This window comes from Zingiber officinale, chromosome 3B, assembly GCF_018446385.1.
Source record: "Zingiber officinale cultivar Zhangliang chromosome 3B, Zo_v1.1, whole genome shotgun sequence".
In the NCBI taxonomy this organism is placed as follows: Eukaryota; Viridiplantae; Streptophyta; class Magnoliopsida; order Zingiberales; family Zingiberaceae; genus Zingiber; species Zingiber officinale.
The window spans coordinates 5,888,384-5,960,472 of record NC_055991.1 but is presented as its reverse complement, the minus strand read 5'-3'; the positions used below and the strand labels follow the sequence as shown (position 1 = coordinate 5,960,472).

General features: G+C 39.1%; 3 protein-coding genes across 4 annotated transcripts; all 3 read right to left on the bottom strand.

Moving 5' to 3' along the window:
• Positions 1-32,079: 32,079 nt before the first annotated feature.
• Positions 32,080-34,465, bottom strand: LOC122055667 (alcohol dehydrogenase 1-like). Its single transcript, XM_042617206.1, has 10 exons — positions 34,230-34,465; positions 34,021-34,148; positions 33,897-33,943; positions 33,471-33,796; positions 33,299-33,381; positions 33,114-33,189; positions 32,958-33,019; positions 32,773-32,868; positions 32,504-32,665; positions 32,080-32,416 (listed from the first exon to the last, which is right to left on the bottom strand). The coding sequence occupies exons 1-10, from the start codon at positions 34,264-34,266 to the stop codon at positions 32,300-32,302; spliced, it is 1,134 nt and encodes a 377-aa protein (XP_042473140.1). The 5' UTR covers positions 34,267-34,465; the 3' UTR covers positions 32,080-32,299.
• Positions 34,466-35,935: 1,470 nt separating this feature from the next.
• On the bottom strand, positions 35,936-36,727 carry LOC122054638. Its single transcript, XM_042616086.1, has 2 exons — positions 36,327-36,727; positions 35,936-36,170 (listed from the first exon to the last, which is right to left on the bottom strand). Exons 1-2 carry the CDS (start codon positions 36,725-36,727, stop codon positions 35,936-35,938), a joined length of 636 nt encoding a protein of 211 aa, XP_042472020.1.
• Positions 36,728-37,416: 689 nt separating this feature from the next.
• Positions 37,417-40,515, bottom strand: LOC122055664 (UDP-glucuronate:xylan alpha-glucuronosyltransferase 1-like). Of its 2 annotated transcripts, XM_042617204.1 has the most exons (4): positions 40,047-40,515; positions 39,852-39,948; positions 39,669-39,792; positions 37,417-39,289 (listed from the first exon to the last, which is right to left on the bottom strand). In XM_042617204.1, exons 3-4 carry the CDS (start codon positions 39,737-39,739, stop codon positions 37,465-37,467), a joined length of 1,896 nt encoding a protein of 631 aa, XP_042473138.1. In that variant the 5' UTR covers positions 39,740-39,792; positions 39,852-39,948; positions 40,047-40,515; the 3' UTR covers positions 37,417-37,464. The 2 variants fall into 2 exon arrangements, with proteins under 2 accessions (XP_042473138.1, XP_042473137.1); XM_042617203.1 differs by having other exon boundaries at positions 39,669-39,948.
• Between the last annotated feature and the right edge of the window lie 31,574 nt (positions 40,516-72,089).

Here is a 72,089-nt window from a genome sequence, read left to right as displayed (position 1 = left end):
CACCCCAGACAAAATCCGGCTAAAGATGTCTCCTTCTCGATGGAGCAACCTCTCAACAGAGTCTCAGTTGATTATAGAATTAAGCACAAGACTTACAGTGGCTGAGAAGAATAATCAGATGAGCTTACAGCCACGCGGAGAAAAACAGAGCAGAGAGCGCACAACAACCTTCTTAGCAAGGAGCTCACAACTTCACCAACTTGCTTTCTCAAAGGATTGATCGCAAAGAAATAGAGAATCGGGTTATTTTCTGAACCTCTCTTCTTCCTTCTTATGTCTCTCTGCTTCACTGGCTCGAATCACCGCTGCCTGCAGAATCGCTGCTGCCAACTAGGCGTAGCCAATCACCTCTCCTCCTCATCTGGTTCTCTGAACCCATGCCAATGGAAATCACTGGCATCTCTGGATACGAACCAATGAGTAGAGGTCAAACTGAGCGCAGCCCAATCGCAATCAGATTCGCCAGTGAACGTTGATGCCTCAAATGCATCTGTTGCAGCAAATCACAGTGTAAAGAGCACTTGTCTTCTTCTCTTAATGAAGCTTAATTTGAATTCAACCATGAGAGTGTGACCTGCAACCTGCAAGCTAAAAAGACTCACAGCAGATGGTTAAAAACAGATGGGTGAAAACAAATACGGCAATCAGAAAAAGTGCATGCAAAACAAACAATACCGTGGATCGGTCTGCAGACCGATCCACGCTTTCTGGATCATCGCTGATCGGTGCGGGGACCGATCAGCTGACCGGTCCCGGGACCGATCAGATGTCGCCATTCCAAATGCGCATAGCTTCCGATCGGTCTGCGGTACTGATCGGTCCCAGACCGATCGATGTCGCTCTTCCCAAACGCTTACGCCTCGACGGTCTCCGGCCGATCGGTAAAATCCTGATGAACTGCGATCGATTTCGATCGGTGCGATCGGTAAAATCCGATGAGACTCGATCGATTCTGATCGGTGCGCCGATCAATAATCGCCGAGAGCCATCGATCGATTCCCGAACGGTCGCCGGACCGATCAGTGTCCAGGTTTCACCGGATCGGTCCGCAGACCGATCCAGCCTTGATCGAGCTCCGAGCCCTCTCGACCTAGTCCGGAGAAACGAGCTCTCTATCCCTCTCCGACTTCATCTGGTCCTAGAGAACGAGCTACCGAGCCCTCTCTGACTTCGCATGCCAAGCTTCCTTCTTGGACTTTTCAACACCAGAAGTTCGATCACCCTTGATCCATCTGGATTTTCCCTTGCCTGGCTTCACTCACCAGGACTTGCACCTAGCTTCACTCACTAGGGTTTTCACCTGGCTTCACTCACCAAGATTTCCAATCTGCCTGGCTTCACTCACCAGGACTTTCCAACTGCCTAACATCCCAGTTAGGACTTTCTCAATCAGGTCAACCAAGTCAACCTAGATTGGTAATCAATCTGAGTTAAATATCTGATACAAACTTAAATCAGTGTCAGCAGCAAAACAACATCCAGGTCAGACTGTATCAACAATCTCCCTCTTTTTGTTGTTTGACAACACGATTTAAGTTTAGATCAGAAATGCTCATATACCCATAATTTTTAGGGAAATCAGGATCCTCCCCCTAAGACGGATATACCTTAGTTATCTTCTCCCCCTTTTTCATATCGACTCGATGAAGTCAATTCATCACTTAACTTAACTTAGTCGAATCTCCCATTAAAAAAAAAACTCAAAGTCATCCTCTCCCCTAAAATCAACCTTTCATTCATTTCTAAACTTAGTTATCTTCTCCCCCTTTGTCAAACACCGAAAAGGAGCGAACAAGGTAAGATAACTTAAAGAGCTCCCCCTTAATCCATACTGTCTTCTACTTAATCCCCCTAGAATTCCTTCTAAGTGTATTTTAGGACAGTAAATGAATAAAGAAATAAAAGACATATGAAGAGTATAGTAACAACCAAGAAAAGAACAACAAATATATAAGGAAGAATGAGTAGCATAACAGTAAGTAGCATACAACCAGGTCAGGCATAAATATCTAGCAACCATCATCCAAAACATACAATCAATATGATCATCAAAAAGTATCAGTCATCTTCCTCAAGACGAGGAACATCTCCAGTGTCGGCTGGAGGAATATCTTCCGGAGGTGGGATGCTGCTGCTCGAAAGTGTATGGTCCGGGTGGTGCTGCGGAGGTGGGTATCTGGCCATCCACCCTCGAAGCAGTTGCTGAGTCACCAACTGTTGGCTGCGCAGATCGTCGTAGCGCTGATCAATCCGTATGCGTAGTCCATCGAACTCAGCAGCCATCATCTCCTCGTGGCGATCAAAGCGACTCTCCAGCTCGGCGATCTGCCAGCGCAGATCAGGATCGGCCTCTCCATCGTCAGCAGCAGGAGGAGCAGCAACAGGAGCAACCTGTCGTCGAGGTAGCTCACCTAGTGCCCTCCCATCCTTCCACCTAACTGCCCCAGCCTGTCCTAAGATTCCAGACTTGGAAAATGCACGTTTCCCAAGTCGACAATCCTGCCTAACCATCTTTACCATCCTCCCCTAGAGACGTCAACACCCAGGGTCTCAAGCCAATCAGTAATCGCATGCCCATAAGGCATATAGATGGTGGAACCGCTTGGCTCGCTATGGGATATGATAGAAGTATAGACACTCGACATGATATCAAAGTCAAGACGCCTACGCAACCCATAAAGCATCAGACAATGATACGGTCGAATCTCTGCCAATGGTTTAGAAGTAATAGGTAGTAGACAGTTTGTGACAATTTTAAAAAGAATGTAATCAGGAGCAGAAAGGCCAAGGGCTGCAAATGTAGGAAAGTCGACATCTAACTCATCTAATCCATCCGGTCTCGGATGTCCAAAGAAGTACTCATAAATCGAGTCAGATGAGACATCAAGAGGATGAGGCACGGGTTCAGGCAAAGCAGGATAGAATGAGAACACCGTCCCCGAACACAAACGACATCCTAAATAATCAAAGAAGGCAATTAAGCTGAAATCAACGATTTGCTTAGCCACTCTTGATCTATAACTACCATCAATAGTCTGATGAAGGTTGTTATAGAATTCAGAAACTAGGTCAAGGTTGATATCCTTCTCTAAATATACCAAGGAATCAAGTTTATAGTAGGCTATGGTCTCCGTAATCGCTGGACAAAACTCATTCATGTATTTTTTATCGACTGATCTACATGGGAGCAACTTGAAGGTCCTTTCCTTAAAGGATTGTTCAAACTGTTGGTTGGGAAATCTTCCCGAACTGGATGGTTGAGGTCGGGAAGGAGCAGGAGCTTTGGATTTGGATTTCTTGGTTGGTTCCTTAGAGGTTCCCTCACCACCAGTGGGTTTCTTCCTAACAATTAGGACAATGGGAACAAGGAAAGAGCACCGGTCATGGGAAAACCACCGAGCACAAACCACAGTGACAGTAAGAACATGATAACATGACCTGCCAAAGACAATAAACAGTAGAGATCGAGAGATTACCTCGGTGCCATTGTGACCTTCGGCTTTTAGGAGACGATGGGTCGAGAAGACGGGAGGAAGAGAGGGGCGTCGGCTAGGTTATGAGTCGGTCGGCTAGGGTTTTGAGAAGGAAGAAGATCGGGAAGAGAGGAGGTCGGGAGGATTTAATGAGGGGATAGTGCACAGTGTGATCTGATCGGACGGCTGTTCGATCAGGAGAAATCCTGATCGATCAGATCCACCCGAGTGAATCGGCGACACCTGATCGGTCAGTGGACCGATCAGGGATCATCCTGATCGGTGCCCGGACCGATCAGGGGGCTTTCTTCGTGCGCTGATCGGTCACTGGACCGATCAGATACCAAACAGAGAGTTTGGCTTCATTTTGGATTGGTCGACAGACCGATCCAGACTTTCCTGATCGGTCTGTGGACCGATCAGTGTCTGATAACCCGATTTCAGTAATTTCAGTAACTGAAATACTGAGCCATGAAGTCTGAAGAATCCGAAACTCAAGAATTCATAACTTCCCTAAGACATACCCTAGAACTTAGGAATCACCAAACACTAATATATTCGAAATATGATTTCTTATGGCCTGAACTTGTTCATAATCCAAAAGTTTCAAACTCTTATCAAACAAAACTTCACAATAACTCCAACCATATGGAGTTCTGTCTTCTTGGTCCTTAGAAGTTCAAAACATATTTTTGCTAAACTCATCTCTATGATCAGGTTCAAATTTGTCAAAATATAAACAACTTGTCCTAATTTTTCAATCAAGGCATGAAAGCTGAAATTTTTTATCCTTGTTATGTTTAGTTTCAAGTTTGTCAAAATATATCCAAGTTGCTATTATTTCCTTTAACAACCTATCGTTTTATCAATCAAAGTCATGAAATGAACCAAACAACAATACCAATCCACACATCAACCATCAACCATAATTAGATAATTTCTAGGCAAAAGTCCAACCAAGATTCCTTGGTTGGAATATATGAGTAAGATCTAGGAGCCAAATACACATGAATTATGTAATGGCCTTCCCCATACTCAATTTATGTCTCTTCAACCTAATTATTCAAGGGATGCATGATACATTTTGAATAATTTGGTTGATCCTAGCATCTCACCCCATATTTAGCAAACAAAAATAATTTGTTAAACCTTATAGTTTGTGTGAGATGTCCCCAAGTTGCCCAAATTAATTTTCCAATTTCTCTTGTCATTTTAACGGTCCTTATTGATCATGATGTGGTCAACATGACTTATTGAGCCAAACACATTCCCAATTCCCTCCTTAAATGACTAAATTCATTTTCCGGAAGGGGTTTTGTGAAAATGTCGGCTAAGTTTGACTTTGACTCAACATATGTGAGTGCAATGTCTCCCCTAGCTACGTGATCTCTAATGAAGTGATGACGCACTTCAATGTGTTTGGTCCTTGAATGATGGACTGGATTTTTCGTTAGGTTTATTGTGCTAATGTTGTCACACAACACTTGCACTCCCTTATACGAAAGTCCATAATCTTCTAGAGTGTGAATCATCCACAACAATTGTGATACACTCTCTCCCATGGCAATGTATTCAGCCTCGGTCGTGGAGAGAGCAACACAATGTTGCTTCCGACTTGACCAACTAACTAATGATGAACCTAAGAATTGGCAACCCCCACTAGTACTTTTCCGATCCAATTTGCACCCATCATAATCGGAATCGGTATAGCCTATCAAGTCAAAAGACTCTGTATGAGGGTACCATAGACCTACTCGAATTGTGCCCTTAAGGTATCTCAATATTCTCTTAACTGCAATTAAATGAGATTCCTTGGCACAGACTTGATATCTAGCGCACATGCCCACAGCAAAAAGTATGTCTGGTCGACTAGCTGTGAGATATAGAAAACTACCAATCATGCTTCTATATTGCGTTAGATCAATTGGTTTTCCACTCTCATCATTGTCAAGGCGAGTGTTTGTCGCCATTGGAGTGGACACTTCCTTAGAGTCACTCATATTGAATTTTCTAAGCATCTCTTGAGTGTATTTTGTCTGATGGACATAAATTTCATCTCGAGTTTGTTTGATTTCAAGTCCGATGAAGAATGTCAACTCTCCTACTAGACTCATCTCAAACTCACTTTCCATGTGAGAAATGAATTCATTCAAATAGCCCTTGTTATTTGAGCCACAAATTATGTCATCGACATACACTTGGGCTACAAAAATATTTTCACCATCTCTACGCAGAAATAGTGTTGGGTCTATTTGACCTCTTACAAATCCCTTTTCTAATAGGTAAGTTGACAACCTTTCGTACCATGCTCGAGGTGCTTGTTTAAGCCCATAAAGAGCTTTCTTGAGCTTGTACACGTGGTTTGGAACTTCGGTATTCACAAACCCCGGTGGTTGTTCAACATAAACCTCTTCTTTGATGAATCCGTTTAAGAAGGCTGATTTAACGTCCATTTGATAGAGCTTGAAACCTCTATGTGCAGCAAAAGCTAGCATCAAACGAATGGACTCTAATCGGGCCATGGAAGCATAAGTCTCATCATAATCGAGACCTTCGACTTGACTATAGCCCTTGGCTACAAGTCTTGCCTTGTTTCTTACAACTTCTCCCTTTTGATTTAACTTATTTTTGAAGACCCATTTAGTTCCAATAATGGTGGTCTTCTTAGGTCTAGGAACTAAGTCCCACACTTGGCTCCTTTCAAATTGACCTAACTCATCTTGCATAGCTAAGATCCAATCAGGATCGTGCAATGCCTCATCAACTATTTTTGGTTCAATCTCTGAAATCAATGCGACTTCATTAGACTCATTTCTAAAGAATGACCTAGTCCTAACCCCTTGTTGGATGTCTCCCACAATTTGATCTTGGGGATGACTAGTGGCTAACCTAGAATGCCTTGGTGTTGGCGGTGCCTCATGAGTGATCTCACTCGGCACAGGCAAGGACTCAATATCAGGCAAAGGATCAGATTGAGTTCTTTGTTGCCTTTGCTCATCAACATCAGAGTCAACTTCGACTCGTTCTTCAATTTGATCATTCAAACTTAGATTTCTAAGTTCAAATTGAATTTCTCCTACATCCCTTGGTTGATCATTTAAGTTGGGGATTTCTTCAAAAGCTACATCAGAGGACTCTTCAATCAATTTAGTCCTATTATTGTAGACTCGATAGGCTTTGCTGGTAAGAGAGTACCCGACCAGTATCCCTTGATCAGCCTTAGCCGTGAACTTCCCAAGATGATCCTTGGTGTTCAAGATACACACCTTACAACCAAACACCCTAAGATGTTTAATTGTAGGCGGTTTCCCAAACCAAATTTCATGGGGAGTCTTTCCTAAAAACCTATGTATTAAAACTCAATTTTGCACATAGCAAGCTGTATTCACAACTTCAGCCCATAAGTAGCTCGGTAGTGAGTACTCATTGAGCATGCTTCGTGCAGCCTCTTGTAGGACTCGGTTCTTTCTCTCCACAACCCCATTTTACTGTGGGGTCCTTGGAGTAGAGAACTCATGCCTATATCCCTTTTCTTGACAAAACTCTAAAAACCTATGATTTTGAAATTCCCCACCATGATCACTTCTAATGGTTTTAATTGTTGTCGATTTTTCATTTTCAGTTCTTCTACAAAAGGAAATAAAAATATCTATAGTTTGGTCCTTATGTTTCAAAAAGAAAGTCCATGTGTATCTAGTAAAATCATCAACGATTACCAAGCAATATCTACTTCCATTCAATGATATTACACTACTGCAATCAAATAGGTCCATGTGCAATAAATCTAAAGCAGTAGATGTACTTACAGTGTTTTTACCTTTATGAACAACTTTTGTTTGCTTACCCTTTTGACATGCATCACATAGTTTGGTCTTGTGGTACTTGATGCTGGGTAAGTCTCGCACTAATCCTTGGTTGGCCAACTTCCGGATGTTCTTCATGTTTACATGTGCCAACCTTCTATGCCATAGCCAAGACTCTTCTTCTTTCGACATGAAACACTTAATCAAAGCATTAGTAGCACTTTTAAACGATACTTGATAAATATTATCAACCCTTGTGCCTACTAGTACTGTGTCAAGTGTGTCAATGTGTTTAACCAAACATTGACTTGAATGAAATTCAATTGTGTAACCCGTATCACACAATTGACTGACACTTAGGAGATTAAAAGTCATCCCCTTGACTAGAAGGACATTCTTGATATGGAGACATTCGGATATATGAATGTCTCCAACTCCTACAACCTTAAGGCTACCATTATTACCAAAAGACACATTACCTCTACTTTTGTTTTGAATGGTTGTAAACAGTGATTTGCCTCCGGTCATGTGCTTGGAGCATCCACTATCAACAAACCAAGTTGATAGATGCTCCCCCTCGACCAATGCCTACAAGACACGGAAGATAGAGGTTTTAGGTACCCAAATCTTGGGACCTAATGCTTCTACAACGAAAGACCTAGGAACTCATGCCTTGGTCATACCTTTCCTAGTTCCATGAGCCCTAGAAACATGTGATCTACTATTTTGAGTTCTAGACATTAGAGAAATGAAACTCGACTCCTTGGGTTGATACCCTAGCCCGGCCTTGTTGTAGACTGCCCTTTGGGCATTTAGAATCATGTCTAGAGTCTTAGAGCTAGTTGAAAACTTCTCAAGCATTTTCTTGAGTTTCTCAACCTCACCCTTTAAAACCTTGTTCTCATCCTCATGGACTTCTAGATGTAGGTCATCGACCTCATCTTCCCTAAGGGTCCTTAAGGTTTTTACTTCTTCTTTTAACAATTTATTTTCTGTTTTTGACTTTTTAAGCAATGTAGATAAGTGAGTGATAGTCTTATAACACTTTTCTATATGAGAAGAAGTTACCTCTTCATCATCCGACGATGATGAAGCCGTGGTTGAAGCGTCGCTCGAATCTCCCTCACTTCCGGAGTCCGAAACCTCCCTTGCCATGAGTGCTAATTGTCGTGTGCTCTTTTCCATCTTCTCTTCTTCCTCCGATGAGCTTGATGAGGACTCATCCCAAGTGGCCTTGAGAGCCTTCTTCTTCTTGACTCTTTCCTCATTCTTTTTGGCTCGTTCCTCCTTCCTCTTTAATTTCGGACACTCGCTCCGAATGTGTCCTTTCTTGCTACACTCATAACATATAACATTAGATTTATCAAAATTTTGATCATTAGTTTTACCTTTTCCTTTGTATCTTCGGCTTCTTCTCATAATCCTTCTTACGAAGTTCGCCATCTCACTTGATGATGATCCACTCTCATCATCGGATTCGGAGGAAGAGGTGGATGAGGAAATCTCATTTTCCTTCTTCTTTTCCTTCTTCCTTCTTCCATCCTTGCTCTTTGGTCCTGCAAATAAAGCAATACCCTTCTCTTTTTGACCTTTGTTAGCAAGCTCATGAAGTTCCATCTCACAGAAAAATTCATCTAGTTTAACAATGGAAAGATCCTTAGATACCTTGTAGGCATCTACCATAGATGACCACAAGGCATTCCTAGGAAAAGATTTAAGAGCGTACCTTACTAGATCGCGATTCTCCACTCGTTCGTCCACAGAGTGTAGACCGTTGGTGATCTCCTTGAATCTCCCATGAAGTTCACTTACCGTTTCATTGTCCTTCATGGTTAGATTTTGGAGCTGATTCAAGAATAAGTCCCTCTTGGCAATCCGAGAATCTCGAGTTCCCTCTTGGAGCTCGATGAGTTTGTTCCATAGGTCTCTTGCACTCGAGAACGGACCTACCTTGACGAGTTGGTCTTTGGCGATTCCACATTGCAAGGTGACCATAGCCTTGGCATCGGCTTGTGCTTTGCGGAGTTGTTCGGTAGACCACCTTGACGAATCTAGTTCCTTACCTTCTTCATCCTTTGGTGGTGTGAAACCTTCCTTGACTGAGAACCACATGGCAATGTCGGTCTTGAGGTAATACTCCATGCGGCCCTTCCAATATTGAAAATCTGCTCCTTCGAAGTAGGGTGGTCGATTTGTGCTAAAGCCTTCCTTCATAACCATCCTTGTTTTCTCTTTTGGGTGTTAATCCGAATCAAAGAGCCCCTTGCTCTGATACCACTTGTTGGGATCTTAGATGGCTAGAGGGGGGGGTGAATAGCCTCTTTGAAAACTTAAGCAAAATCTTTCTTAAAGAAAAACTTGTTAGCACAGCGGAAGTTGAAAACTAAAACGAAAACGAAAGAAGAAAAGCACACACAGCAGACACAAGGATGTACGAGGTTCGGGGATAACTTGCCCCTACTCCTCGGCGTGTCCGTAAGGAGGACGACTCTTTGATCTTTCGGTAGATCACACCCCAAACAAAATCCGGCTAAAGATGTCTCCTTCTCGGTGGAGCAACCTCTCAACAGAGTCTCAGTTGATTATAGAATTAAGCACAAGACTTACAGTGGCTGAGAAGAATAATCAGATGAGCTTACAGCCACGCGGAGAAAAACAGAGCAGAGAGCGCACAACGACCTTCTTAGCAAGGAGCTCACAGCTTCACCAACTTGCTTTCTCAAAGGATTGATCGCAAAGAAACAGAGAATCGGGTTATTTTCTGAACCTCTCTTCTTCCTTCTTATGTCTCTCTGCTTCACTGGCTCGAATCACCGCTGCCTGCAGAATCGCTGCTGCCAACTAGGCGTAGCCAATCACCTCTCCTCCTCATCTGGTTCTCTGAACCCATGCCAATGGAAATCACTGGCATCTCTGGATACGAACCAATGAGTAGAGGTCAAACTGAGCGCAGCCCAATCGCAATCAGATTCGCCAGTGAACGTTGATGCCTCAAATGCATCTGTTGCAGCAAATCACAGTGTAAAGAGCACTTGTCTTCTTCTCTTAATGAAGCTTAATTTGAATTCAACCATGAGAGTGTGACCTGCAACCTGCAAGCTAAAAAGACTCACAGCAGATGGTTAAAAACAGATGGGTGAAAACAAATACGGCAATCAGAAAAAGTGCATGCAAAACAAACAATACCGTGGATCGGTCTGCAGACCGATCCACGCTTTCTGGAACTAATCTGATCGGTTCCCAGACCGATCAGATGTCGCTCATTCCAAATGCGCACAGCTTCTGATCGGTCTGCGGACCGATCAGGCACTAACACTATGTGAAAAATGACTTTTTACTTCGCCACAATTTACTTCGTCAATTTAAATATACGAAGTAAAAGTGTATAAGCAACTTCGCTGCAAAAACCGACGAAGTATATACAAATATAGACTTCGCAGATTTAAAAACACGGGCTTCGCTTTAAACTGAAATAAGCTATTACTTCAAAAATTTGTTAAATACCGAAGTCGTAACGTCGTGAATATATTTTTTAGTGTTTACTCTGAAGTAATAGTACAAAGAGTTAACTTTTAGTTTTACAAAGAGACTCTGACCACTTTTATTTCCCCCCACTTTCTTTCGTTTTCTTGGGTTAGGGCTTCCGCGCTGATGCTCCTCTTGGGTTAGGGCTTTCCCCTTCATTTCAGTCCTCTCCGTTCCCCCTCGTTAGGGCTTCCGATTTGGAGTCTTAGGCAACAGAGACGAAGGTTTGCAGCAGTCAGCCAAAAATAAGGTTTGGCAACTTGAACTTTCTTACGCAGGGTTTAGGTTGCAAGTGTTTGAGATATACCGTATGTTTTCTTTCCTTCGATTTCTTTTTATTTTTCTTATTCTTCTTCTTTTTCTCCTCCTTTATTTTGCAAAATCATGTTTTAGACGGTTTCCAATTTGTTGTAGGTTTGGTGCTATTCTTCCAACAAAGACAAGTGTTTGGAAATTATTTTTGCTTTTTTTTTTCAGTCTCTATGTTTACGAGGTCATTACCTAATGGGTTGATTCATGATGCTTTCTTGGAGTAGATACTTCTGTTTTCAGTTGTTCTTTATTTGGTTTGTTGTTGTGGATCGTGTATTATGGGATTGATTTCTGTTGTGAAAGTTTATACCAATTAAAATTGTTGGTTTTTGATGTAGAAGAATGCATTTCAGCTACACAAATATAAATCTTCAGGTTTTGATCAAAGAACACATTGAGCTAGCAGTAAATAATTTTAGCACGATAATTCTGAGAAAAAATCTACCTTTTCTTGTTTTTATAATTAATGACATGAGTTTAACTACAGAAATACTCATCTTCATCTGTTGACAACAAATATCATGCATGAAGAAAATTATAATACAAAAAAAATTGTCCTGATTGATTTGCAGGTATATGTTCCTGGTGTTTTGGCTTGCAGTTCACATGTTGAAAAATGGGATCTGATTGCTGTGTCAGTTGCTGTGGAACAGCCAATTTCAGATGGTGGATGGGCTTTTGGTTTTACACGAGGAATTGTTTTACAAGGGTCGCAGTCAGGTCGATGATGCCAATTGATAAACCAAGAACTTTATGAGATTCAAATGAGTCTATAGATTTATCTTTCACTAAATTCGCACTATTAAGGAAAATTTTGCCAGAAAAAATATTTAACATGGTCTCTGTCCTAATTCTAACATCACTGTAAACCTGGAGTTTTCTAATTGAGTATGCCAGTTTAACATGAATTTCTATATGACTTATCTTTAGTTATTCCAAATGTGAAGTCGTTTTTGAGATTTTACTTAATTGTAGCAATGCATCTTCAATCTTTTCTTGTCATGATTGATTGCAGTTGATGCAGTAGGCTTGTACATGTGGTTCATTTGTAGTCATTTTCTCTCTGAAACTTTCTTGACATTTACCTATCCGAATTAATTTAATAATTTGTATTTTGTTGTTATCTATGCTGTTACAAAGTAACTGTAGTGAGTGCATTAATTTGCTTCTGTTTGCATGATTTTAATATTTTAATCGCTAAGAATATTTCCTTCCATGAATTTATTTTTGATATTGATTTGTTTGAGGTGACTATGGATGTATGCTAATTGTGGTGGCATAATTTCCAAGTCTTTTGGTGTAAGCAAATATGAACCTTGTCATGAATACCTACCTAAGAAGTTTTTGTCTACTTGTTTTTTTTGAACGTTTTTATTAATTTTCTGCTCGTTTTGTTTTAATCTTGTATCTTTTAATTTAAATTTATTTTTTAGTTTCCTTCAAGACATCATTTATGTAACAGAGTGAATTTATATTTATGCAATAAAAAAAATACAGATCCTCAATATCACGAAAGAAATGGCCTGTATATTGGCCAAGGAACTGCTTCATTGTCAAGGGCTTCTATGTTCCGTGTGTCTTATGGGACTGCTGTGGAGATGACAAACCGAGTGTACAAGCTTCCATCATTTTACAGTATGCTCATATATGAATGAATTTTTTCTTCAGTGTTATACTACCAATTATATTTCTCATCTTAATCTAAACTCTTTTAGAAATCTTGTTGCTGTCTGCATATGCCAATTATTATCATATTGCATTTCATTGTTCTGCGACATGCTGAACTCAAACTCAAAGTAGCTTATCAAACAGAGTTTGTCAAATCATATATTTTTTTGTGACTTTTATTTCTTCTATTTCTCTGGCTAGATGTACTCGAAGGAGAAATATTTCTGCAAAACTTGCCCAGCATTGTTACGGCTTGTGTTTTAGGTATCAATAAATTTACTTGTTTTTGTTTTCTTTGCTTGTCTTTGATTTCAGAGTAACACTCTTATTTCCTTAGTGTTTCAATTGTTTCTAGTATTTACATTTTTTTTTTTGATAATTTTTTCAAAGCAATCCTAGAGTTCTCATTGGATCATTGTGTTTTTGTGAAACAAGAAAGAATACTTATGTCTTGATATTTCATTTATAGGATACTAACATAAAAGAACTTTGTTGCATCTTGTATTCTTCCTGCTCTAGTTTGTGAACCTCATGGATTATGGAAGGAAATACCTTATGCAGATACTAAAGGTGCTTCTACTGACATTGAAGTAAATTAAAGTATCCAACTTTTATTGCTGGAATCATACTTCTCCAGTTATAAACATCATTTACCTGCTATAGGTAGTTTTTTTATGCTGTGAGTTATCAAGTTCTTTAGTTACTACTTTTTGTAAAGATATATTTCTGTTCTTTAGATCCTCAAGAAGGTGAAAGAATATTGGACATGTGTGCTGCTCCTGGAGGGAAAACAACTGCCATTGCAATTCTTATGAGGAATAAAGGTGAGGTTATTGCAATTGATAGATCTCATAATAAGGTCAACTTTCTTGCCCTTGAGTCCATGGATTTCATCATGTGGTTGGGTATGATTGACCTTATGCAAGTTACAACAGTTATTGGTGCCTCAAGTGATAGCCTCTAACGCCTTGGTGCTGATTGGTAACTTATAGTATTTCTTTGTTTAGAGCTGTCACTGAATCTCCTGATCATGTTTGTTTTAGATACTTAAGCTTTACATTAAGGGTATAGGATTATCCTAGATTTAGTTGAGGATTATCCTAGACTCTGCAGTGACAGGTTCAGAGATAATTATCTGTTGTGGTACATAAAGTTAATTATTAAGAAACTAAATATAGTGTTGCACACTGAATCAAATCGTTCACGCCCTGCTACTACTTTCTTCTCATGCTTTGATATGACTTCTTTCCTTCTTTTTTTTCCTCGCCCTTAGATGACACCCTGTTTATGGTTTTATACAAAACTGTGTTATGCATAGTTCTATTAGTAGCTGGCGGAAATTAGTAACTGATTTGGGGCTAACATGCGTACTTTCCTGTGGGAAGAGGGGAAAGGTGAATAGGGGTACGTTTTTTTGAGTTATTTGTCTATACATAGTGTGTATGTGCTTAGTAATGGGGTGTGTGTGTGGGGGAGGGGGGGGGTTGAGTATTCTCCAAAATCCATTCCAAATCGGGCTTCTGTAGCCACTGAGCTTACTTCAAGCATCCAAGTTGCTGGGTTATACTTCTCTTTGATTTTTAAGATTCCAGAAATTGTCTATAAAACATAACAGATTTTTTGCAAAAGTTAGCTACAGATATGTTAAGCAACCTGAGCTTCACAAAACCTGAGCTTACTTTAGGCAGATTTTTTTAGGATTCCAAAAATTATCTTTTGTGATAGATAATGCTTACTTCAGTTAGCTTACTTCAAGTATTGCTGGTCTCCAGTTAGCTTACTTCAAGTGTTGCTGGACTTCACACAACCTGAGCTTACTTCAGGCAGATTTTTTTTTAAAATATTATTTTGTGATAGACAATGCCTCAACTTTTAGTCCAGTAAAATAATGAGCATGTAAGGCCCAAATTTATTTAGGCTTCTGTGACCCACATGCTATAATTCGAACAAAATTGTTACTATAAAAGTGCATATAAAAATACATATTTATTTGTCTTATCATGCTTTTGTTAATTTAATTCATGATTTTTTTGTCAACTTACTATGTTTTGATTTAAAGTTTTCAGCTACAAAACATAACATGATGATTCTTTCTAAATTGCAGTTCGCAGGTTGTGTGAAGAACAAGTACTATACGCAGACACAATATGATGAAGTGAGAATTGAATGGAGTGAATTTGTGTACTCGTTCTTGGAGTGAATTGCAGGTAGTGTGAATGAACCAGTACATGTTTTTGGTTTTTTTATGACTTATTTTGGCCATATTTAGGGAGATTTGTTTTGTATAAACATATGCTGAAATCAAGGCTTATGAAGTTACCTTTTGTGATGCTCAAAATTACTGAAGTCTAAAAATAATGAAGTAAAAAGAGAAAAAAATACTTCACTTTATTCATAAAATCCGAAGTAAAATCTACTTATAACTTCGAAGCAATACAATTTGTTGCTATAAAATAGTATCAACTACTTCGGTTATTACCAAAAATTCTGAAGTAGTATCTATCTATTACTTCGATCCAGAACGAAGCTAAATGTAATTTAATCGATAATTACTTCAGGAATTAACAATATATGACGAAGTAAAAGTAATCCATTACTTCATTTTTAACCGATGTTAAAGTAGGTATATTACTTCACAACAAATACTAAACGATAAAGTCGAAAAGGATTAATTACTTCGGTGTTTTTAAAAACCGACGAAGTTATATGCACTTTTTACTTCGTAATATGTCCGAACCCGACACCCAATACGACTTCGTTTTTTCTGGGCCTACGACTTCGGAGTTTATCCGAAGTAAAATGAATCTTTTTACTACACGCGTGTCTACTTCGGTAAAAACAGGTCTTTTACTTCAGGTAATCAACGAAGTAAAAAGTCATTTTTCACATAGTGTAATCTGATCGGTCCCAAGACCGATCAGATGTCGCTCTTCCCAAATGCTTACAGCCTCCTGATCGGTCTCCAGACCGATCAGTAAAATCACAGTAGACTACTGATCGATTTCTGATCGGTCTGCAGACCGATCAGTAAAATCACAGTAGACTACTGATCGATTTCTGATCGGTCTGCAGACCGATCAGTAATCGCTCAGTAGCCACTGATCGATTCCTGATCGGTCGCCAGACCGATCAGGTGTCCAAGGTTTCACTGGATCGGTCTGCAGACCGATCCAGCTTCTTGACTCAGTCCGGGTCGAGCCCTCTCTGACCTAGTCCGGAGAAACGAGCTCCCTAGCCCTCTCCGACTTCATCTGGTCCTAGAGAACGAGCTACCGAGCCCTCTCTGACTTCGCATGCCAAGCTTCCTTCTTGGACTTTTCAACACCAGAAGTCCGATCACCCTTGATCCATCTGGATTTTCCCTTGCCTGGCTTCACTCACCAGGACTTGCACCTAGCTTCACTCACTAGGGTTTTCACCTGGCTTCACTCACCAAGATTTCCAATCTGCCTGGCTTCACTCACCAGGACTTTCCAACTGCCTAACATCCCAGTTAGGACTTTCTCAATCAGGTCAACCAAGTCAACCTAGATTGGTAATCAATCTGAGTTAAATATCTGATACAAACTTAAATCAGTGTCAGCAGCAAAACAACATCCAGGTCAGACTGTATCAACACCATGAACCAAACTTTGGTCGGCCCTAGCTTGGTCTCCAAGCTAGCTTGGTCGTCCCCTATGGGATGGGTAAGAAGGTGGGTATAGGTGGGTATAGTACTCTATAATTAAGAGGCTACAATAGGGACCGAGAGGAGGAATTGGTTTTGGTCTCCTGATAAAATTAAGCATCCCGTGTTCGCCCCGAACACACAACTTAATTTTATCAATAATAATTCATTCCACTAGAGAACTATTATTGAACTACCGCACCAATCCCAAATTACATTTTGGGCTCCTTCTTATTATGAGTGTGTTAGTCTCCCTGTGTTTAAGATGTGGAATGTCCACTAATTAAGTAAGTTACTGACAACTCACTTAATTAATATCTAGCTCCAAGAGTAGTACCACTCAACTTCATCGTCATGTCGGATTAAGTCCACCAGCAGGGTTTAACATGACAATCCTTATAAGCTCCTCTTGGGGACATTCTCAACCTAGATCACTAGGACACAGTTTCCTTCTATAATCAACAACACACACTATAAGTGATATCATTTCCCAACTTATCGGGCTTATTGATTTATCGAACTAAATCTCACCCATTGATAAATTAAAGAAATAAATATCAAATATATGTGCTTGTTATTATATTAGGATTAAGAGCACACACTTCCATAATTACTGAGGTCTTTGTTCCTTTATAAAATCAGTATAAAAGAAATGACCTCAAATGGTCCTACTCAATACACTCTAAGTGTACTAGTGTAATTATATAGTTAAGATAAACTAATACCTAATTACACTACGACCTTCCAATGGTTTGTTCCTTTCCATCTTGGTCGTGAGCTACTGTTTATAATTTATAAGGAACCGATAACATGATCTTCTGTGTGTGACACCACACACCATGTTATCTACAATATAAATTAATTGAACAATTACATTTATCATAAATGTAGGCATTTGACCAATGTGATTCTTATTTCTAGATAAATGTTTATACCAGAAGCTAGGCTTTTAGTATACATCCTAACACAAGTAGGGGAGGGTCATCAGTGAGTTTTGGTCAAAACTCACTGATGGACCTAGACACCTATGATTCGACCCATTTCGGTTCTAGTGGTATTCTGGAGTTGCAAGGACTCCAAATCTGTTGAAAAATCATTATTTAAAGCTCTATAGGTGCAGGGAGAAAAATTAAAATATAATCAGCCTCCGTTGGGCCTGATATGCTTCAATATTAGGCCCAACGTGGGCCTGATATGAGTGCATATCAGGCCCAACGTGGGTCTGGTATCATATTGTATCATAAAGCTTGAATCTATCTCTCCATAATATAAACTCCAAACATTCTAACAGTGTCCTAATGAAAAAAATAACGGCAAAAAAATAAATAACATCAATTTTAAAAGTCTCCTTCAGAAAAGTTGTGCACTGTTCCGTGTCAACTGGCACGGAGCAATATCTTCTTATAAATGGGGTATAAATACGTTTTGACACCAGATATACCTTCTCCCCAGTCAGAACTTCACAGGGAACGTGATTTCAGGTAAATCCAAGTAGGGGAGGGCCATCAGTGGGTTTTGGTCAAAACCCACTGATGGACCTAGATACCTCTGATTCAACCCATTTCAGTTCGAGTGGTATTCTGGAGTTGCAAACACTCCAAATCTACTGGAAAATCGTTATTTAAAGCTCTATAGGTGTAGGGAAAAAAAATAAAACATAATCAGCCTCCGTTGGGCCTAATATGCTTCAATATCAAGCCCAACGTGGGCCTGATATGAGTGCATATCAGTCCCAACGTGGGCCTGTTATCGTATCGTTTCATAAAACTTGAATCTATCTCCCCCTAATATAAACTCCAAACATTCTAACAGTGTCCTAATGAAAAAAATAAATAACATCAATTTTAAAAATCTCTTTCAGAAAAGTTGTGCACTGTTCCGTGCCAACTAACACAGAGCAATACCTTCTTATAATTGGGGTATAAATACATTTTGACACCAAATATACCTTCTCCCTAGTCAGAACTTCACAGGGAACGTGATTTCAGGTAAATCCAAGTAAGGGAGGGTCATCAGTGGGTTTTGGTCAAAACCCACTGATGGACCTAGACACCTCTGATTCGACCCATTTCAGTTCGAGTGGTATTCTGGAGTTGCAAAGACTCCAAATCTGCTGGAAAATCGTTACTTAAAGCTCTATAGGTGCAGAGAAAAAAATAAAATATAATCAGCCTCCGTTGGGCCTGATATGCTTCAATATCAGGCCCAACGTGGGCCTGATATGAGTGCATATCAGGCCCAACGTGGGCCTAGTATCGTATCGTTTCATAAAACATTAAATCTAAGTCCTCCTAATATAAACTCCAAACATTCTAACAGTGTCCTGATGAAAAAAATAAATAACATCAATTTTAAATGTCCCCTTCAGAAAAGTTGTGTACTGTTCCGTGCCAACTGGCACGGAGCAATACCTTCTTACAAATAGGGTATAAATACGTTTTGACACCAGATATACCTTCTCCCCAGTCAGAACTTTACAGGGAACGTGATTTCAGGTAAATCCAAGTAGGGGAGGGCCATCAGTGGATTTTGGTCAAAACCCACTGATGGACCTAGACACCTCTGATTCTGTTGGATCGAGACGCGATAGAGGGGGGTGAATAGCGCTCGTGGCTATTTGTTCGATTATCGGAAAACAATCGGAGTAATTAAAATGCAGCGGAATAAAATAAACACAAAGACACAAAGGGATTTACTTCGTTCGGAGCCTAAGGTGACTCCTACTCGACGGCCCGCGATCCTTGATCGCTTCCGGTGGGCAACAACTATAAGCTCGATAAGAATTACAGATTACAAAATGTAACAGCAATTAGAATAACTTTGCACCGACAACTTAAAGAAGAGAAAAACGAAGCTCCGGGTCGTCGGAATGTTGCAACAGCACTTCGGAATGACTTTGTTAGCAGCACGTTGAAGAAGGAAAGCTCAGAACTTGATTCCTTGAGATGCTGGTCGAAACCCCCTTATAAAGGGTGTTCAAGGCGCCAAGGTCGCTCAAGGCGCCCATGCCGCCTAGTCTTCCGTGGATCAGATCTGAACCGGTCGAACTTCATCCCTTGAGGCGCCTTATACCTGCTCAAGGCGCCTTATACTCCCTTCAAGGCACCTTCGATGAACTTTCGCAGCCACCTTTGCACCCGAGGCGCCTCAAGCTCCATGGAGGCGCCTCGGACTCTGTTCAGAGACTTTAGGTTGCTCCTTTGCACCTGCAAGATACGTTAGTCCCAAACACTATCCTGCAGCACAAAGTTAGCACAATAAACATGATAAATGAAGTATAGACAGTCTCCGGACTGTCCGAGTCTGACTTCGGATTTCCATCCGGAAACCCTAGGTCGACCCGACGCCTACTGTTCCCTCTACGGGGAACGCGTCCTCACCTACTCCACTCAGGAGATTTACCTGTTGCCAGTCGATCCTCCAGATCGACTGGACTTTTGCTCAGCACTCGATGCTTCCGGACTTTCTGCTGGACATCCGCTTCCCCGGCTAGTCCAGTCTTTCACCTGGTTCGCGACACCAGGACTTTCCACCTAGGGTTACCACCCCCTAGGACTTTTGCCTGAAGCCATCGACCTGCCAAGACTTTCCGCATAGGGTTACCACCCCCTATGACCTAGGGTTACCACCCCCTAGGGTTTTCCCTTTGCCTAACCGCAACTAGGACTTTTCTCCACCTAGGGTTACCACCCCCTAGGACCTAGGGTTACCACCCCCTAGGATTTTCACCTGCCTAACCGCAGTTAGGACTTTCCTGAAATACTCATTCAACATGTTAGATAACAGAGAATCTTAACTTTGAATCCCTTTGCCATTATCAAAACTTAGGTTCGATCGTCGGATGCTTCCTGCACCAACAGATTCCACCAATTTCAGTTTGAGTGGTATTATGGAGTTGCAAGGACTCCAAATATGATGGAAAAGCATTATTCAAAGCTCTATAGGTGCAGGGAAAAAAATAAAATATAATCAACCTCCGTTGGGCCTGATATGCTTCAATATCAGGCCCAATGTGGGCCTGATATGAGTGCATATCAGGCCCAACGTGGGCCTGGTATTGTATTGTTTCATAAAATATTAAATCTAACTCCCCCTAATATAAACTCCAAATATTCTAACAGTGTCCTGATGAAAAAAATAAATAACATCAATTTTAAAAGTCCCCTTCAGAAAAGCTCTGCACTGTTCCGTGCCAACTGGCACGGAGCAATACCTTCTTATAAATGGGGTATAAATACGTTTTGACACTAGATATACCTTCTCCCCAGTCAGAACTTCACAGGGAACGTGATTTCAGGTAAATCCAAGTAGGGGAGGGTTATCAGTGGGTTTTGGTCAAAACCCACTGATGGACCTAGACACCTCTGATTCGACTCATTTCAGTTCGAGTGGTATTCTAGAGTTGCAAGGACTCTAAATCTACTAGAAAAGCGTTATTTAAAGCTCTATAGGTGCAGGGAAAAAAATAAAATATAAACAACCTCCGTTGGACCTGATATGCTTCAATATCAGGCCCAACGTGGGCCTGATATGAGTGCATATCAGGCCCAATGTGGGCCTGGTATCGTATCATTTCATAAAGCTTGAATCTATCTCCCCCTAATATAAACTCCAAATATTCTAACAGTGTCCTGATGAAAAAAATAAATAACATCAATTTTAAAAGTCCCCTTCAGAAAAGCTATGCACTGTTCCGTGCCAACTAGCACGGAGCAATACCTTCTTATAAATGGGGTATAAATACGTTTTGACACCAGATATACCTTCTCCCCAGTCAGAACTTCACAGAGAACATGATTTCAGGTAAATCCAAGTAGGGGAGGGCCATCAGTGGGTTTTGGTCAAAATCCACTGATGGACCTAGACACCTCTGATTCGACCCATTTCAGTTCGAGTGGTATTCTGGAGTTCGAAGGAATCCATCGGTGGTAGCCAATCATGGTTTAAAGCTCCATAGGTGTGTTGACATGTGATGGAAAGAAAACAAATTCAGGCACCGTTGGGCCTGATATGATTGAATATCAGGCCCAACGTGGGCCTGGTATGGTATCCTTTCTTAAAAATTTATACTATCTCCCCCTTTCTAAAAACTCAAAATGTGCTACCATGCTCCTTATCAAAAAAGAAATTAAAAAAAATAAATTGATTCACCATAAATTTAATTTACACAAACAGTAAATCATTACAAGAATAGTATATTATAATTGTTCAGTATCTACAGTTTAAAGTTTTTGTCAGACATGATTTTATGTCCAAGTCTAAATCTATAAGCTCTCATAACAGCTTGTACAAAGTCTGTAGATCTCTGGAACATCAAACTCTCTGCATCGTGCATTATAAAAAAAGCACAATCCAACCTACAAAACAAAAACAGAATGCATCATAAAAAAGCCAAATCCAATTATTATGGAAGATACACAAATACTTACGATTTGCTTTGTGTGGGGCCAATAACTTGAATCGTTTTATACTCTCTTCCGGAGAAAGGTGCTAAACCTTTATGTCATCTGGTATAGTATGACCAGTTTAGCTCCTTAAAAAACAACACCTACAAATATCAAACCATAGTAATTAATACATAACCAATGATTATTGGATATACGAAATTTGTTACTTACAGTTTGATTAAAAATAGAAGTGTAATTTTCTGTGGTGCCAAGAGAGTTATAATGAATTATTTGACCTTCCTCCAGGTCCATGACCATTAGATGCCAATGATCATCTTGGTTATTTAGAGGACAAAAAATATATCTAATTTCCTTGTCGTCATCAGTTTTTGCAGTTTGTTTCAATGCATCCACGTGCATCATTTCGAACAATTCCTATGCAAATAATAGAGGTATTTAGGTGACTGCATCCAATATATATTATAAACAATTTACAATGAGATAAGGGGCATACTCGAAATCCAACCCCACAAAATATAGATGGGTGGTACGGTGAGTTAGAGTTTTTGGCTTCATTAGCAAGAATATTCCAATAAACATATATGAAATCCCCATTGGTGTATTGCGTCCAATCAAATATTATCATAAAAGATTGCATATCTAAAGAGAAATTATCATTTGTCCATATTGGTTGCACCGTCACCCTACATACAAGGATACAGTCAATGGTATTTAATAAATTTAAAGTAAAAAAAATATCATTAAAGTCCAATAATAATAATCCTTCGTTGACATGTGGTTTAAGTATTTAGGCTGGCAACTACGTTACCTTAACTGACTGAGCTTCAATAATGCATCGGCTATCACACCATCTTGACTCTTTTTAAAAAATGTCTTCGCTTGCTGAGATAATTAAAATTATACTATGTCATTAAGGAATATAAAATAACAACTTATCTACTCTTGACCGTACCTTTAATATTTTGGTTTTGACCTTGTTAAGTTCATCACATTTTATTTCTAGTTGCGATGAACTTGTATCTTCGGTCTTTGATGGTGCAGGAGCATTTGGTTCGACAGTAAAAACAAGTTGTTTGCCTTTTTTTTTGGTGCATTCGGCTATCAAACTTCTCTGGGTTCTCTTTCTTTTGGGGGCTACCCGAAAATTAGTTGGAATTATAAGCAGATTAGGGTCTATGTCTTCTGATGCTCTTGGCTCCCCTGATATGCTTTGTATGACTTGTTGGAGCTCTTTAATCTTATTTTCGGCATCGGCTATGATTTTGTCTTTAACATTTAAAATTCTGTTATCCACGTCAGAATTTATAGTGTCAGCCTTGGTGCCACTCGTATCTCGTTCCTTACGCAGTTCACTTATTTGTTGATCCTTTTCTTTAAACATAGACTCCATATCAGCAATCACAATATCCTTTGCTGCTACTAGACTATCCTTTTCTTCTATCACCGTTGCTAGGTTTTTATTAGCTTCCTCCAAACTTTGAGTAGCTTTATGTAAATCTTGCTTTAAACTATCAATTTTGTTATCCTTTTCCTTGCACAAAATACAATCTACCGTATCGTCACACTACAGTAGACCTTCTTCGGCTTGCTGTAAAGATTCTTGGCCAACCAACTCAAGAGACTCAGTTGACTGAGGCCGGTTTGGTAGTAAATCCAACTCTGATTCTGCCGAAATTAAATCTACTAAAATTTTATCTGTAGTTACACGGTCTATCATTTTTTTGACTGTGTCAACATGATAGTTAGGCCACCTGAAATCACGTTCCCTGTGAAGTTCTGAATGGGGAGAAGGTATATCTGGTGTCAAAACGTATTTATACCCCAATTATAAGAAGTGATTGCTCCGTGCCAGTTGGCACGGAACAGTGCACAACTTTTCTGAAGGGGACTTTTAAAATTGATGTTATTTATTTTTTTCATCAGGACACTGTTAGAATGTTTGGAGTTTATATTAGGAGGAGTTAGATTTAATGTTTTATGAAACGATACGATACTAGGCCCACGTTGGGCCTGATATGCACTCATATCAGGCCCACGTTGGGCCTGATATTGAAGCATATCAGACCCAACGGAGGCTGATTATATTTTATTTTTTTCTCTGCACCTATAGAGCTTTAAGTAACGATTTTCCAGCAGATTTGGAGTCCTTGCAACTCCAGAATACCACTCAAACTGAAATGGGTCGAATCAGAGGTGTCTAGGTCTATCAGTGGGTTTTGACCAAAACCCACTGATGACCCTCCCCTACTTTGATTTACCTGAAATCACGTTCCCTGTGAAGTTCTGACTGGGGAGAAGGTATATCTGGTGTTAAAACGTATTTATACCCCAATTATAAGAAGGTATTGATCCGTGCTAGTTGGCACGGAACAGTGCACAACTTTTCTGAAGGGGACTTTTAAAATTGATGTTATTTATTTTTTTCATCAGGACACTGTTAGAATGTTTGGAGTTTATATTAGGGGAGTTAAATTTAATGTTTTATGAAACGATACGATATCAGGCCCACGTTGGGCCTGATATGCACTCATATCAGGCTCACGTTGGGCCTGATATGCACTCATATCAGGCCCACGTTGGGCCTGATATTGAAGTATATCAGGTCCAACGGAGGCTGATTATATTTTATTTTTTTTCTTGCACCTATAGAGCTTTAAGTAACGCTTTTCCAGTAGATTTGGAGTCCTTGCAACTCCAGAATATCACTCGAACTGAAATGGGTCGAATCAGAGGTGTCTAGGTCCATCAGTGGGTTTTGACCAAAACCCACTGATGGCCCTCTCCTACTTGGATTTACCTGAAATCACGTTCCCTGTGAAGTTCTGACTAGGGAGAAGGTATATCTGGTGTCAAAACGTATTTATACCCCATTTATAAGAAGGTATTGCTCCGTGCCAGTTGGCACGGAACAGTGCATAGCTTTTCTGAAGGGAACTTTTAAAATTGATGTTATTTATTTTTTTCATCATGACACTGTTAGAATGTTTGGAGTTTATATTAGGGGGAGATAGATTCAAGCTTTATGAAACGATACGATACTAGGCCCACGTTGGACCTGATATGCACTCATATCATGCCCACATTGGGCCTGATATTGAAGTATATCAGGTCCAACGGAGGTTGATTATATTTTATTTTTTTTCCCTGCACCTATAGAGCTTTAAATTACCCTTTTCCAGCAGATTTGGAGTCCTTGCAACTCCAGAATACCACTCGAACTGAAATGGGTCGAATCAGAGGTGTCTAGGTCCATCAGTGGGTTTTGACCAAAACCCACTGATAGTCCTCCCCTACTTGGATTTACCTGAAATCACGTTCCCTGTGAAGTTCTGACTGGGGAGAAGGTATATCTGGTGTCAAAACGTATTTATACCCCAATTATAAGAAGTGATTGCTGGAACAGTGCACAACTTTTCTGAAGGAGACTTTTAAAATTGATGTTATTTATTTTTTTCATCAGGACACTGTTAGAATGTTTGGAGTTTATATTAGGAGGATAGATTTAATGTTTTATGAAACGATACGATACCAGGCCCATGTTGGGCCTGATATGCACTCATATCAGACCCACGTTGAGCCTGATATTGAAGCATATCAGACCCAACGGAGGTTGATTATATTTTATTTTTTTTCCTGCACCTATAGAGCTTTAAATAACGATTTTCCAGCAGATTTGGAGTCCTTGCAACTCCAGAATACCACTCGAACTGAAAATGGGTCGAATCATAGGTGTCTAGGTCCATCAGTGGATTTTGACCAAAACCCACTGATGACCCTCCCCTACTTGGATTTACCTGAAATCACGTTCCCTGTGAAGGTATGACTGGGGAGAAGGTATATCTGGTGTCAAAACGTATTTATACCCCATTTCTAAGAAGGTATTGCTCCGTGCCAGTTGGCACGGAACCTAGTGACATTGTGCTCTTGAAACCGACTGTTGGTCCGATCCTATTTGATATTTTAAACAATCACAACCGTTACCATGTTTTTAGTTTTGAGAAGATAGAAATGGTGTGCAGTATAACTTATATACATTATGTCTCTTTCCACTGATAAGCACCAGCATCGCATTTTGTATATTGTGACTTATATTTGACTAATCACTATGCAATATTATTAATATTCCAGTGACAGTTTATAATCTTCTCATATACTACATACCACTGTATTATACAACAAAGACTACATACAAAGATATTAAACTACCTACACAACGTAATAAGTTCATTTACATTCTATACAAGTTTTTACCTTACAAGACTGGATATTTAATCCAATGTTTTAAAATACTTATCCCTCAAAATTGATATCATTACATCAATTATAATCTTTTTCATGTCTCCTTGTTTGAAGTCCATCTTCATATCATATAGGAGACATCGAATGTATTGCATCACAAAGAAGCCACAGTCAACGCTGTAAACAACAACATTTTTATGGTCAATATTTTTTTATCAATAATTTATATTCACACTCTGTGCTCGATTTACCTTGCTTGTTGTTGTGGACATTCTATTGTGTGGGAGACCCATTTATCGAACGGATAATTCCTTTCCAAGTTTGGATGAATAGCAGCAACGTGCTCACGACTATATAATTTAAAATCTGATACCTGAAGATTGAAGAGGAAATTTCCATTTTCCATCAACTAGCATTTATATTAAAATACAACCATACACATTATTATTAGATGCTCACCGGTGCTTCAAATTCATATTTGTATTTACTTCCACTTGCTAGAGAATTGTACTGATTAAACGTCATTGATTTGGTGTCCACCAGCAGCAAGTGGAAGTGTGCATTATCACTGCACAAAGGTATAAATATATACCTTACCTCTTCATCTCCTCTATCCGTCTTTATCTGGTGTTGGAAGGCAAACTTACTTGACGATTTCATTAATGATTACAAATATGCAAAGTCATACATACATAACCAAATAATAAAAAGAATTCTAAATTTTACTATACTCAAATCAATTCCTTACTGTGAAGAATGTTGAACAATATATTGACTTGTTGTATGTGCTTCCAGACGGGAATGCCCCCCTAAATAGAATTTTACAATACGTGTCGATTACATCCCCTCTTGTCAACATCTCTCCATTCACACCAGATAAAAGGGAATACAAATTTAAACAAAAGGGTGGTTCCTCCCAAACTATATCATTTGTAAACTTACAAAGTAAACAAATCAGAGATTATTTTTACAAATTTAATTTTGATAATCTTAGCTCAAACGATACGAGAAGCATATAATAGTCTTGACTAATGTAATTTACATACTTTATTTCCTCCAAGGCTTTTAACAAGTACGCCACCTCTTCGTCTTGTTTTTTTTTTCTTGGAAAACTTAAATTGCTTCTTCACATACTATGCACACAAACAAAAAAGCCAATTAGATAATCCATTAAATCTAACAAATTACAATGAAATTTGCAGATATCGTCTTACAGCAATTGCTTGTTTCCTCATTTTGTCATATTTGACAAACATATCTACATCCTTCTCTGCCTCTTCATCAGATTTGTCTTCCATCAATTGTACAATATTAATTTCTTCTTCCATTTCATCCAAATCAATTTTTTCTTTCCCCTTGCCCACAACAACATATTCTTTAACAACTTTTTTTCCTTCTCCTAGACTTGTATATTTCTCCGCAGGCTCACTTATTTGTATATTTTTACGCTGCCTCTTAGGTAAAGTTTTGAGCCATAATGGACTATCAATTGGAGTGTCCCTGTAATCATAGCGACTTCTGTCACGTCCTCTCCTACTTCTTGTTGTAACACCTATAGGTTCAATTTGAGGATCGTCTACAGACTCGCTATATTGAGATTCCATGTCTTTATTTTCAACTATTTTAAGTAATTCTTTCACCCTCTCCTTCAATTGCATGTTCTCCAATATTAGCTCTTTAATTCTGTTTGCTTGAATAATGCAATTACAACACTCCTTATTAATCTGTCTTCCTACTTCAGTGACTTCAATTTGTGATGCCTCTATTGCAGGTGGACTGTCAGCAATGCCAGCAAGGTTCTCAACCAATGATTTTTCATCTTGGTTAGGGATTAGGTCAATCACAACCTATAAGAATATTAAACCACATGTTAAAACAAGACTTTTTAACCAAACTATAGTCAAAGTATTCAAAATTTACCTCTTCAGATGAGACTTTGTCAATCAATTCTCTCACCTTACTAATATGTGAAGGAATATTCCTCCACTTATTTATTCTTGCTCCTTTGATTTTGTATGGTTTTTGGATTGGAACATGCTCTAAAAACCATGTCTGATTCACCATCACAAGGGTTAACTATTTTAAAAATATCCGTAAAATATTAAAAAATTTCACATAAATTATACACTTACTGCCAAAAGACCAGCAAATCCCTTTAGGTAAGGGAGGTTGGTGTTAGACTGTTTTGTCTCAGTTGATGAAAATATGTCCCCAATCTTAGGTAATTGTGGAGCCATAAATTCATGGATTGCTTCAACCCAGTTGAATCTATCAAGATTCTCAAAATCATCTACTATATCTATAAGACTTAAAGGGACCTTATATGTACTAGAAGAAAATAAGACACAAACAAATATATACAAAATATAGAATTTGCAAAATAATAAAACATCATCTTCGCCTTCAACGCGATTGCCATAAAATTTAAGCAACTCCTCAATTCTTGATCTATTAGCTTCTTTTTGGTTTGAGAAGTAAGTTAGAAAGAGGTCACTGGATGCTTTAGCTGAATTGATCGGAATTGAAGCTCCACGGTCTGCAATACCAAGCAGCAATGAAACGTCTCCTCTTGTGAAGCCAACCGGAACATCTGACTAAGTTAAATTATTATTAGACTTCTACCAACACATACAAAAGTATTAGGAACACCGTCGACATGATACGATGTCATATCAGGCCCACGTTGGGCCTGATACGACATCGTATCAGGCCCAGGTTTAGCAAAACATTAAATTTTATCATACAACTACTTTGTGATTAAAATACAAAATTATAAATTGTACCTGAGAATCTAAAGGTTTGACTACTTGAATCCCAATTTTGAAATTTATTTACCAAAATCCCACGGATGTGCTGTATATCTTCTATGTCCAAAAAAAATACGAAAGGGTGTTTGTTTGATCAGCACTATGTGTCGGTCATGTAAAATAACAGACCCTTCATGCGTTCCTTTCTTCGTGGATGGTTGAAAAAAACTTTTAAAGTGACCGAGGACACTGTTCCAATGCAGTTTCTGTCCAACATCAACTGAACCCTATACTTTATAAAAATAAAAAAAATTTAAAATCATACTATTTCAGCTTCTCAAGATCACAGAGTTTGTAAAATGATAACCTTTACAGCTAATTGATGTGGAGAGGATGATGATGCACCCGATCGACGTCTTGGCGCCATTATGATACTAGCTGATTGATGTAAACCCTAGAATCCTTCACTGTTGGTGTGCGAACAGTCCTGGTTTTTAATTGAACTGAAATGCTTGATGCCGCTTGAGAAACACTCGAGGTCACTAAACTAGGGTTTCACAAAAGGGAGCTGCACTTGCATGTCACGAAGAGGGAGGTACACTAATGATCGGATTTATTTTTTTTAAATCAAAGTAATTCAAAAATATGGTTCGGATGTCTGGGAATTGATGACTGATCAGAGGAGATTGGCAGGAGGGCTATATTCGGTATTACACATCACTTACCTACGCCTTTTGGTAAATACCAAATGGTGATACATCTTTTGATAAATATATTAAACCTAGTACGTCTTTTGATAAATTGTCGAAAATAATAAGTAAATTAATAATAGAATATGTAGAATACATAAATAATTTAAAATAAGAAAAACTAAAATCTTTTATGGATAATTTTAAGGTAACGTTTATGTTATTTTAAATATAGAGAAATTATTATTTTTAAATATTTTTAATATAATAACTAATAAAGGTAAAATTAAAATTTTATTTAATTCATAATATTGATTCGACACAAATATTATCAATTACAGTCATAAAATTTGAACGATAATACAATCTTAATATTTATTCTTATTGATCCGTTATTAAATTCATTATCATTTCAATTGATAAATTTAAACCAAACGCGTCTGTTACTAGTTTCTCCATCGCTTTTTTCGTTGATATTTTTAAAATGTATTCAAAAGTTTTTTTTTTGCAAAAATCAAAAAGAGTTTTAAAAATTATATAAATCATTAAAAAAAATCCGCCATATCAAAATATCCTTTCTAATAACACTAAAATATAAAAAAGTAATTATTTAATTTTCAATTAAAATTAATCTAAAAAATACTATTATATAAAAATATTATTTATCACTTTAAGTCGGCCAAATTAACATTTAAATAGTATATGCTAGTTGTTCTTTTAGAATAATATATTAGATATCATGATAGAATGATCCTCATCGAAATTTGAAGAGATTGAAAGTTGAGGATGTGATACTTACAGTGATCTTCTATGGTTTTCACGTGAATCCAAATATTTTTAAGGACTAAGGTCACCATATCATCAATTCATTATTGATATAATGACTGTCATGATAACTTTTATTTTTAGATTTTCTTGTATTAGGTATAAAGTATAAACTAAGTAGTAGTTTTAGTTTTTTTATTAGTTTTAATATATTTATGATGTACTAACAAGATATTTTAGTTTTTAATGGTTATGTACCACGAAATCGTTTTAATTTATTTGTATTGTACTAAAAAATTGTCTGAGTCTTCATAGATTTTTTTTTAAAAAAAAAATATTTTTCGAGATATTCTTATGGGTCCCTACCCGATCCCAAATATTTGGGATCCCGAACATTCAGGTCCTGATACTTTTCTAGTACGGAATCGAGAGAAAAAAAATCTCAATTCTTATCGGGACGGGTATTGTATAAAGGGGTTACAGGATGGGTCCCGACCTGATCCCACCCCTAGAAGCTATATGCTAGCTTCTACACATTAGATCATGATTAAATTATATTCATTTAAAATCTAATATAATGATTATCCTATAATCTACACATTTGTTTTACAAATGATATATTAACCAGCTTATCACTTTGATAAATAAAATTAAAATGATATAAAATCATCATTGTGAATATTAACAACTAGTTTCTACACATTATAAAAGTTACACATTGTAAAAACTATGTATTAACTTATACATCGAATAATGTTCATTTGAAATGTGATAAGTGTCATGCATTCCTTATCCTTTGTTTTGCTCGTTAACATATTTTTTAATTAAGTTATCACTCAAAAACGTAAAAAAATTAAATATATAAAGTTACTATTGTAAAAACTAATTTCTACACGACCGAATGATCAGATAATACAAGAATATTTTGGACAGTTTATGTTAAATGGGATGTCCATTTAACTTTAATTGAAAATGAGGCATTCATCTAACAATTTTGTAAATAATGGATGTCCTTTGTTATTTTTGCCCATAATTTTTTTTTTTAATTGGCCGCAATGTCTATTAATCCTCCAGCCTGATCTTAGGATAATCAAGAAGCACTCACAATAAATGATCCATATTCTTAAGTCAACCAACTAAGTCAACCAACTATGAAAAAAAATTATCTATTAATTCATCGAAGTTATTCTAATCTTTAAATATTTAAGAAATTAGGAAGATACTTCCTACTTCACGATTGCCGTAAGGGTGTCCATAAATTTATTCTTAGTATGCATTGCCACACGGATGGTGCAATACCACCAAAATTGCATGCGTTACTAATGCGCTCCTACAGATTCAAGTAATTGATATATAAATGAGTATTTACTCTAATAATTTTGAAATCAATTCTCTATAGAATGTTTTTTTTCAGTGGAATAACAAACTTAAAGACAATAATCATTTTGGATGGACAATTACAAATACTTTCTGATTTACTAGATGGATGAAATATGAAATCAGACCGTTCGGGAATTAGTTAGTTTGGATATCAGATTATAGATTTTTTTTTTAAAAAAAAAAAAGTATACGCATGAATACCTGGCCTGTACTTAAGACTTCAGCAATATGAACTATGAAGCTCTATGGTAATTAAAAATTAGAAAATTGATAGAAGATTTCAGAGGCTGGAATGAAGGATAAGAGCCTCTCAGCATAAGCCAAAGGGATGACTGCCCAGCATATGCCAAGGATAAGAGCATCTCAGCTAGATTTTTTTTTTTTAAATGAAAACAAATAGGTATGATAGGGAAATTTCTGGTTTAAGATCAATAAACAACATGTCACCAAAAGAACAAAATCCACATTGCCAAAACCCAAACAGACTACTGTAATCTCACTTATGAGAAGCATAAAAGCAGCAACAACCTTATTCCTCATGCGATAAAACCTCACATTTCTCCTCAGAAGATGCTCTACATTTTACTTAACAAAACTTTCGTTGCTCCTGAAATGTGAATCCTCTAGCCATCCATGTGAATGATGCACCGGAGACTCTCACCTTTAAGCATGTACTCGAAAGCCTTGTTTATTTCAGAGAAAGGCACGCTGTGCGTGATGAACTTCTCCAATTCAAGCTCCTACGGCATATCAAAAACCAATTCAGTTTGTATTGGTAATGTACCTCAGATCATATTATCTGAAGCTTTAAGAACTCATTCGTTTACCTTGTTCATATACTTCTCAACGACTCCGGGAATATCAGTGCGTGGCTTGTAGTTGCCAAAGAAGGTTCCTTTTAGGGTTCTTTCATTCAGGAAGTTGACAGGGTGTGTTTTGAACACAGCATCTTTGTGAGGGACCCCAACAAGCACAGCAACACCCCAGCCCTGAGTTCACAATGCTATGAGTATGCTACTAAACTGTGCTAGTGTAGGAATTATGCACAAGGTAGTTATGCGAAGCAACTGGTTAATGGAGCAAAAAAAAAACCTACATCATGAACACATTCAAATGCGGATATCATGGCGTTTATATTGCCAGTGCATTCGATGCTCCGATCAACTCCACCATTTGTCATTTCAGCTATTACCTGAGTAATCAGTACAAATGTGTGGCATTGTTGCATTCATCTCTTTCAGTCATAAGAGCAAGAACCAAAATAAAATCACAGAAACAAACCTCTTGAACAGGTCTATCATAATCTGCCGGGTTCACAAACTCAGTCACCCCAAACTTCTTAGCTAATGGCAACCCGAGTTAATTAGAACAAACTGATCAGCAAACAGATGAATGCAAAGAGAGTAATCTGAATAAGAATTACTGAAACTATCTCACCTTGCTCGAATCTGTTAGGGTTAAGGTCAACACCAATTATTCTTGCTGCCCCTGAGACTCTTGCTCCTTCAGCAGCCTAATCACATGGAAGTACACTTAGATATTCAGAAACTAATATAAAAGTTTTCCATGAATCATATGACAATGTACTCAAAGTTCAGATAACAGGAAGGCATAACACTCACAGCGAGACCTACAGCTCCAAGGCCAAAGATGGCCACGGTTGCACCTTTTGGTGGTTTTGCTACATTAACAGTAGCACCAAAACCTAAAGAAATGAACAACAAAGATAAAAGGTCTCCAAGTGTTGTTACCAATATTGCATAAGAATGCTTCACTGGAAATTTCATCACTCACCTGTTGATAGACCACAGCTTACAACACACACTTTATCAAGGGGAGCCAAGGGGTTGATTTTGGCAAGGCAGCCCATATGAATCACTGTGTACTCGCTGAAAGTGGAGGTTCCTAAGAAATGGTAAATGGGTTTTCCATTGATGGAGAATCTTGATTGGCCATCACTTAGCATCACCCCTCTGTCAGTATTTATTCTGAGGAGATCACACATGTTGCTCTCTGCGGACTTACAGTGAGCACATTCTTTGCATTCACCCGTGAATACAGGGAGGACATGATCTCCCGGAGCGAGATCCGTCACGCCCTCTCCTACACTCTCAACGATTCTGAGAGCACAAAAGAACACGATGGAAATGAAATCAACCAGAGCATCAATGGGGGGAAAAAGTTGCATCTTCAATTTATCTAGGGCAAGATAAACCATACCCTCCCGCTTCGTGACCAAAGATGCGAGGAAACACCGGTTTTTGGCCCTGCAAAAGCATTGCAAAAGAGTACTCCTCTATCGACAAATCGATCGATTCAAGCAAAATCGGACAGATGAGGGCACCTTAGCTTCCCAGAAGTAGACATCGGTGTGGCAAAGAGAGGTGTAAAGTATCCTAACTCGGACCTCCATCGCTCTGGGCGGTGCCACCTCCACCTCTTCGATCACCAACGGCTCCCAAGCCACCGCCGCTGAACACATCGACATTCCCACCATCAAATCAAATCAAATCTTTGAGATCAAAATCAAGGAAACGAAGACTAAGCACAAACCTCTGCATTTGATGACCTGGCCAGCAGTGCTCGACATCTCTTCCTCGTGAGATTGCAAAGATCGATCGATGGAGAGACGAGCAAGCAGCGGGTGGAGTATTTGTAGCCAACTCCATGCTTCGCGTAGCGTCACGGGCGGCCGCCTTCCATCTCAGTCGCATACCGTCGGCAAGAGCAGTCCCTTGTTTTCGACTTCCAGGACTCCGAAACCAGAAGCCGGTTGCCGGAATCGAGCCGTAGGGACGTTTGGTTTAGGGAATAAGGGTGTGATTCGCGTATGATTGCCATATCTGGATTATAATAATGAATGGGAATATAAATAAAGGAATGCATATTTATAATTGGGTAATGGCTTATTCAGTGTACCCACAATCAGTTATTATTTTATTTTTAGCAGTTAAAATTTTCTCTTAAAAAATTGTGAAAGGTAATATTTATTTCAATTATAATGTTACGATAATGATTAAAAATAAAAATTAAGTTTTTAAAATTATAATATGGGTAAAAAGAAAAAAATAATAAATAAATTAATAATAGAAGATGTAAATACATAAATAAAATAAATTTTTTTATATTTATGTTATTTTAAAAATAGAGAAAATATTTTTTAATATATTTTTAATGTATTAACGAATAAAAAAAATGACTTATTCGTAAAAAAATTAAAATGATTTAGTCTATAGAAATCTCAACGGTGTGAGAAGAAGACTTTTTATTTTATTTTTAAAATTGCACCAAGTGTTTTGGAAAACTCTTATTGATTAATATTTATATCCAAGAAATTTTAAAAGAATTCATAAAATTTTATTGAAACATTGGATACAAATGATTTTCATAGTTTTAAAAAGTCAAGTGTGAATACCATCACTTTTTTAAACTCTATAAAAATCTAATTTAGATACCACTAGATTTCTATAAAATTTATAAAAATCTAGATTGTATAAATTAGACTTTTAAAATCTATAAAAATTATTTAAAGTAATTAAAAATTCAAAATTAAATATTATTTTTAAATACAGGAACAAAATGCCAGGACTACAAAACAATTTACCAAACGTATTAAACGGGGATATATTTTTTTATTGTATTTTTGCCCACTTCACCGTTCACGTACGATTGTGTTTTATTAAACGGGGATAACTTTTTTATTTTTATTTTTGCCCACTTCACATACGATTATTGGGAGAGAGATATAAAAAAAAAAAAATTGAAGTCTTAGAGCATCCACAGTGGTTAAACCTCACTGTGAGCTCTTTCGTTGCCACGTCTACGCCACATCAAAAGTTAAAAACCTCACATCTCTTTCCACTATAAAAAAACCTCTCAACAACTCCTTCATGGGTCCCACATTTTTCATTATATATAATTCTCATTTATCCTTCATATTTTACATTAACACCATTAAATTTTTATAAAATTTAAATTTACCACTTGCTAACATGAAATAACATTAATAATTAAAAAAAACATAAATATTACATTGCATCAAATGAAAAGACATACATTATAATAATATATAAAAATAAACGTAAACTCATCTACACCAGGCCATGTCTCTGTTTAATTTTTTCCACCATTTTCTCATGTAAATAAAGTTGTCCTGGTGTCATCTCACTGGTATCCTTCATAAGAATTTCATAATCCTTATGAAAGATCTCGGCTTCCCGCAGAGCCATTTTTTGCATTTGATATTCTTTAATATCTTGTCATTCTTTGTCGATGTTATGTTCCATTGTGTCGCCCTCTCTGGCTTTAGATTTGCCCTTCCTCTTCGCTGCCTTTTGCCCTATCGGACGAATGCGGACTTCAGAGTCATCTAAATCAACACTTGTATCTGGATTTGATGTTGAAGTGTTTCCTCCTGACTCGGATGTCCTTGCCTTCTTGTTAGAGTAATGAGCAACTAATTGTGGAGTATATTTCTCGTAGTCTTTGAGAACCCTCCACACATGCATATACTTAAAATCCTTGTTATTGTTGTTGGCTTTCCACATATTCAGTGCATTCTCCAACACATTTTTGTCACTCCAACCGCTTTGCCGATGAGTATAAAAATTATTATAAGTTGCAGAAAATTCATTTACCATCGGTGCAAACCTGTAATAATGTGATTTCAGACGTTGATAACTTCTCATCATAGATCCAGTGGGGCGATGTTTGTTGTAGTAATCACCAATACGTTTCCAAAAAGCTTGATCCTTCTGGTCATTACCAATGATTGCATCAGTGCTTATAGTTGCCCATGACTTCGCAAGGACCACATCTTCATCGGGAGACCAGAATCTTCTTTTCGATTCATTTTCCTCCAGCTCAACTTCACGCTCTTCTTGTGATGAGTGTGGTGGCACCTGAGTTGCTGGAACAGATGATGGCGTTAGAGATTCTTTGTCGCTGATAGATGGATCAATAGTCGCCCTTCTAGATTCATTCGAAAGTATGACAGGTGGTTGATTAGGAGAAACCCCGTAAGGATAAGACATCCCAAGTTGGCTACCCATTGCTGACCAGTCTTGGGATGGATACATACCAAATGGAGCTGAGGCGGTGTTACTTTGATTCCACGGTTGAAAAAAATTTTGAGAACTTTGGGAATTTGGAAAATTTGGAGAATATTGTGGAACATATGAAATATTTTGAAAATTTGGAGGATATTGTGGTTGAGAGAAAAATTGAGGATATTGGATATTTGGAGGAATGCGAGTATTTTGAGAAGATGTATTTCCTTCCGTATTTGAAGAATTCAAAAGATTTGTAAAGGAAGTATTGAGATTTTCATCCATCTCGAATACAAATAGGGAATGAAAGGAAGAATTGAATTGAGAGCAAAGATAGCAATAGAATGAATGGAATGAATGAAATAGATCTCATATTTATAGATTTTTTATATATTAAAAAATTAAATTATAACCGTTGAACAACGGCTACAAATTAGCCGTTGCTCAACGGCGCTGTGCTCACTGAAATGAGAAGCCGTGCTCATATTTATAGATTTTCATCCAGATTTTTTTGATTTTTTTTAATTATTAAAAAAATAAAAAAAAATTAAAAGAACGAAGAAGCGGCTCTGCAGCGGCAGAGCCGCTTCTTCGTTTTAATCAAAAAACCTCCCTCCCACTATGGGAGGGAGGTTTTTCACTTGTTCCACGTCACAGTGGGAGCTCGGAAAGAGCTCCCACTGTGGTTGCTCTTAACAAAATATCATTTATTCTAATTCCCAATATTAATTTAAAAACTCCTATTTTCCGATCGCAATCGCCGTCGAATTCTCACCGGACCAGTTCGGGTCGCCCCAGTGCCGCAGCATGCTTTCCCAGTTGCAGAACTCCTCGGCGCAAGTTCGCAGGCGCGGGTCACGTATCTTCCGCCTCCAGTGCCCGTCGGAGAAATTCGCCCTCTTGGCCTGCCTTCGATCCCACTCCAACCCCGCCTTCTGCTTCGTGGTCAGCAGGCAGTGGCTCCGCAGGCGCTTCGGCATCGACTCCTGCATCCTCCACCAAGTCGCGTGCGCAGCGTCGCTCGCGAACTCCCGCATCGCGTCCACGTTCCAGTTGCAGTCGTAGTCGCGGAAGCACAGCCATGGCTTTACCCCCAGGAAGTGCAGCACGTAGAGGACGGGCGGGTCGGCGGCGAACAAGCGAGTCTTGGCCGCCTTGATCCCCTCCTCGTCGCCGACCCAGAAGTGCTTCAGGAAGTTCATCTGCCTCGGAATGCGGTGCCACCAGGTGAAGATCTCGTTCAAGTACCCCTGGTCTCCTCCGTTGTACGACTCGATCTCATCGATGTGGTCCATCAGCAACCGGTACGTGCAGTTCGACGGCTCCACGACCATCACCCCCGAGTTGAAGTAGGCGGCGTCGTTGCCCGTCGCGGCGATCTCCGGCATAGTGAACAGGAAGTCAATGTTTCGCAGGACGAGCAGGTCGGCGTCGATGAAGATGAGCTTGTCGTAGTCCGTGAGCTGCCAGAGCCGGAACTTGCTGTAGTTCCACTCGTTGTAAGCATCCCGCTCGGCCTTCGGGTTCCTGATCCTGGTTACGGTCTTGATCTTCCATCCCGCAGCTGCAAGCCCACTTCTGTGGTGGTCGCCGACCGTGTCATCGACGAGGATCACAAGGTCTCTCTTTGATCCGGACAAGCGAATGCTCCTGGCAGCTGCAATGGCGCCGCAGACGTAAACGTCGGCGGAATGGAGAATGGTGGCGTATGCCTCCCGGCGAGGAGTTTCTGACCGCGGCCTCCCTCTTGCTTCGACGGGGAGGGCGAGCTCGCACGAGCCGACAGGAAGCTGCAGCTTCTCCTGCAGCGATCGCAAATCCGGCTTGTACAGCCACGCATCGCCTTCCCGCTGCACGAGATTCTTGCACGCGAAGAGATTTGGGATCGGAAACCAGCTCGACACAAACAGGACGTGGAGCGCAGTCGGACTTCGCCGGGAATTACCTGCGGCGACTTCAGCGGCGGCCAGCTGCAAGTGCAACCGAGCGACGTCTCTCGGCCAGCTCCTCCCTGGAAGCTTGACCGCAACGAGGTCAAAGCAGGAACCTTCCGGGAACCTGGGAGAAGGAAGTTTGGGACAGGAAGGCACTTCCGACTCTTCCTCCTCGTCGATCCATTCAGGGAAAAGGGCATCCCACGTAACGTCGCTCGCTGCATAATCGAGCTGTATGACCTCCAATCCAGCGCGCGGGAAGTGTCGATGCCACTGGTTGATCTCAGAGACGTCGAAGTTCAGGAGGCCAATCTTCAGATTCTCCTCTTCAGTATTCAAGTTTTGGATGCATTTCAGAAGCTGCGCCCAGTCGACGACCGAGCTCGATTCGTAACGGGGATCAGGTTTGGCTTTGTCCCAAATCCATCCGACGTCGATGAACCTCGAAGCGGTGCGCAATCGATGCTCATTCCGGTGAGCTACAGGGCAGTGGAGGATCGTTAAGACGGTGCCACCGATGATGATCGATAGGACGAGTTGTATGGAACAGGGCCTTAACACCAGTGGGTTGCCAGCTTGTTTGAAGTCACTGCTCCTCTGGGGCCTTCTTTTGTTGGCAGAGCCATTAGATCTGCACGGGAAAATAGTCGATAAGATCGCAGTGAAACCACTGAATTAGATGGTCATTTACTTAGCAAGATCAAAACAAACTCGCAAAGATGCAGAAAATCTGTGCAAGATGGTCCTGAAATCATGTGCCTCTGTCATGATTCCTTGGCTTTTCTGCTCGTAAAACAATAAGCTACAGTGGATCTGATGAACAGATCTTACAACTAATAGAGGGAAAACGAGCACAAAACTATGCATCGATCATCACCGTCACCCCTGCATTCTGAATTCTGAGAAGCATTTTTGTTGCATTTCCACAGTCATGAAACAGAATGTAGACTGAATGGATATCGGAAATGCAAATGGGGGAGTTGAAGAAGATAGAGTGGACAACTACTCACGGGTTTCCGGCGGACCGATGCCGGGCCTCGACCGGGCTGCCTCCGGCGTCTCCTCCTTTGACCCCTCTCATTTTGCTCAGGGAGGAATAACCAGACGACAATGCTGTTGTATTCAGCTCTCTAGCTGTGCAAGAAAGCGATTGAAAAAAATCTTATCTTGGAGGGGAAGGTGAAGAAACCTACCCGCGTAAGGAGAAAGGCGGCCGCGCGAAGAAGGGTCCTCGAGGAAACGGCCAAGATCCGAGGAGAAAAGAAGCGAATAAAGAATGGAGATGGTGAACTAATAAAGCGGCAAGAGCAAACGATGGATGATGAGCAAAAAGGAAGGATTTTTAAAAGCTTAAGCGAGATTAATGAATCAAAGCATGGAATGGCGACCTGTGATTGTTCCTCCCCTGAAATCTTGGGAACCCAAAGTAGCTTCCAGCTTCCAAAGATATCAATTTTTTTTCTGCCCCCTTTCTCTCTTCCTCTCTCTCTCTCTCATGAGAAATAAAGGAACCTGCTAATGAAAACCGAAAAGGAGCTTAGTAGTTCCTTCTCCGCCGCCATGGGAGTGGGTGAAGGAGGCGTTGAGAGTTCAAATCTGCACTCAATGAACATCCTTCCTTCTTTCTTCAAGCTTCAGATCAACTCCACCACGCACAAAAAAATTTCATCTTTGCTCTGGGCTTTGTTTAAAGATTCAATTTTTAAGGTCAGGCTCAAAGATCGTAAGCGGACATTCTGCATAGATGTAGATACTTTGGTTCAGTCAATAGATTTGGAGACAGAGGGCAGGGAGATGAGACTGTGAACCTCATCAATGGTTTCATTGGTTACGGTGCAGCATCAAACTGCAGCAGTCTGATCAATTTAGCTATTTTGGGTTGGCAGACACTAAAAGATTAATTAATTGCTCCTTTTATCTGTTGGATTTTTTTATGTTCATTAATAGTATATATATATATATTATAAAGGATGATTCGTTGGAATATCATCAGTGTTAATATGTCTATAAGTTAACACGAAGAAAATAAAGTATAAATAATTACTAACTAGGAGACATTGGGAAGAATAATACTCCTTCAGATCTTGTTATAAGTATCGGTTTACCAATTACCATTGTATTATATAAGAATTTGTTGAAATGTTGTTAGAATTTTACTGTTATTGTTTTACCTAACACTTTCCTAAGAGACATTGGAGTGCAGCCTGCGAGTTAGTAAAATGTCTCCCACAATTTTGTATCTTACCCTGTGATCTGTTATACTCATCAGCCGTCCCATACATTCGGAGATAAATTATAGAGACATTTGACCTGACAATGGGACCTTTTGCATGAAAAAAATTAAACATGCAATAAAATATTTTTACATCAGAATTAACCTCCTATTCAAGTAAATATTTTTATACGTACCAATGCCAATCTGCTAGAGTATTTGATAAAAGCTATTGATTCATAATCTCATTGCATTAACAATAAAAATTCCTGATAATAGGTTAGTCTATCGTGTATATTTCTCAATATATTGCGTATGGTTTAATTTAATGTCTTGTTTTTTCAAGAATTAAAAAGGCTCTTATTTTTATGATTATCATACGGACGGTGTAAAATACGATGCTCAAATAATAATTAAATAATAAGATTATTTGAGAAATAATCTTATTGGAATTTTAAAAAAATTTTAAAAATTTTCTGAAATTTAATCGGAGCTCGTGTGACATATTTAGTAAGGATGCACTTATAGGCTCTAGAAAAATCTATTTGGGATACCTAGAGGTAAGAGTTGATTGAAAAATTGATCTAGGGTTTAATTAAAAATCTCTAAGGGTGCGTTTGGTTCGGGGTTATTCTTGATAACCTTAGTTATCCATCCAAAGTTACCAACAAAAATCTTGTTTGGTTTAGGTATTTGATGATTCCTAAGTAATGTTACATGTCCGACACGTCAGCAAAAGGGTCATGCAGCCCGGAATCGGAAAACCTCAGAAAACTAAGATTTTTCTTGATTCCGGGGTTAACGATTTTTTTTTAACCAAAAATACCCTCCGATAAGAAAAAACATGAAAAAAAGAGGAAAAATGTAAAAAAAATATTAAAAAATAAAAAAAATGTTTTAAAAATTTTAAAATTTTAATTTTTTTAAAAAATAAATAATTTAAAAAAATAAAAAAAATATAAATTTAAAAAAAATATATAAATTTTAAAAATAAAAAATAAAAATTTTAAAAATGTTAAAAAATTTTAAAAAAAATTAAAAAAATATTTATAAAATTTTAAAAATTTTAAAATTTTTTAAAAATTTTTAAAAAATATATAAAAATTTAAAAATTTTAAAAGATTTTTTTAAAAAAAAATTAAAAATAAAATAAATAAATAAAAATTAAAATTTAAAAAATGTAAAAAAATAAAAAATATAAATATAAAAAATATAAAAATATAAAAACATAAAAAAATAAAAAAACACATAAACAAATAAAAAAATATACAGGAAAAGAAAAATAAAAAAACATTAATAAATAATAATAATAATAATATTATGTATAGTTGGTTTTGTAACTGAGGGTAATACGGTAAAATATTAAACTAGGGTATTCATTAAAATCTTCAAACAAACAAGTTTTTGTTGCATTACCTAAGTTGAATCAAACAACATTTGGTTATGTTTTATTCTCTATAACCTTGGTTATGTGATTACCTGGTAATCATATAACCAAGGTTATACATGATGACTTGAACCAAACGCACCCTAAGTTATAAAATCATGGACCCGTGCCAGCTCACACATCGCCGACTCCTCCTCCCCGAGACACCTCTTCCTCGAGCCCTCTCCCTCTAGCAAGTTCCCGCACCCCGCCGGCTCTCCTCCTCACGCAAGCACCAAGACGTCGTCGGCTCTCCTCCTCACACGAGCACCAAGAAGTCACAACCTCTTCCCCCTCATGCGAGCCACAATTGCCGGCCCCTCTCCGATTCCCACTGCCGCCTTCTCCTCCAGGCATGCCCTTGCTACCACCTTCTTCCCCGCCACTTTCCCCTCCTCTGCCCAGCGCCGCCGACGCCACCTGATGCCACGCTACCTAGCAGATTGTTTAGGTATGTGTTGTGTGGAAATCTTGTGAATTCTTGGATTCTGTCTTCGTGATTTCTGATGTAAGGTTTTCCCCAACCATGAGCAAGCAGATCTCATTAGTAGGTATAGGATGAATGTTTCTTCTTGTAGGGTTTCAAATGATCCGAATGATGTTCTTGTTTTGGCACAAGGTTTTCTCAATTTTCTGCCGCGATTCGGGAGATGTTGTTTGGATTTTATGTTCGTATAGTCTCCGCGTAAAGGTTGATTCATCGGGACAGATTTGAGGGATTTGGGACCGGTTTAGTTTTCTTGCACTGCCTTTGGAAGGATTTCTGATTTTGGCTCAGATTAAGGGGATATGGTTCAAGTTTGTTGTTGTCCTTGCTTCCCAACAAAAATTAGTAGTTGTAATTTGCTTCGAGGCTGCTCTTGTTTCTTCACAATGACCTCTAATTTCTGGATAGATTTGGAGGTTGAGAATGGATTTTCACATGGTATTGTTTCTTCTAGGTTGTTAAAACTTCATGATATATTTGGGTTGTGTCATGTTCATGCGATTAGTGATGATTTTGGTTTTCTGGACGTTGGAAGTGGCGAATTGGTTTGTGGTGTACATGTTCTTTGTGTTAATGTAGCACTGTTTCTGTGCGAGACAGATTGTTGCCGGTTGCTTTGGAGATTATGAGATCTTGATTGGATTTCGGTGTTTTGTGTAGTTTTCTCTCGATGTAGCTGATGCTTTGAACATAACTGGGTGTTTGGGTTTTGGTTGTTTGGTGCGTCTGTTAGAGTGTATACTGAAAGCCTAAGCTTTTGTAAACATTTATTTTGAATAAAAGAATCACATTTGGTCAAATTATCTACATTTGTTTATAGTTGTTCAATTAATTTATATTGTAGATAACATAGTATGTGGTGTCACATACAGAAGATAATGTTATCAGTACCTTATAAATTATAAACAGTAGCTCACGACCAAAATGGAAAGGAACAAACTGTAAGACCGTTAGATTCTATAGAGGGGGGGGGGGGTGAATATCGATTCGAAAATATCGAGTATAAGCGCAGCGGAAAAGTAAAGTAGACACAGTTGGTTTTACTTCGTTCGGAGCCTGTGACGACTCCTACTCGAAGGCCCGTGGTCCTTGACCACTTTCGTTGGGCAATCACTAGCAATTCGAATATAATTACAAAATGAATACAGGAAATGCTAATGAAACAAAGTAATACCGACAAGGAAATTAAGAAACACGAAGAAGCACTTTGTCGGAGCTTTGTTAGCGTCGCAGGAACGTAGAGCAGCAGGACCAGCAGTCGAAAAGTTCTCAGTTGATGATTGATTCTGAAGCTCCTGCCTGGGGCTTCTTTTATATGCTGTCCCGGGCGCCTTCCGGGCGCCTGGAATGTGACGTAGCTGCACAAACCATAATGCTCCACGTGGCGACGACTCGGCTGGATGAAATTTGCCTTCCGGGCGCCCGGACCCCTCTTCTCGAGAAAGTCCTTCTCCTGCAAGAAAAGGTTAGTCCGAGGCAAATGTACCCTGCAGCAAAGAGTGTTAGCACAGTTTTATAGATGAGCAAAGTATGACTTAGATTCCGTCTTTCCGAGACCGGAATCTAGTCACGATCTCGACTTAGATATCCGAAATGGATCTAAGCCGGATCGACGCCTAATGTTCCCTACCCGGGAACGCGTCCTCGCAGTCACTCCCCTCCAGTGACTTACCTCACTTACCTGCCAGACGTCCGGTCAGCCCGTCGACCCGTCTGGACTTCTCGCCAAGCGTCCGGTCAGCCCGTCGACCCACTTGGACTTCTCGCCAGCTATCCGGTCAGCCCGTCGACCTAGCTGGACTTCTCGCCAAGCGTCCGGTCAGTCCGTCGACCCGCTTGGACTTCTCGCCAGCTATCCGGTCAGCCCGTCGACCTAGCTGGACTTTTCCTGCACACTTGATAAAAGTGTCAGACAACAACAAACCTAACTTAACCTGATTTGTCATTCATCAAAACCTGAGTTAGACCGTTAGTGCTAACCGCACCAACAATCTCCCCCTTTTTGATGGAATGACAACCTGGTTAAGTTAGTGATAAAAAGTATGCAAAAATCAAGCATGATTTTTGAGGTTTTTAAGGTTTAAGTTAGTTTTTTTTTTAGTTTGCATTTAGTTGCCCTAACTTAACCAACCTAACCCTCCCCCTTTGGCATTCATCAAAAAAACAAGGGTAAACAATCATAGCGAGAAATACTGAAAACAGTAATACCTTGAACAAATTGACTTGGGGGGGTATAAAGTTTTGAAAATTTGTTTAAAGCATTAGCTTTTAGCTTTTAGAAAAAATGCTAAGTTTAGATAGGTTAATTTTCAAACATAAGTGTATAAGGTCTAAAAAAAAATTTTCAAAACAAGTTTCAACTTTGAAATGCTACTTAAACATAAGTTTTCAAAACCAAAATTCCAAAACTAAGTTTGAAAAGTCTATTTTTCAAAACTAATTGAATTTTATTTTTCAACACTAAGTGTACAAGATTCAATTTTCAAAACAAGGAAAATAACTTTGAGAAGCTTAGTTTGTAAACTAAATTTTGTAAAATTTATCCTTCAAATTAAATTGTCAAAATTAAGTAAAGTCAAATTTTTTTTTTTTTTTTTTTTTTTGGAAGTAGACTCAGGACAATTTTCAAAGTAAAATTAAGTTTAAATCTTTACTTTTAGTTTTCAAAGGAGTTTTGATAAACGTAAGAAAAAAAATTTTGGAATGTTTTTGTAAAGTTTGCTTTTCAAAATCAAATTTTTCAAAGTTTAAAAGTATTAGATTCAAAACCATGGTTTAAGATACTTGAAAAGTTCAGTTTTCAAAGAATAGGTAAAAAGGATAAAAAGTTTGTGAGTTTAAAATTTTCACAATTTTAAACAAATTATTTTTAAACTTTGATTTTCAAAATTAAGTTTAAAATTTAATTTGGAAAACTAAAGTAGTTTTATTTCTCCCCCTGAATTTGATATTTAACTTCAACCAGCTGTCTAACCAATTAGGTACTAACTAACTATTAGAAAATAGTAGCTTTCACTTGGTTAGTCAGATTAAGTTAATTATAATCAGTCAGTGTTTGACTCGACTGATGAACTTTAATCTGATTAATATTTGAATTGTATTTAACGTCCAGACTTATACTGATGCACTGAAATAAGCATCTTAAGTCCAGACAGATGGCCTATGCATCTCACCCCTTTCTATGTTTATCAACCACAAGCAAGGTAAACCTAAGGTGTTGGTGAGATGCTCAAGAACTAAACCTATGGGTACATGCTTTCTAAGGATGTAAGACTAGTCTAAGGCCAAAACTGTTTTTGAAAGTTTAAAAATGGAAATTTTTGAAAACAAACAAGTTTAGCCTATAAGTTGATAAAATCATTTTTTGAAAGGTTTTTTTTTTTGTTTGAAATTTCCTAGTCTATTGAGCAAGAACATATTCAATGTAAGTTTGAAATGTCACAAGATAAATTCAAAAATATTTTACAAAAAGTGTAGCTACAGAAGTAGGTCATCACTAAAGCTACTGAGATGATGAAGAGGGTGGTCCAGATCCCAAGGATCGAAGAAGTGTCATCAGCTCAGTGTGGCGGGTGTCCCCGGCAGCTCGTAACTCGGCAACCTCTCGCCGTATGTCCCGATGAAAATCGGAGTTCTCCTGCTCTCTCTAGTCTGGTCATACGGTCGGCTAGAGTGCGGGGAGCGTGGCGTGGTGCTCGAGCTGGGGGTGGTGGTGGAGCCGGTGCGGCTTCCTCCGGAAATAGTGCGAGCATGAACTCGTCCATCTGTGCGTCAGGATCGGGCTGGTGCTGTGCCCCCCTCCGCCAAGTCATAGTCCCGTCATCTCTATCTACCTGGATGCCGGCTAAGGAGAAGTTCCGAGAGGATATAACATCGAACTCGGTCATATGGGCAACGTCTCCTCTAGTGACATCAATGTGCAGTGAGGACATATAGGCTGTCAAAATGTGACCAAATGGCATATGGACTCGACTGTCAGTCACGTATCCGGCTGCGTAAGTGATGGTGGAGAAGATATGTAGGCTAATGTCAATCTCCAACCTATGAATCAGGGCATAAAGTAGGAATGAATGGAATGGGCGCATCACAGCGATGTCCCGAGTGGTCAGTGGTAAAATACAAAGAACTACAACTCTATAAAGAGCGTAGTCCTGGACTCTAAGTTCTACTGACCTAAACTGTGTCACAGTGGGATCTCTCTCTCCCCCAAAAAAATACGAATACATCGTATCGAGAGTAATATGTGAGTAGGGATCGTCGAACGGTAGATCCCTCGGAGGATAGCACAAAAAGGGGCAAGTAGAAGGACACAACTCTAAAAACTCTCGGATAGTCGTAGGGGTAAATATGATATCAGTGCCTGCTGCCCTAGTGGTATAGGTGAAGTCATCTATTTTTACTAAGTTATTGCAAAATTCGGCACATAGACTTATGTTTATTGGACTGGTACATTCTACAAGGTTCCTTAAATTGTAGTGGCCTATAACCTCTAAGGCAGAGGGACATGACCTTAGGAAGAACGCTCTATCTATGCAGGTAGTCCTAATGACCTTATAGATGGTGGACTCAAATTTAATCCTAAGTTCGTCTGTGGGAAACCTAGGGTCTGTACTAGCATTGGAGGGTCCAGCACCAGTATTTGTTCGTTTCTTACTGTATATAAAGAGTATATAAAAAAAATTTAGAAGACAACAAAAAAATATTTTAGAGAGGGGAAGAATATTTTACCGAGGAGCCATCGAAAAAATATAGATTTGACGACCTCGGTTGAATCGCAACAGCGTCTTCACCGCACGAAAATTTAATTTAGAGTACTTTCGCACTGAGGTTCAAAGTGAACCTTGGCAAAAGTGAGAATGAGTGGGGCAGAGGTTGGGGGCGCCTGCGCTCCGAGGTATGCTTAGCATTCTGAGGTCTCTCTTGTAAGGGCTCTCTGGGCAGTCTACACGAGATACTGTGACCTTTTTTTTTTTTTTTTTTTTTGAGTTTAAGATTTTGAAAATAATTTTTAAGTTTAAAATTAAAATTTTGAAATTAATTTTTAAGTTTAAAATTAGAATTTTGAAATTAATTTTTAAGTTTAAAATTAAAATTTTTGAAAATAATTTTTAAGTTAAAATTAAAATTTTGAAATTAATTTTTAAGTTTAAAATTAGAATTTTTTAAATTAATTTTTAATTTTGAAAAAAATTTTGAAAATAATTTTTAAGTTTAAAATTTTGAAAATAATTTTTAAGTTTAAAATTTTTGAAATTAATTTTTAAGTTTAAAATTTTGAAAATAATTTTTAGGTTTAAAATTTTGAAAATAATTTTTTAAGTTTAAAATTAAAATTTTTGAAATTAATTTTTAAGTTTAAAATTAAAATTTTGAAAGTAATTTTTAAGTTTAAAATTTTGAAAATAATTTTTAAGTTTAAAATTTTGAAAATAATTTTTTAAGTTTAAAATTAAAATTTTTGAAATTAATTTTTAAGTTTAAAATTAAAATTTTGAAAGTAATTTTTAAGTTTAAAATTTTGAAAATAATTTTTAAGTTTAAAATTTTGAAATTAATTTTTAAGTTTAAAATTTTGAAATTAATTTTTAAGTTTAAAATTTTGAAATTAATTTTTAAGTTTAAAATTAAATTAAGCCTTATTCATCTCACCCGATCTATATTATCAATCAGGGAATCCTATGATTTTGTGAGATGAAATTGGTTTGATTACAGACTTTTGGTTTTAACTTGTGTTAGATTCAGATTTAGTTTTGGTTTCCACAAATAGGCATTCTTCGGATAAACTTCTAAGCTTGGTGAGTCACAGGGACATCATTAGAAGTAACCAACCTTTCGAAGTTTTCCGAATAGTCCTATCCACGGAACTTAGTACTAAATCTTGGTCTAACTGGTTAGGATTCGTTTAAGGGTAGCTTCGGTCAGTTCCACTTGGCCAAATGCACCAGATCGAAGCCATATCTTTCTAGGCATGCGATGCCCAAGCTTCCCTAACGTACTATCATCCAAAAACTTCACCAGTACCATGAGTCAAGTTAACCTTGGTCTCTTTTTAACTAATCCTGATTACCCTGTCGGGTTAGTTTGTTTTGGGTTACCCTGTCGGGTATGTTAGTTTTGGAGGTGCCAGCTATTCTGGAGCCTCCCCCTGAATTATTGGCCATTAATTTAGATTTTGGGTTTGTGTCGATTCTTTTTATAGTTATAATCAACTTGGTGATAGTCTAAATTTTGTAGAGTTTTGAATTTTGATTTTAAGTTGAATTTATTTTTTAGTTTTTGATCTGATTTATTCAAGTTTATATAATGTATTTTATCTTTAGGTATATAGAATTGATTAAGTCCTACTTGCGTGGTTAAGCACGCTTTCGGGACCCAAGCTTGTTTAGTTGCTTTGTGTTGGGTTAATAATGATTTAAAGGTTTTGTTTGATTTTGACTTATATCCAAGTCCGGTTTTATTATAGCATGCCTTTTGGTTATTTAGAATTAAATCTAAATTTTTAGATCTTGTTGTGAATTTTTCCAACAATTCTTTTAACTTATTAATTTCACTTTTTAATGATAAATTCTCCTCCTCAAGTGTTCGGTCTTGAGTTGGATTCGAATTTTTTAATTGTTCCTTCAGGTTTTGATTTTCCTCAAGAAGCGATTTATTTTCATTTTCCAATTTAACTAATTTTTTATTTAAACACGAGATAATTCTAAAGAATTTATGATTTAAGTTTAGGTATACCTCTTCGGAACCTTCGGAAACGAGTGCGGACTCGTGGCTCGATTCGGGTTCGGACCCGTCTTCCGATTCCTCTGATTCGTCTTCCGTTTCAGCTTCGCGAGCCATCAGCGCGAGGTGACTTTGGTGCTTTTGCCTTTCTCCCTCTGATTCGTCTGAGGAGGAATCGTCCCATGTTGCTTTGAGGGCTTTCTTCTTTGTTGACTTTGGTTTGTCAAGTTTCAATCTTGGGCATTCGTTCTTGTAGTGCCCCTTTTTGTTACATCCGAAACATGTGACATTTCTTAAGTCGGCTGGCGAACTGATCTTCTGAAGATCCTGTTTGCTTCTCTTTTTCCCGGTGAACATTTTCCTTACCAGGTTCACGGTGTTCTTCGTCTTCGAGTCTTGATCGGAATCTTCTTGATTCGGGTTTGTTCTTCTTTTCTTTAGAGGAACTTGCGAATAAAGCTACACCTTTCTCACGCCGTTAGTTTGCTCATGAAGTTCTAATTCACGTAAGAGTTCATCCAATTTTAATTTAGATAAATTTTTGAAATTTTGTAGGCATCTACAATTGATGCCCACAAATTATTTCATGGAAAAGCATTTAACGCGTACCTTATTAAGTCTCGGTTCTCCATTTGGTGTCCTATCGCTGGAGACCGTTGAGGATATCTTTGACCCTCGCGTGACTTGCCGTTTCTCCTTCCCGCATTTTTATATTAAAATTTTATTTAAAAGAATCTCTTTTTGTTACCTTTCGTCGCTTGTTCCTTCGTGCAGCATCAGTTTATCCCGGAGCTCCTTAGCGTTTTCACGACCCGATTCAGTTCTTCTCGTGTTAGTCCGCAGTAGAGTGTTGATGGCTTTGTTTTCAATTGACGCCTTTTTCTTTAAATCATTTGTCCATTCTTCAGGGTCTATTATTTTCCCGGAGTTGTCTACTGGAATTTTATAAGCCTTTGTGACGCTCATCCATTGGTCGTAGTCTGTCTTCATGTAGACCTCCATTCTTCTCTTCCAAGACAAAAGTCATCCCCGTTGAATAGGGAGGACGAACTGTGCTGAAGCCTTCTTGTTGAGACATCTTATCCTGCACACGCTAAATTAATCGAAAATCCCAAGACTTCGTCTTGGATTAGCAGTGCGGGAAAAATAGAAACTCTAAGTGTAACGGAAAAAATCTTCCAAAAGATAATAATATCAGTTTGGAATTGAAAAATATTTCACCCCCGTCGATTGGTGGTTGCACCAAATCGAGGCGACGCTCCGATACCACTTGTAAGACCGTTAGATTCGATAGAGGGGTGAATATCGATTCGAAAATATCGAGTATAAGCGCAACGGAAAAGTAAAGTAGACACAGGGTTTTTACTTCGTTCGCTGTGACGACTCCTACTCGAAGGCCCGTGGTCCTTGACCACTTTCGTTGGGCAATCACTAGCAATTCGAATATAATTACAAAATGAATACAGAAATGCTAATGAAACAAAGTAATACCGACAAGGAAATTAAGAAACACGAAGAAGCACTTTGTCGGAGCTTTGTTAGCGTCGCAGAACGTAGAGCAGCAGGACCAGCAGTCGAAAAGTTCTCAGATGAATTGTTGATGAAGCTCCTGCCTCGGGCTTCTTTTATATGCTGTTCCGGGCGCCTGGAATGTGACGTAGCTGCACAAACCATGATGCTCCACGTGGCGACGACTCGGCTGGATGAAATTTGCCTTCCGGCACCGGATCCCTTCCGGCGCCCGGACCTCCCGCCCGGACCCCTCTTCTCCGCAAGAAAAGGTTAGTCCTGAAAAAAGAGTGTCAGCAAAGTTAAGTGTTACAGATAATTAAGCAAGTATGACTTAGATTCCGTCTTCCCGAGACCGGAATCTAGTCACGATCTCGACTTAGATATCCGAAATGGATCTAAGCCGGATCGACGCCTAATGTTCCCTACCCGGGAACGCGTCCTCGCAGTCACTCCCCTCCAGTGACTTACCTCACTTACCTGCCAGACTTCCGGTCAGCCCGTCGACCTGTCGACCCGTCTGGACTTCTGCCAGCTATCCGGTCAGCCCGTCGACCTAGCTGGACTTCTCGCCAAGCGTCCGGTCAGTCCGTCGACCCGCTTGGACTTCTCGCCAGCTATCCGGTCAGCCCGTCGACCTAGCTGGACTTTTCCTGCACACTTGATAAAAGTGTCAGACAACAACAAACCTAACTTAACCTGATTTGTCATTCATCAAAACCTGAGTTAGACCGTTAGTGCTAACCGCACCAACACAAACCATTGGTAGGTCGTAGTGTAATTAGGTATTAGTTTATCTTAACTATATAATTACACTAGTACACTTAGAGTGTATTGAGTAGGACCATCAGAGGTCGTTTTCTTTTATACTGACTTTATAAAGAAACAAAGACCTCAGTTATTATGGAAGTATGTGCTTTTAATCCTAATATAATAACAAACACATATATTTGATATTTATTTTTTTAATTTATCAATGGGTGAGATTTAGTTTGATAAATCAATAAGCCCGATAAGTTGGGAAATGATATCACTTATAGTGTGTGTTGTTGATTATAGAAGGAAACTGTGTCCTAGTGATCTAGGTTGATAATGTCCCCAAGATGAGCTCATAAGGATTGTCATGTTAAACCCTGCAGGTGGACTTAGTCCGACATGACGATAAGGTTGAGTGGTACTATTCTTGGACTAAGATATTAATTAAATGAGTTGTTAGTAACTCACTTAATTAGTGGACATTCGACATCTTAAACACAGGGAGACTAACCCACTCATAATAAGAAGGAGCCCAAAAATATAATTTGGGATTGGTGCGGTAGTTCAATAATAGTTCTCTAGTGGAATGAATTATTATTGATAAAATTAAGTTGTGTGTTCGGGGCGAACACGGGATGCTTAATTTTATCAGGAGACCAAAACCAATTCCTCCTCTCGATCCCTATCGTAGCCTCTTATTTATAGAGTACTATACCCACCTATACCCACTTTCATACCCATGTTGTGGGGGTCGGCCAAGCTACTTTGTGGATCAAGCTAGGGCCGGCCAAACCATTGGTTCATGGGTGGCCGGCCCTAGCTTGAACCCAAGCTTAGGTGGCCGACCCTAATTAAATTAAAAAAGAATTTTAATTTTAAAATTTTCTTATGTGAAAGATATAATTTATTGGAGAGATTAAAAATTAAAATATCTCTTTTATAAGTCTCTACAAAAGATTAAAGAAAGAGATTAAATCTCTTTCCTTATTTGTAGATTGGAAAGATATTTTATTTTTTCTCTTTGTAAATTATTCACATGTTGAAAATTTAAATTATAAAAAAAAAATTTTATCAACCATGAAGGGATTTTAAAGGGAAATTTTATTTTTTAAAATTTCTGAAGACAAATAAGGAATTTTTAATTGTTGATTGAAAATTGCCTTGTTTGCTCTCCATGAGGTGGCCGGCCATGACATGAGGGATTAGGAAATTTTGTTTAATTTTTCTTAATTAATTAATGTCAAGGAAAGTTAAGGAAATTTTATTGTAATTAAATTTTCTTATTTGCCAAAGCTAAGGATTATAAAAGAGGGGGGTTTGGGAGCCTTCAAGGTAAACAACCTCTATTATTTTCTCCCTCTTTTCTTCCTTGGTGTGACCAGTTTTCTTCCTTTCTCTTCTCTCCATCTTGTGGCCGAACTTCTCTTCCTCCTTGGAGATCAAGTGGTGGCCAGATTTTAGCTTGGAGAAGAATGAGAGAAAGCTTACATCCCTTGGAGCTTGGGTGGTGGAAAAAGATCTTCATCTTTTGGAAGCATAGTGCTTGGCCGAAACTTGAAGAAAGGAGAAGAAGGTGCTTTGGTGGTTTCTCATCTCGGAAGATCGTTGCCCACACAACGTCCGAGGTTAGAAGAGGAATATGGTAGAAGACCTAGAGGTTTTTGCTTGCAAAAGAAAAGGTATACTAGTATTTAATTTCTGCATCATACTAGTTTTATCTTCATGTAAAAAACCAAATACAAGAGGCATGCGATTCTAGTATTTCGAATTTGTTTTTGATGTTGTGTTCTTTTATTTTTCTTTTCCTTTTGATTTGATTGTTCTTTTTGGTTGACCTAAAGTTATTTAAGGAAATTAAATATTAGCTTTCCTTAAAAGGCTTTACCTAGGCGGTGGTGATTGTTCCCATATCCAAGAAGGCCATGTGCCTCGCCATGCAGTCCTGTAAGCCAATTCTGGAAATTAATATTTAATGGAATTAATAACCTAGGTGATTTGGATCGAACGTGTTAAGTTCCGCAGGAGATCCAAGTCTAAACCTAAAAGAACAAGTAAATTAAACTTTGGATCAAACGTGTTAAGTTTCGCAGACGATCCAAGTTTAATTTAAAAGAACACATGGTAGCTAGGAAAGGTTCAGACCTTTGTACAAAATTTTTGTACAGTGGAACCATTAGGTTTTCCGAGTAGCAACCAACATTTGGTATCAGAGCTAGGGTTTCGCCTCTGTGTATTTGGTGTTGGTGCGGGAAGCATCCGACGATCGAACTCGTGTTTTGATAACGGCAAAGAATTCAAAGTTAAGATGTTTTGTAGTCTAACAAGTCTACTTGAGAATTTCAGGAAAGTCCTAGCTGCGGTTAGGCAAAAGGTAAAACCCTAGAGAGTGGTAACCCTAGGTCATAGGGGGTGGTAACCCTATGCGGAAAGTCTTGGTAGGTCGATGTCTTCAGGCAAAAGTCCTAGGGGGCGGTAACCCTAGGTGGAAAGTCCTGGTGTCGCGAACCAGGTGAAAGACTGGACTAGCCGGGGAAGCGGATGTCCAGCAAAAAGTCCGGAAGCATCGAGTGCTGAGCAAAAGTCCAGTCGATCTGGAGGATCGACTGGCAACAGGTAAATCTCCTGAGTGGAGTAGGTGAGGACGCGTTCCCCGTAGAGGGAACAGTAGGCGTCGGGTCGACCTAGGGTTTCCGGTCGGAAACCCGAAGTCAGACTCGGACAGTCCGGAGACTGTCTATACTTCATTTATCATGTTTATTGTGCTAACTTTGTGTTGCAGGATATTGTTTGGGACTAACGTATCTTGCAGGTGCAAAGGAGCAACCTAAAGCCTCGGATGAACAGTGTCCGAGACACCTCCATGGAGCCTGGAGGCGCCTCGGGTGCAAAAGCTGAGCTGGCTGCGAAAGTTCATCGAAGGCGCCTTGAAGGGAGTATAAGGCGCCTTGGAAGGCGCCTTGAGCAGGGTATAAGGCGCCTCCAAGGGATGAAGTTCGACCAGTTCAGATCTGATCCACGCGGAAGATTAGGCAGCATGAAGGCGCCTTGAACAGCCTTCAAGGCGCCTTGAACACCCTTTATAAGGGGGGTTCGACTAGCATCTCAAAGAATCAAGTTCTGAGCTTTCCTTCTTCAACGTGCTGCTAACAAAGTTATTCCGAAGTGCTGTTGCAACATTCCGACGACCCAGAGCTTCGTTTTTCTCTTCTTTAAGTTGTCGGTACAAAGTTATTTTAATTGCTATTACATTTTGTAATCTGTAATTCTTATCGAGCTTATAGTTGTTGCCCACCGGAAGCGATCAAGGATCGCGGGCCTTCGAGTAGGAGTCGCCTTAGGCTCCGAACGAAGTAAATCCCTTTGTGTCTTTGTGTTTATTTTATTCCGCTGTATTTTAATTACTCCGATAGTTTTCCGATAATCGAACAAATAGCCACGAGCGCTATTCACCCCCCCTCTAGCGCTTCTCGATCCAACAATTGGTATCAGAGCGGGGTTGCTTTGAACTGGTGCAACCACCATTCAAGCATTTTTCGTGGCTTTGTCGTTTGTAAAACTGTTTTTGAAAAATTGGTATCACGCCTTTCGTTTTTTTCCCTCCAAAACTGTTTTTGAAAAATTAATTTTCATCTTTTCACCATTGGTTGGAATTAGCAAAATAGTGCATTTTCAAAAATTTGTAGTAATATTTTTAATATTATTTTAATAATATTTTATTATTTTTTCTCGAAATTCCTGAATCACTATCTTTATTTCTCTCCCGCACTACTAATCCAAGACTAAGTCTTGGAACAAGTTTTATTGTGTTTATTTTGCGAGATTGTCTTTCTAAAATGGCCCATCAAGAAGGCTACAACACTGCTCGTCCACCGCTCTTCTCCGGAGATGATTTCGGAGATTGGAAGGGTCGGATGGAGGCGTATCTCCAGACTCACTTTGAAGTCTGGATGATCGTCAAAACTGGGTTTCAACTGCCAACTGACGGCACCGGCAAGCCACTACCGTACGAGAACTGGGACGCGAACCTTATCAAAAGGGTAGAAGCAAACGCAAAAGCAACGTATACACTTCAGTGTGGCTTAACGAATAAGGAGTTGAATCGCGTCAGCCCATTCTCAAGTGCCAAGGAGCTGTGGGAAAATCTGATTGAGTTACACGAAGGTATTCCTGATACAAAAATCGGTAAGCATGTTTTAATAAATAAATTATTTGAGCAGACTAATACTATACCGGCCGAGGAAGGTGTTGCGTTATTTGCAGGAACAAGCAAGACGAAGAAAGCACTGAAGACAACATGGTCCGAGTCATCAGATGAATCCGAATCGGACGAAGAAGAGCAAACGAGCCTTCTCGCTCTACCAGTACTAGCGAACATTATCGACACCGAGTCTGAATTCGAATCAGAAACAGAGAGCGAGTCAGAAACAGAGTCCGAGCGAAGCCACGAATCCGCATTCGTTTCCGAAGGACCTAACCCCACTGTAAGTGCCTTACTCGCCGAAACTCAATTAGACGATTTAAAAAATATAGTCCCTTACTTGCTAAAAAAGTTGGCTAAATCCAACGTCCGGGTTAAGTCGCTTCAAAAGGAGGTAACAACCCTTAAGGAAGCGACTGACTCGAGCTCTTTAACTGAGTCAGTTCAAATTGAAAGTTCAACTCAAGTCCAACAACTTGAGGAAGAAAATTCCAATTTGAAAGCTCAAATTAAAGAACTCAAGGACACGTTGGAACGGTTCACCTTGGGCTCCAAGAATCTGGATCTGATTCTTGGAAAACAGCGAGCCGTTTACAATAAAACTGGACTTGGATTTAAGACCAAAACGAAATACAAATCGTATTTATCATTAGTTAATAGAAATAATATAAAAGTAGTCCAAGCATGGGTACCTAAGTCCAACTTGGTCAATCAAGTTGGACTTGGTCAATATTGGGTCCCGAAGGATCAAATACACTACCTCGATAGACCATATCGAGGCTATGATCCATGGGGAGCAAAAAGAAAAACAATCTTCAAAATTAAATTTAAAATTCGAAACTAAATTCAAAATTCAAAAATCAAAATCAAATTAAAAATTTGAAATTAAATTATAAATTCAAAAATCAAAATTAAATTAAAAATTTGAAATTAAATCATAGATGGAGGATCCAGAATAGCTGGCACCCCCCACTGAATTACCCGACAGGGTAACTGAACTTAATCTACCCGAAATGGGTAAAACAAGAGTATATTACCCGGCAGGGTAATTAAGGTTAGATTAAAACGGGCTAGGTTTAACTTGATCTACAGTACTGGTGAAATTTTTGGATGATAGTACGTTAGGGAAGCTTGAGCATCGCATGTCTAGGAAGATATGACTTCGACCTGGTGCATTTGACCAAGTGGAACTAACCGAAGCGACCCTTAAATGGATCCTAACTAGTTAGACCAAGGTTTAGTATTAAGTTCAATGGGTAGGACTATTTGGAAAACCTCGAAGGCATGGTTACTTTAATGAGTTCCTTGTGACTCACCATAGCCCAGAAGTTTATCCAAAGAATGCTTACTTGTTGAACCCAAAGCTAAACCTGAATCTAACACAAAGTTAAACAAAACCCTTAAATTGAACCTTAATTCATCTCACTAAAATTATAGGATTCCCTGATTGAAAATTTAGATCGAGTGAGATGACTAAGTAATTAAACACAAACTGATAATTAAATTAATTTCAAAATTATTTAAAAATCTTTTCAAAATCAATTTCAAAATTATTTAAAAATATTTTCAAAATCAATTTCAAAATCTTTTCAAAATTACTTAAAAATCTTTTCAAAATCAATTTCAAAATTATTTAAAAATCTTTTCAAAATCAATTTCAAAATCTTTTCAAAATCAATTTCAAAATTATTTAAAAATCTTTTCAAAATCAATTTCAAAATTATTTAAAAATCTTTTCAAAATTAATTTCAAAATCTTTTCAAAATCAATTTCAAAATTATTTAAAAATCTTTTCAAAATTAATTTCAAAATTATTTAAAAATATTTTCAAAACTTATTTCAAAATCCTTTAAAACTTATTTCAAAATCCTTTAAAAAATATTTCAAAATCCTTTGAAAAATATTTGAAAAACTTATTTCAAAATCCTTTAAAAAATATTTCAAAATCCTTTGAAAAATATTTGAAAAACTTATTTCAAAATCCTTTAAAAATATTTCAAAATCCTTTGAAAAATAGTTGGAAAACTTATTCAAAAACCTTTGAAAAATCTTTGAAAAACTTATTTCAAAATCCTTTGAAAAATCTTTAAAAAAACTTATTTCAAAATCCTTTGAAAAATACTTGAAAAACTTATTTCAAAAACCTTTGAAAAATCTTTGAAAAACTAATTTCAAAATCCTTTGAAAAATAGTTGGAAAACTTATTCAAAAACCTTTGAAAAATCTTTGAAAAACTTATTCAAAAACCTTTGAAAAATCGTTGAAAAACTAATTTCAAAATCCTTTGAAAAATACTTGAAAAACTAACTTGAAAATCTTGCTCCCCTAAATTTACTAGACTTACAAGAATTTGGAATTAGCCCTGAAGGAAATGGAGATTTGAAGTTTGAGCATGCTCATACTTTAGGGTTCTGATACCTGAACAAAACAATATGGATAACTTAAAATCTATTTAACCTCATGCTTGGACTTAAAGACCAACTAAATAAATAACCTAAATTAAACATTTAGCTACTCCCTCTTCATCCTAAAAATTAACAAGATCTTACTCCTATTTTTTCAAAATTAAGCCTTTAAGCTAAGTACCTTTTTAAACTGAACCTACATTCTCAAAATTCATTGTTTGCAAAAGGCTTAGCTAAAGTGACTCATATAGCAACCTTCAAACTTAGCCACCTTATAAATTTTAACTCTAAATGCTAAAATACTTTTCTAAGTTAAAAGTATTAAAAAGCATATTTCTTTACTTGCAAAATTTAACTCATAGCTTTCAAAAGACTTTTGCTAAGTAAATTGAGACTTTAAATTTCTTTACAAACAACTTGGCTCCAAATTTTTTTTTAAAAAAAAATCTAGCTAAGTTTTTCTAACTATTAGTTAGGTATGTCTTTCTAAAAATAACTAAGTCTCAAAAGTGGCTAAAGACATCATTCGAAATAATCCATATATTAGCCTTTTAAACTTAGGTGAAAAATATTCCGTTTAACTAAGTTTCACAAGCCTTCTTCCTTCTCTCAAAAAGATTGTTTTTGCTTTCAACTGATTTTTGATATATGGCAAAGGGGGAGAGTAGAAGAAAATTCAAAGAATTAAAGAAAATTGAAAGAAATTCAATTTTTAAAAAGTGAGCTTTTATTAAGGGGGAGTCTTTATATTAAGGGGGAGCTCTGCACTTAATTATCATTATGCTTGTATTTTCATGCTTATCTTTTAATGACATTATTTTCTTAACTTTGAATTTTTGTTGCCATAATCAAAAAGGAGGAGATTGTTGGTGCGGGAAGCATCCGACGATCGAACTCGTGTTTTGATAACGGCAAAGAATTCAAAGTTAAGATGTTTTGTAGTCTAACAAGTCTACTTGAGAATTTCAGGAAAGTCCTAGCTGCGGTTAGGCAAAAGGTAAAACCCTAGAGAGTGGTAACCCTAGGTCATAGGGGGTGGTAACCCTATGCGGAAAGTCTTGGTAGGTCGATGTCTTTAGGCAAAAGTCCTAGGGGGCGGTAACCCTAGGTGGAAAGTCCTGGTGTCGCGAACCAGGTGAAAGACTGGACTAGCCGGGGAAGCGGATGTCCAGCAGAAAGTCTGGAAGCATCGAGTGCTGAGCAAAAGTCCAGTCGATCTGGAGGATCGACTGGCAACAGGTAAATCTCCTGAGTGGAGTAGGTGAGGACGCGTTCCCCGTAGAGGGAACAGTAGGCGTCGGGTCGACCTAGGGTTTCCGGTCGGAAACCCGGACAGTCCAGAGACTGTCTATACTTCATTTATCATGTTTATTGTGCTAACTTTGTGTTGCAGGATATTGTTTGGGACTAACGTATCTTGCAGGTGCAAAGGACCAACCTAAAGCCTCGGATGAACAGTGTCCGAGGTGCCTCCATGGAGCTTGGAGGCGCCTCGGGTGCAAAAGCTGAGCTGGCTGCGAAAGTTCATCGAAGGCGCCTTGAAGGGAGTATAAGGCGCCTTGGAAGGCGCCTTGAGCAGGGTATAAGGCGCCTCCAAGGGATGAAGTTCGACCAGTTCAGATCTAATCCACGCGGAAGACTAGGCAGCATGGAGGCGCCTTGAACAGCCTTCAAGGCGCCTTGAACACCCTTTATAAGGGGGGTTCGACTAGCATCTCAAAGAATCAAGTTCTGAGCTTTCCTTCTTCAACGTGCTGCTAACAAAGTCATTCCGAAGTGCTGTTGCAACATTCCGACGACCCAGAGCTTCGTTTTTCTCTTCTTTAAGTTGTCGGTACAAAGTTATTCTAATTGCTGTTACATTTTGTAATCTGTAATTCTTATCGAGCTTATAGTTGTTGCCCACCGGAAGCGATCAAGGATCGCGGGCCTTCGAGTAGGAGTCGCCTTAGGCTCCGAACGAAGTAAATCCCTTTGTGTCTTTGTGTTTATTTTATTCCGCTGTATTTTAATTACTCCGATAGTTTTCCGATAATCGAACAAATAGCCACGAGCGCTATTCACCCCCCCTCTAGCGCTTCTCGATCCAACATTTGGTATTAGTTTAATTATGCACATGTCATACATAATTTAGGCAGGTTAATAGTAGGATGTGCTAACTTTGTGGATACAGGATCCAACTATTATGCCTTATAGTTATTATGTGTGTGATTGGACCCTTGGACATGTCAAGAGCATTTATTGTGTGTGCATGATTGTATTATAAAATACAGCAGGAGCTGTATTTAGTTTTATTAGGATTTTATTTTTGATCTAGTTTATATGTACATTCCTTTTATGGAATATAGGATCGATGGATGTAAAATTTATTTTATGTTCGATATAGTTTACATGTACATTCCTTCGAGGAATATAGGATCGAAAAATATAAAATTCTATTTATGTCGCGGATCGAATCTTGCAAGGCGTGGAACCTTTTGAGGACCAGAGGCGCAACGGAACAAGGAGCAAGATGGATGCGACAACTAGACCCGGTGGCAGTGGCCAAAGATGGCAGCAGCTAGGGTTGGCGACACACGGAGGACAACAATAGATAAAAGCCATAATAGTTGAAAATTAGTTTTTCTGTTTATTGCTTTTTATGCTATGACTGCGTGTGCTTGTTAGTATGCATGTTAAGTAGACTAGCATAGTCAAAATTCCTCACTTTAAATAACTAAGTGGGAGAGGGATTTATTTTTAAATAAATTCCGCGGTCTCCATTACTGGTTTATAAGTGATGCAGCAAGCTTGCGCGTTGGCTCTGAGTGCCTTCCTCCATATCGGATGAGCTTGTTTGCAGATCACTAGATTAAACTTCCATTTTGGATGACTATAGGAAGTTAATTAAGAGCGTGTGATCTTCCCCATCGGAAGGGGCACAATCTTATTAATGAACTTAGTGCCAAGTAATGGTATACACTTAGGCACGTCTAATAGTATCCTCCCCATCGGAGTCACTGCTATTATTCGTGTGACCAAAAGAAACCAACTATTAATTTTATTTGTCAAAAAGTTAGGTTGACAAGATAATAAAATTAATGGGTTAAACTCTCCTTTCACAAATGTTGAATTTGTATACGTCCACACTATCGTGGCATACAAAATTCACGGTGTTTTGAGGTGTTGGTTAATTTAAAATAGTATTGTTTGAGGAATTAATATTATTCTAAATTTAGAGTTCTGACCAAAAGTTATTTGTGATTCTTAGGATGATTTTCAACCTACTGGCCATCATACTAAAAGAGAACAGACTTACTGGTCCTAATTACATAGATTGGAAAAGGAACCTAGACATTGTTATTACTGCTGAAAGCTATAAGTTTGTATTCACTGAACCTTGCTCAAGTTCATCGGGAGACGAAAACCAATTCCTTCTCTCGGTCCCTGTCATAGCCTCTTATTTATAAAGTCTTATACCCACCTATACCCACCTTCTTACCCATCCTTAGGTGGTCGGCCAAGCCAAGCTTGGAGCCCAAGCAAGGGCTGGCCAAGATAAAGCTTAGATGGGTTGAGGTGTGGCCGGCCCTAGCTTGGAGCCCAAGCTTAGGTGGCCGGCCACATAAAAAATAAAAATAGTTTATTTTAAAATCTTTCCTTATGTGGAAACCATGGTTTTAAAAGAGAGTTTAAAATTTAAATCTTTCCTTTTATAATTTTCTACAAAAGATTAAGAAAAAAGTTTGATATCTTTCCTTATTTGTAGTTAAAAGAAAGATTTTAATTTTTTGATAAAACTTTCCCTTTTTGTAATAATCCTCATGATTTTAAAAGAGAGTTTTAAAATTAAATTTTATCTTTTATAGTTTCTACAAAGGATTAAGAGAAAGGTTTGATATCTTTCCTTATTTGTAGATTGAAGGGAAGATTTTAATTTTGGAGAAAACTTTCCTTATTGTAATCATCCACATGTTTTGATAGAGAGATTTTAATTTATAAAAGTTTCCTTTTATAACCAACCATGAAGGGAATTTTTTAAAGAGAAATTTTTATTTTAAAAATTTTCGGAAACAAATTAGAAAATTTTAATTTTGTGTTTAAAACTTTCCTTGTTTAGAGGAGTTGTAGGGGCCGACCACATTAATAGAAGAAAAGGAATTTTTTTTATTAATTAAATTTTCCTTTTAATGACAAGGAAATTAAGGAAGTTTTAATTAAAACTTTCCTTATTTGCCAAGACCAAGGTATATAAAAGAGATGGTAGAGGTGTCTCACCCAACAACAATATATCCTCTAGTATTCCTCTCTTCCTTGGTGGTGGCCGACCCTCTCTCCTCTTCCTCTCCTATTCTTCTTCCTTGTGTGGCCGGCGGCATCTTCATCTCAAGGAGCTTGGTGGTGGCCGGATCTTGTTAGAGGAAGAAGGAGAGATAGGAGGCTTTGTTTCTTATCATCCTTTGGAGCTTGGTTGGTGGCCAAAAGTTCTTCATCTCTTGAAGATTGTTGGTGGCTGAAACTTGCTTGGAGAAGAAGGAAGCTTGGGTGGATTCTCGTCTCAGTAGATCGTCGCCCACACAACGTCCGAGATAAGAAGAGGAATACGACAGAAGATCGTGAGGTTTATTAACTACAAAGAAAGGTATAACTAGTTGTCTTGTTCCGCATGATACTAGTTTTCTTTGTACGGATTTTGAAATACCAAACACAAGAGGCTAACGTTTCTAGGTTTCGGATTTATGATTCAAATTTGTGTTTCTTTTGTTTTTTCGATCTTGTGATTAGATTGTTCTTATTGGTTAAACCTAGGGTTACTATAAGGAGATTAAATATTGAATTTCGTTGAAAGGCTTTGTCTAGTGATTCCGATGTAGTTTGGGACATGAAAGGAATTAAGAAGAGGAAAGGGGGCATTTGTGTCATTAGGAAGGAGAAGGCTTTAGGGATTTTAGTGCTTATAAGCACTATTGACAGGGAAAAAAAAGGAGGGGGGTTCGTGAGAGGAACAGGAGGCCGCCGCCAGGGGAAATGGAGTCACCTTCTTCCTCTCGGGCTCCTCGCCGGCGCCGACGCCGGCCATAGGCCGCTCCATCTCCTCCTCTCCATCTCCCGCTTGTGACGTCTCCACTGGAGCAACCCACCGCCGCTCTTCTTCCTCCGCCTCGCGACGCCGTCATCACCCTCCTCCTCTACCTCATTGCGACAGTACGGCTGGACACGCCGCCGCCGGGGAGTGTTTTCTCCTTCGTTTTCCTGCCTCGGCTGCCAACAGAGAGGAGAGAGGGGTTTCTTCATCTCTCTCGCGCTCCTCGCGGGTGGCAAGGCCGGCTGCGGGTCTCCGACCACTGCTCTTCTCCTCCTCACCTCTTCTTGTGGTCAGCATAGCCTCTGTTCTCCTCGAGATGCTGCCGTCGGAGCCGCCTCAGTTCGCCGGAGCCGCTGCAGGCCGCCCCTCTCACTACTTTCTCTCTTTTCCTCGCTGCACCGTCGTCGGCGGACCACTACCGCCTTCTCCCGCAATCGATGCCACCTCCCGCAGGTGTTGCCACCGATAGCCACATCCGTCGGCAGCCGCCGCTGCCCCTTCCGACGGCCCCACAGCTAGCTCCGGCGTCCTGACAGTCCGCATCGATGGCTGTACATTTATTGTCTCCACTGCTTTTGGCATAGATCCTGCCCTCCGCGGTGTTTCTAGACATCCATTGTGTTTTCCGGCCATCGAGCCGTGATGTTCTGCTCTTTGTATTACTGCTATGATGGTGAGGCATTTTACCAGCCGGCCTAGGAGCCGTTAGTGTGTGTCGTAGCCCGGCCTGTGAGCCGAGGATATATTCTGACTTACATGCCACCTGGGCTGCGACGACTTGATCAGTAGCGCGACCAGCTCATCCATCCATCCGAGGGCGCCCCCTGGGCCAGGGTACGTTCTCGTACCTTTTCTGCATTTAGTTAATTATTCTGTCATTAGTATTCGGTTGCTCATATATCTGTGGGATTCGTCTCGAGCACCGAGGTACCAGAGGCCGGGGCGACTCGGTCGCTGGATACAAGTATAGTTGACCGGAGGAGGACTTCTGACGATCTGGTCAACGCAGCGGACAGATCACCACCGGGTCAAGAGGATGCGGTCAACCCTCCAGACACGTCATACCGGCAGGTTCGTCTTCTCAGCTTCCCGACAGGATCATCTAGGAAGTGGTGGATGCTCCTATAACCAAGAAGACCTAGTGTCTCGCCATGTTTAACCTGGAAGTTGATCTCTGAAATAAATATTTAATCAAATTTGTAACATAGGTGGATTTGGATTAATAATGTTAAGCATCGTTTGTGATCCAAGTCTAAACCTCTAAGAACAGATAAATTGAATTTGGAATCAATAATGTTAAGTTCTGTTTGCGATTCCAATTTAATTTCTAAATAACACAATAGGTTGTTAGGAATGGTTCAGTACTTGTACAAAATTTTTGTACAAGGGAACCAGTACGATATTCCGAGTAGCAACCAACACCCCCGTCGTAGATGTAGCTAGTTAGCTACTATGTGTAGGTGCAGCGGAGGCCGACAAGAGGGGGGTGAATTGCCTACACAAATTAAAACTACCCTCCTCGGATCTTTCAACTCGAAAGTGTAATAGCAATAATAAAAAGTAACTTAAAACAATAAAGCTAAACAGAAGGACAGAGAAGACAGGGAGTTAACCTGGTTACAACCAAGAAGGTTGTTAATCCAGGGCGATGAAAAGCGCGCACTAGAAAAATCTCCTTTTCTGAAGGCGAAGAAGCCTTTTACACTCTTACAGCTCAGAACTATTACTAGGAATTGATTACAGAGTTGATGAAACAGTTGTGTACTAATTCCTAGTTCCAGAGGCCTTTATGTAGCCTCTGGAAATCCTATCTCGGATGTCCGAGACGCCTCCAATAGGGGTCCAAGGCGCCTCCATCGAGAGAGTGGATAAAACTTTATCCAAAAGCCCAACATTCACTTCTGCCAGGTTCAAGGTGCCTCCAACAAGCATTGACGGCGCCTTCAAGTTGGAGGTGCCTCCAAGCCTGATGGAGGCGTCTCCAAGCTGGCTGGCAGCTTTTTCCAGCTTGCTTGCTTCTTTGCTTCATCTTCCGAAGTCTCGTTCTTTTGGGTGATTCCGGCCAACCGAAATAGGGCTCACCCGAACCCAATTTATGGTCTTCTCCTCGAGCAGTCTTCCTCCCGGCTTAACATCCCTCGAACATCGTGCACGTTCTTCTCACCTACCGGTGTACTCTTCCGCAGCTCTCTCGTCCTTCGGACGCACCGAGCCCGTCGACTCTCCTCCTGTGCCGTCCTTCTCGCTAGCTGCGTCTTCCGCTCGACTTCCTACGCTCCTAAGCTCCTGCACACTCAGACACAGGGGTCAAACACAAAGCAGGACCTAACCAACTTGGTTGATCACATCAAAATAACCACGGGGTTCAACACTATGCAATTATCCCCTCGGCCACTCGAGAGAGTGGTAGCTGGAGTGGTGTACAGTCTGTCACTCACCCAACCTCTCGACCATACAGGAGTCATGGTGCTGAGGGGTGGGTGGGAGTGACCATCCGTGCATACGCTGTTGTTATTATACTTACTTTAGTTGTTGCTGTTTACATATGTTATTATTGCTTACTTACTGTTGTTGTTCACTTATGTTGATATACTTATTTATGTTGAGATATGCTCTCATTGTAGGTGTTCAGACTTTAGTTTATTTATTGAAAATGTTTATATACCTTACATATTACCTCTGCAGTTATAAGCAGTATTGTAGCAGATTAGTACTACTTCTAACCTTCTATTACTAGCCTAGGATATGATTTCAGGTATGAGCATTGATTATGGTTTTATTTTAGTATCTGCTATTTCCCTTATGAGACTGTATACTGTTGACATCCTCTATTTGTAAGTTATGTTCATGCACTATCTTTCTTTTACCCGCTGTGTTCCAATACTTACCACCCCACAAACTGGTTTTTCTTTCGCCAGGTAGCAGGTAGATGAATCAAGGATGCTTGAAGAGTCCTAGCTGCCAGTCCCACTACACTCTCGAGGACAGATTTCTTTTCAATCTTGTTTCTGTTTGGTGGTATATTGATTTTGCATTTCTGTTTGTTTTATAAGTTGATGTGGGTTTGGAGTCTAGTCCGGTTGTTATAGGTTTTGTGGTTAATGACTTTGTTAGTTGTACATTCATATTTCTTTATGATTTCCATTGTGTTTATTTCCAGCCCTGTGGGCTGTTATTAACTGCGTGGTTGTTTTCATTTTGTTCAGTTGGTTAGGCTCAGTATATTAACTGCGTGATTGTTTCTATTTTTGTTCCAACCGAGTGAGCTGAATATATATAACTACGTGGTTGTGATTATATTCCAGTCGTATGTGGCTGATGTATTTTGCATGTATGTATACTTCAGATTGTCACCGGTACAGGGGAGATGTTGCCGAAATTTTTTAGTAGGGACTCCTTTGGGGCGTGACAAACTATCTAGACTCGGGACATCTGGAATGAATCCAGACGCCTAGATTCTTCCCTTTTGGGTTATAGTGTTTAAGATTAAAAATTTTAGATGTTCACGGGTATATTATATATATTTAGGGTTTGAGATTTTAAAATTTAAGGATTGGGTTATAATGGGTTTAAGCTAATAAAATTTTCCTCTATGGTTCAGCCTTTCCTCTTAGGTTATAGTGTTCAAGATAAATAATTTTAGGTGCTCACTGGGTATAATATATATATTTGGGATATTTAAAGTAATTTATGGCTTTTAAAAATTTTTTAAAAAAAGTCAGGCGCCTGGATCAAATCTAGGTGTTTCGACCAAAAATAAAAAAATGAATCGAGGCGCTTGATTAATTCCAAGCGCCTCGAAAAATTTGTTGTGGATCATTTCGTAGTGAACGGTCCGCAGTGTATCTTTTCACTATATATATTGATGCGGATGTATTTGGTGGTTAAAGAAATTAGGAAGAAAGGAAAGGGCATCTTGGTCAATTCCCTATTAAGATTTTTAGAGGGGAGGAAGGGCTTTATGGCGGAGGGGGGCTTTTTTGGGTTGATGTCTGTTGGCGATAGGGGTTGATGCCGGCACCAATCGATGATGTTGATGTCGCCTCCGTCACTCCTCAGGCGCACTGTCGCTCTCTGGCCTTTACCACCAGTCATGAATGCTGTCGTAGGGAGTTTTCTTTCCTCGAGCTCACGCACGTCGCCTCCCCTCACACCAGTAGCCTTGTCGCCTCCAACCAATGCCATTGACGCCTCCAACCATTGTCTGCCGCCTCACCACAGTTGCTACAAGCTAGGCCACAGCCACACACATCGCGTTGCGCCACCCACTTCTCACGCGGCTAGCGCTGCCTACTCCCAGCGCCAACACCACCTACCCTTTCCACTCCGACGCCCCCCTCACCGTCGCCAACGGTTGCCGCTGCCTCCAGTGCCACCTCCAGCGGTCGTTGCCACCCTCCGACGCCACCTCCAGCGGCCGAAGTTGCCCAATGCATGTTGTCTCCCTTCGATCCGCGTTGACACATGCTTTCAGCATCGATCCAGCCCCTAATTCGCATTAGCGCCCACTTTTGATGTGATCTAACCTCTTCCGAGTCATCATGGCATGCACCTCACTATTGTGTTCCGGCCTTCGAGCCGAGGCTATGTTCCAGTCTTCGCGTCGTCTGACCTGTGTGTCGTGTTCCGATTTGTGTGCCATTGTTATATATCGACATGCGTGTCGCCTTCCAAATTTTGGTCACATCTGGTTTCGTGTCGTCAAATCTAGCTCCTCATTCAGTTTACATTTATCTATTCTTCCGGATCACAACGACTCGATCAACGTCATGACCAACTCACTTATAGAGTGCCCCTGGGACAGGGTACGTTTTCCATACTGATCCCGTCCGAAAGCTGAGTCGGATGAAGGTGGGCCTCGATGTACTGGAGGTTGACGACAAGTCGTTGCGGCGTCCGATCTACCTAGCACCCTCCGGAAGGGTTCCCACGGGTGGATGACGAAGGGTGATGACCGGGATGATGACGCTACAGCTCTGCGCACACTCAGACGAGTCCACGAGTCGTTAGAGACCAAAAACCAAGGAAAAAGTCCCCGGGTCAGGCCCTCCGACACTCAAGTCAGGTACCTTTTCCCCCAGAAGCACAGAGAAAGGACGAAAAGTAAAGACGAATAATAAATGACGAGTGAGCGTACCTGCGTAAGGGACAAAGCATCCCTTTTTATACTGCAACGGATGTTTCTGGGGTCTGGCGGGTGTCAGGGAATGTCGGCCGTCAGGCTTTGTCTGGCGGTGAATGACACACGTCACCTTCTCATAGGCCGGCGGCAGAATCAAAGGGGTAATGAGCCCCAACTGTTAGCATATTCTCTGACATTTTGATTATTCTCTGATAGACAGTTACGATTATCTTGCTTGTTTGTCTTGTAGTGTTTGGCATCCGCCACTCGTGATTGTTACGCTGGGTCTTTCCACTTACTAACCCCGTTCTGATATCTTGCTAACCCCGATCTGATATCACGTCTAGACCTGTGCTTCTAACCTTGTCCTATGCATCTCCTATTACAGCCCCTGACCGGTCTTGCCTCTTATTTGCATTACACGTCGCGCCCTGTATGTCTGCCTCCAACTTTGCTTATCTCGGATCATAATGATATAAATCCTGACCTGTATCCTTGGCTAACACATCCCGACCTGTTCGTTTTATCGATCTAAGTATCCTGAGCCATAAGGATATAAATTCTGACCTGTGTGCATCGGTCTGCTTCCGCTAATCTTGAGTTCCAACCTGTACTTTTTGATCCCTCTATCCCATGCCGTGAAGATGTAAGTCTCGACCTATATCCTTGGTGAGCATACGCCAGATCTATATACCGACCTGCTCCGGTTCTCCGTAATCCCTGATTTGTACTTCCCGACCTGTAAGCCAGGTCTGTTAACCGACCTACTTCTGTCTTCCGTACTCCCTGGCTAGTACATCGCGACCTGTAAGCCAGGTCTATATTCCGACCTGCTGTCTGCTATTATTCATGATTTGTACGTTCTGACCTGTATGCTAGGTCTGTATTCCGACCTGCTTCTATCTATTGTTATCCATGGCTTGTACGTTCCGACCTATATGCCAGACCTGTATCCCGACCTGCTTCTGTCCGCTGTTATCCATGGCCTGTACATTCCGACCTGTACGCCAGGTCTGTATTCCGACCCGCTTCTGTCTGCTGTTATCCCTGGTTCATATATCCCGACCTGTACGCCAAGTCTATATTCCGACCTGCTTCTGTCCGCCGTTATCCATGGCTTGTATGTCCCGACTTGTACGTTAGGCCTGTATCCCGACCTGCTTCTGTCCGTTGTTATCCATGACCTGTATGTCAGGTCTATATTCCAACCTGCTTCTGTCCGCTGTTATCCATGGCTTGTATATCCCGACCTGTACGCCAGGCATGTATCCCGACCTACTTTTGTCTGCTGTTATCCCTGGTTCATATATCCCGACCTGTACGCCAGGTCTATATTTCGACCTACTTCTGTCCACTGTTATCCATGGCTTATATGTTCCGACCTGTACGTCAGGTCTGTATTACGCCAGAGGCCTTCCTTTCCTAGCCTTTTCCTGGCCTGTGGGCTCAGTCCTTCGCTGTACCTAGCCTGTTGTTATCGAGGTTAGATCTTGTCCAACTTGTAGTCCTCTCCTTTGACTGCCCCGTCAGCTGAGACTCTGACCTCCTCGGGGGCTGAACTTCTGACCTCCACGTAAGCTTGACTCCTGACCATCCTGTGGTCTTGACTCCTAACTACATCATCTTACTAACCTCACAATCATGCACCGTATCACATACTTATTCTCCACGCACCTCATTATTCTACTATTATTCGGCTCCTTATATATTTGAGACATGCCTCGAGCATCGGGGTACCAGGAACCGAGGCAACCCGGTCGTTATCTGTAGGTAGCGTTGACTAGAGATCCTCTGACGACTTGATCAACTCAGATGACAGCTCATCCCCCTCTTTTTCCTTTTGGGTTGGAATGATTGGGTCAACATTCTAGTCACATCATTCTGGTCATTCCGTCTTTTCAATTTTTGGACAGGATCAGATATATCCCGTTTAAAGATTCAATTTTTAAGGTCAGGATTAAAGATCGTTGCAGTTGAAGCAGACATTCTGCATAGATGTAGATACTTTGGTTCAGTCAATAGATTTGGAGACAGAGGGCAGGGAGATGAGACTGTGAACCTCATCAATGGTTTCATTGGTTACGGTGCAGCATCAAACTGCAGCAGTCTGATCAATTTAGCTATTTTGGGTTGGCAGACACTAAAAGATTAATTAATTGCTCCTTTTATCTGTTGGATTTTTTTATGTTCTTTAATAATATTTTTTTTAATAAATCCGTGTTAATATATCCCTAAATTAACACAAAGAAAATAAACTACAGATAATTACTAACTATTAATATAAATGGCTAGACATGGGGAAGAGTAATACTCCTTCAGATCTTATTATAAGTATCGGTTTACCAATTACCATTGTATTATATAAGAATTTGTTGAAATGTTGTTAGAATTTTACTGTTATTGTTTTACCTAACACTTTCCTAAGAGACATTGGAGTGCAGCGTGCGAGTTAGTAAAATGTCTCCCACAATTTTGTATCTTACCGTGTGATCTGTTATACTCATCAGCCGTCTCATCAGCAATGGGACCTTTTGCATTTTGCATGAAAAAGATTAGACATCCAATAAAATATTTTTACACCATAATTAACCTCCTATTCAAGTAAATATTTATATAAGTACCCATGGCAATCTGCTAGAGTATTTGATAAAAGCTATTGATTCATAATCTCATTGCATTAACAATAAAAAATTCCTGATAATAGGTTAGTCTATCGTGTATATTTCTCAATATATTGCGTATGGTTTTATTTAATGTGTTGTTTTTTCAAAAATTAAAAAGGCTCTTATTTTTATGATTATCACACAGACTGACTAGACTCGGACATCTGGAATTAATGAATCCAGATGTCTAAATTCTTGTCTTAAGTTTTTTTATTTTTTATTTTATTTTTTATTCTGGGATATATTATATGTAATTTAGGAGTTGGATAATAATGAATTTTAATGAATAAGATTTTTCCTTTAGGATTTAGATTTTCCTTTTAGATTATAGTATTTAAGAATAAAAATTTTAGAACAAGTTTTACTTTTGGGTTATAATATTCAAGATTAAAAATTTTAAATAGTATATTATATATATTTAAGGTTTAAGATTTTAAAATTTAAGGATTGAGTTATAATGGATTTAAGTTAATAAAATTTTTCTCTATGGTTTAGTCTTCTCTCTTAGGTAATAGTATTAAAGATAAAATAATATTAGGTGCTCAAAAGTATAATATATGTATTTGGAAAATTTTAAGTAATTTATGATTTTTAAAAATTTATATAAAAAAAAAGAGAGTAGGCGCCCGAATCAAATCTAGGTGCTCTGACTAAAAATTAAAATAAAAATAAAAAAAAATGAATCGAGGCGCCTGATTAATTCCAAGCACCTCGAAAATTTTATTGAGGATCATTCCATAATAAACGGTCTGCAGCGTATCTTTTCACTATATATATTGATGCGGATGTATCTGGTGGCTAAGGAAATTAGGGAGAAAGGAGAGGGCATCTTGGTCAATTCCCTATTAAGACGGTTAGAGGGAGGGGG

What these genes read in the sequence shown, in the direction of transcription:
- LOC122055664 (XM_042617203.1), bottom strand. Translation starts at nt 39,739, where the DNA reads ATGAGAGGGGTCAAAGGAGGAGACGCCGGAGGCAGCCCGGTCGAGGCC. An exon ending in CATCGGTCCGCCGGAAACCC is followed by an intron (nt 39,290 to 39,668) that starts GTGAGTAGTTGT and finishes TTTCCCGTGCAG; the next exon opens with ATCTAATGGCTCTGCCAACA.
- LOC122054638 (XM_042616086.1), bottom strand. Translation starts at nt 36,727, where the DNA reads ATGGGTAGCCAACTTGGGATGTCTTATCCTTACGGGGTTTCTCCTAAT. An exon ending in CTGAAATCACATTATTACAG is followed by an intron (nt 36,171 to 36,326) that starts GTTTGCACCGAT and finishes GCATGTGTGGAG; the next exon opens with GGTTCTCAAAGACTACGAGA.
- LOC122055667 (XM_042617206.1), bottom strand. Translation starts at nt 34,266, where the DNA reads ATGTCGAGCACTGCTGGCCAGGTCATCAAATGCAGAG. An exon ending in TCTACTTCTGGGAAGCTAAG is followed by an intron (nt 33,944 to 34,020) that starts GTGCCCTCATCT and finishes ATGCTTTTGCAG; the next exon opens with GGCCAAAAACCGGTGTTTCC. An exon ending in TTTGGTCACGAAGCGGGAGG is followed by an intron (nt 33,797 to 33,896) that starts GTATGGTTTATC and finishes TTGTGCTCTCAG; the next exon opens with AATCGTTGAGAGTGTAGGAG.